The sequence below is a fragment of the Schistocerca americana genome, chromosome 1 (genome assembly GCF_021461395.2).
Source record: "Schistocerca americana isolate TAMUIC-IGC-003095 chromosome 1, iqSchAmer2.1, whole genome shotgun sequence".
NCBI lineage: Eukaryota > Metazoa > Arthropoda > Insecta > Orthoptera > Acrididae > Schistocerca > Schistocerca americana.
In genome coordinates this window covers 247,759,636-247,831,724 of record NC_060119.1, presented here as the reverse complement: position 1 = coordinate 247,831,724, position 72,089 = coordinate 247,759,636, and positions in this window count along the sequence as shown.

Below are 72,089 nucleotides of genomic sequence, written 5' to 3'. Positions count from 1 at the left end.
ATTATAGCACTGAGATTCATAATATTATGTTAATAATGAGGTAAGAAATGAAGACGTTCTCCACCGTATTGGAGTGGAGAAGAATATGGGAAAAACACTAAATAGAAGAACGGACAGGATGACAGCCGCTATATTAAGAAATCAGGAAATATGTAGCTTGCAGGGGATCTCAGAAACTAACTTAAACATGTAGTTAAACATGTAGTTACACGATGCAGATCGATTCGCAACTACCGTGACGCATTGACAGAAAAGAGTACACATCTGGGGTTTCTTGTAGACACAGCTCTGCTTCGGTTCCTCGCAGCGTGTGAGTGAAATGGGGCGGCAACTGCAAACGTACTCTGAAGTTGAAGTACTATTCTTGTAGGAAAATCATACAATTTGCACGCAGATTCACCGCTTTATTCTGGTGGTGTACTGACCTAAGGCAACGTGGCTTCCAGAGCGGAAAAAAGTCTTCGGCGAGTCTGAGGACGACCTGGGAAGAGGTGCTATTTTCCCAATAGTCTTTAGAGGCGCAGATGTATTAGTACTGGCGTCATGGTGTGCGGAGCCATTGGGTAAGACTTCAGGACAAGGCTGGTGCTGATTGAAGGAATTCGGAAGTCACAACAGAACGTCACGAACATCACGAGTCTACTCGTGTTACCTCTCACACGACAATATCCTGGCGCCATTCTTCAACAGAATAATGCTCGTCCACCCATGGTACGTGTCTCTGTGAACTGTTTGTCGTGGTTAGGAAGGTATCCACATCTTTTCTCAATAGGACATGTGTGGGACCAGTTTGGACGTCAAGGATGATGATGATGATGATGATGGTGATTTGTGGGGCGCTCAACATAGTGGTTATCAAAGCCCATACAAACTCCCAATCTTTATGATGATACGATGAGGAGGACAACACAAACACCCAGTGCCCGGGCGGTGAAAATCCCTGATCCGGCTGGGAATCGAACCCAGGATCCCATGATCCAGAGGCAGCGATGTTGACCACTAGACCGCGAGCTGCGGACTCGGAATTCAAGCCTACCCCATTGTATCAGGGACATAAAGAACCAATTACAACAGTTGTGGGTCAACTTGCCTCTGAAGACGATAAAACATCTTGATGACACCCCTCCCAACCGAGTCAGTGGATGCATTTAGGTCAGACTGGGTGCAAAGTCGTACTGATAAGTCATTTTGTAATCACTGCAGTAACATCACACACCCTCTCAACCCGCGAAGTTTCCTCATCCCATTCTGCTTGCTTCACCCTTTCTTGTCAAGCTGTGTGTGTGTGTGTGTGTGTGTGTGTGTGTGTGTGTGTGTGTGATGGATGGGCAGAAAAACTCGAAGAGAGAGAGTTTAATGAAGGCAGGGTAAGGATGATGGTGTGACTATAGCGTGTAATTGTGAGTCAGAGAAGGAAGGCTAGAGAGAGAGAGAGGGAGAGAGAGAGAGAGAGAGAGAGAGAGAGAGAAATAATGAAAGCGGCAGTGGGAGGGGATAAAGTAAATGGAGCTTCAATAAAGGTAACTAACTCTGTATTAAAATGTGACCCTAACATTTTACATTTTATAAACCGAGTATTTTGTGTGTGATTGTGTGATTGTGTGTGTGTGTGTGTGTGTGTGTGTGTGTGGTGTGTGTGTGTGTGTGTGTGTGTGTGTGTGTGTATGTGTATGTGTATGTGTATGTGGACTGAACAGAGAGGAATGGCATGTAGGGGGAAGACAGTGGCGATGGAAAAAAGGGAAACGCTTCAAAAATTAAAGTGCGTGACTGACAGTCTACTGCACACATTCAGACAGATATCGCAGAATGATGGAAGGAAAACTCGTGATTTTCCGCAAGACAAAAGAAATGTTTGCACGAAAGAAATGTGTAAATATTAATGTTGTTTGCTGAAGAATGATCAAATGATTGTTTAATAAAACAACTTGTGGGTCATGGTCTTCTCCATTGGCTTTGAAGGACAATTTTACCGGTGAGACCGTGGCTAAGAATGTGTTTTGGGAATAGGAGTCCCACTCGTACACCTTGTTTTCCTTTTTGTCTATTCAGTTTCTAGTTTCAGGGTCTCAGCTCCATTCTCAAACAATGATACCCGCCATCGCGGCGATGCGTTATTCCGACTTGACGGCTTAGCTGATGGCAGTAATGAACACTTGCGAATGCCGCTGAGCCGCTAAAACTAGTCGCAAAGAACGGAAGATAAATAAACAAAATGTAACTGGAATTTCTATTTACGGAAAGCAAAAGTAAATGTAACTAGAACTACAAATTTGAACACGTGGACCCTGTTTAGTGGATGTACTACAAACAAAATCTGAAAAACTAGATGACATCGTCCGTGAGCATAATGATATAAAGTTTCCAACTGAAAGAGAACAGAACAACCAAACTAATTTTCTGGATATAAAAATCAAAAACCAAAACAATAAATATATGTCTGAAATTCACTGTAAGTCCACAGTAAATGACATTATCATATCCCGATCTTCGAACCACCCATACTCACAAAAGCAAGCGGCACCTTGACACATGCTTCATAGACTCAACACAGTGCCACTCAACAAATAAAACTAACAAAAACAACGGACACGGTAATGCAGACAGCCAAAAACAATGGTTACAATAGTAACAACATAATTAAAGGGAGAAACACAAACAGAAAACACTAAGCCACAGACAGCAACACAGCAGAAACAAAAACACTCACAAACGTTCAGTACCATAACAGCTAAACAGAAGAATCATAAAAATGTAAGAGAAGACACAAGATGATACACAATGGCATTTAGACACACTCACACATACAATCAGAAACATTTTCGAAAGACAGGGCATAAACATGGTGGCATACATAACAGACAAATCTGTCCAAAAATAAACCTCAACACCTAAAAAGAGAGACATATATATGAATTGGATTGTAACACTTTTGATGGCAGATACGTAGGACAGACAAGCAGAACGTTTGCTGTCAGAAACAAAGCACACATGAGAGTGTGGAAGTATGGCACAGACCACTCCATATTTGCAGCATACCTAAGAGAACACAGTGGAAGCCAACCTGTATGGAAGAAGGCACTAAAATAATTAGAACCACCAATCAAAACACCTTATAACCTTGCAAGAAAATTACCACATATAAAGAAACCAAAGCAGAAAAGAAAATCCTGTTGAATGACCAAGTACGCATTTATGTTAATGGGTAAAATAGTAGAGTAACGCTCCAACAGACGATTATAACCATAATAACCACACCCAGCCCCTTTCCCCTCATTCGTCCGCGTAACCCTCCACAAACCATTTAAACGAAAACTCAGATCAGTTGAACACCATAACCATCAACCACTCTGACAGCTATTACAATCTCATTCAACTTTCTATAGCTCGCACCGACTAAGCCCCCCGCCCCCCTCGCCCCCCTTCCCCCCCCCCCCCACCCACACACAATATACAGGGTGTTACAAAAAGGTACGGCCAAACTTTCAGGAAACATTCCTCACACACAAATAAAGAAAAGATGTTATGTAGACATGTGTCCGGAAACGCTTAATTTCCATGTTAGAGCTCATTTTACTTTCGTCAGTATGTTCTTCCACCTACGCTCAATGGAGCACGTTATCACGATTTCATTCGGGATACTCTACCTGTGCTGCTATAACATGTACCTTTACAAGTACGACACAAAATGTGGTTCATGCACGATGGAGCTCCTGCACATTTCAGTCGAAGTGTGCGTACGCTTCTCAACAACAGATTCGGTGACCGATGGATTGGTAGAGGCGGACCAATTCCATGGCCTCCACGCTCTCCTGACATCAACCCTCTTGACTTTCATTTATGGGGGCATTTGAAAGCTCTTGTCTACGCAACCCCGGTACCAAATGTAGAGACTATTCGTGCTCGTATTGTGGACGGCTGTGATACAATACGCCATTCTCCAGGACTGCATCAGCGCATCAGGGATTCTATGCAATGGGGGGTGGATGCATATTTCCTCGCTAACGGAGAACATTTTGAACATTTCCTGTAACAAAGTGTTTGAAGTCATGCTGGTACGTTCTGTTGCTGTGTGTTTCCAATCCATAATTAATGTGATTTGAAGAGAAGTAATAAAATGAGCTCTAACATGGAAATTAAGCGTTTCCGGACACATGTTCACATAACATATTTTCTTTCTTTGTGTGTGAGGAATGTTTCCTGAAAGTTTGGCCGTACCTTTTTGTAACACCCTGTATAATATACTTTCTCTCTCCCGTACTCTCTCTTTCTCTGTCTGTCTGTCTGTCTGTCTCTCTCTCTCTTAAACACACACACACACACACAAAATGGTTCAAATGGCTCTGAGCACTATGGGACTTAACATCTATGGTCATCAGTCCCCTAGAACTTAGAACTACTTAAACCTAACTAACCTAAGGACATCACACAACACCCAGCCATCACGAGGCAGAGAAAATCCCTGACCCCACCGGGAATCGAACCCGGGAACCCGGGCGTGGGAAGCGAGAACGCTACCGCACGACCATACACACACACACACACACACACACACACACACACACACACTCACACCACACACACACACAGAAAGATATAAAGACAACAGAATTGAACAGATATTAGTTTTCAGGTTGGTAACACGTACATAAACAAACGAAACGGGAAGAGACATAAAGTGAACACACATTAATTACGACTGCAAGAAATCACATATTTACGTAAATAAGCAAAATGTGAATTGTTTTGTAATATAGAAATATCGCCTATCAGGACGAAACTGTATCATTCTAGACTGGTTGGAGATGCCTTAAAGTAATAGGCGAAACGTATCTGCCACAAATAATATACATTGCAGTAAGCAAAAGGTAGTTTTTATTTACAAAAATACTTAGAACATTCATTTTTGGAACATTTGTGATGAGAAAAGACGTATTCTACTAACGGAGATAATGAAAATAGTATGAAACACGAGAATATTCTATCGTAGGAGCACAGACAGCGGCATTCGCGTGATAATGCCTCTGATGTTCCTTGTTGCCAAGAGGAACTGAAATGACTGTTGGAGAATCTGTTTTTAGCAGTGTGCTGGCAAGGCGTCATGCCGGCAGTCCCTTTTGACGATAGACCACACAGCAGTGTTTCCCCCAGGCAGCCGCAACGTAGCCTTCACTGAGAGAAAGCGCACCCAACGGCAAGACGTCCGCGGAGGAAGACATCCAGTACGTGCCGCCAGGCGCGTCTTCCGGACACTGGCGAAACTCTGGCGCGATACCGTGGCGGAAAACCGCACAACCTGGAAACGCGTGCGCTATACCTGCGCTTGCCAAGGTCGGACGCTGACGTTGCTTCCGAGATGCACGTCGCTGGTTCTCCGTAGCTGAGTAATGCAGTGATGTCACCCGTTTTAGATGCAATGCGTAGATTAGTACCGTATCGTACCTACCCTTTTACGGCTTAGTGCAGCAATTCGACGTGGCATGGACTCAAGAAGTCGTTGAAAGTCCACCGTACAAATACTGAGCCGTCTATAGCCGTCCACAGCTGCGACAGCGTTGCTGCTGCAAGAGTTTGTGCACTAACTGATCTCTCGATAAATTCCATTATGTTCGATGAGACTCAAATCGAGCAATCTGAGTGGCCAAATAATTTGCTCGAACTGTCCAGAATGTTCTTCAAACCAATTGCGAATAATTGTGGCCCGGTGACATGGCTCATTGTCACCCATAAGAATTCCATCGTTGTTGGGAACATGAGGTCAAAAGGATGACTGCAAATGGTCTGCAAGGAGCCGAACATAGCCATTTCCAGTCAATGATTGGTTCAGGCGGACCAGAGGAACCAGGCCACAGCATTATGGAGTCACCATATAATGATATGTTTACGTAATGCGTATACATAAACATACAGTTATCAATGTCCCCGTTCGTAGTCGCTAATTATAACAATATGTTTACTTTTGTTCTGTAACATATAGCTATAATCAGTGGTGGAAATATATTTGCGAACGCCGACCGTGTGCGGCTGTTTCTTGTTGGATCGTCTGATCAGTCGGAAGTTGCATTGCAGAGGAGAGTAAATGCCTATTCAAAATCTAATTATTTTTGGATAGCTCAACATGAATTTCCTAAACGATCGTAGTTTATCATGCATTTACCAGTAGAATATGGCGCGGAGAAAATATTTCGTCGCATGCAACTTCCGTCCGATTTCGACGAAAGAATTCGTGACTGTGAACTCTCTATTTGGCAGAAACATAAAGAATATTAAATAACTTCATGAAGGAGTGAGACATAGATTCTATACTCAATAAATAGTCCATACACCAGTTCCATTTAACTTTGAATTTATGGCAATTAATAGATGAACTTACACTGCAATGAAGGATTTAACATGGATGCCGTTTTGACTGGCACTTCTCTTCTCGTAATGAAAATAATTCCTTTGACGTTTTCACATACACGTCGCCATATAAATCTACTGCTATGCAGTATTGCACTTTTAGTATTGCACTTTTACTTTACACTAAAATAATATTCTTTTTAACAATAATAATACGGCGGCAAGACATGAGCGTCCGACACAAGTTACAAGAGATAAGAGGAGAAAAAAATGAGTAACTGTTAATCGAGAATATCTCGTACATCAAAAGAATGTGTAAAAGTGTTCTTCTTCTGTCCGTTTTTCGCGCCGCGGTTTTCAAAGTCAGTAACTCACTGCATCTCTGACGGCGCTTCGACAATAAACAAGTTACGTTACAGGTCGTTCACCTTTTACATTCTCGCAACATTATTTGCTAACTGTAGCTGTTGCCGAGCGACTGCTCGATTAGTGAATGATTTAAAATGATAAGACAATCACATAATGTTACAACCACCACATTGCACGTCCGCAACTCGTGGTCTAGTGACTAGCGTTGCTCCCTCTGGATCACGGGGTCCTGGATTCGATTGCCCGCATCTCGTGGTCGTGCGGTAGCGTTCTCGCTTCCCACGCCCGGGTTCCCGGGTTCGATTCCCGGCGGGGTCAGGGATTTTCTCTGCCTCGTGATGGCTGGGTGTTGTGTGCTGTCCTTAGGTTAGTTAGGTTTAAGTAGTTCTAAGTTCTAGGGGACTGATGACCATAGATGTTAAGTCCCATAGTGTTCAGAGCCATTTGAACCATTTTTGGATTCGATTCCCAGCCGGTTTGGGGAATTGCTCTACCCGGGGATTGGGTGTTTGCGTTATCATCATCATTAGTGACAGTGATTGAACTGTGTAAAAAATTGTACTGTGTAAAGAGTGGGACTTTGTACGGGCGCTGATGACCGCGCAGTTGTGCTGCCCACAAACCAAACATCATCATTCCACCGTCTTGCACAGTGTCTTGTTGGTAACTTCGGTCCATGGCTTCGTGGGGTCTACGCCACACTCGAACTCTACCATCAGCTCTTACCAACTGAAATCGGGACTCACCTGACCAGACAACGCTTCTTCAGTCGTCTAGGTTCCAACCGCTATGGTCAGGAGCCCAAGAGGCACTGTAATCGATGTTGTGCAGTTATCAAATACTCCCACGGGTCGTCTGCTACCATAGAAGAACAACGCCAAATTTCACGTCACCGTCCCAAGGGATACGTTCGTCGAACGTCCCACATTGATTTCTGCCGCTGTGTCCCGTAGTGTCGTTTTCAGGTAGTGTCGCTTATGTGTTAGCACTCCACCCGAACGGCGCTGCTCTCGGTCGTTATGTGAAAGCCTTCGTCCACTGTGTTGTCCGTTGCGAGAGGTAATACCCGAAATCCGGTATGCTCGTCACGCTTTTGACGCTATGTACATCTACACATCTACATTTATACTCCGGAAGCCACCCAACGGTGTGTGGCGGAGGGCACTTTACGTGCCATTGTCATTACCTCCCTTTCCTGTTCCAGTCGCGTATGGTTCGCGGGAAGAACGACTGTCGGAAAGCCACCGTGCGCGCTCGAATCTCTCTAATTTTACATTCGTGATCTCCTCGGGAGGTAAAGTAGGGGGGAGCAATATATTCGATACCTCATCCAGAAACGCACCCTCTCGAAACCTGGCGAGCAAGCTACACCGCGATGCAGAGAGCCTCTCTTGCAGAGTCTGCCACTTGAGTTTGCTAAACATCTCCGTAAACCTATCACGGTTACCAAATAACCCTGTGACGAAACGCGCCGCTCTTCCTTGGATCTTCTGTATCTCCTCCGTCAACCCGATCTGGTACGGATCCCACACTGATGAGCAATACTCAAGTATAGGTCGAACGAGTGTTCTGTAAGCCACCTCCTTTGTTGATGGACTACGTTTTCTAAGCACTCTCCCAATGAATCTCAACCTGGTATCCGCCTTACCAACAATTAATTATATATGATCATTCCACTTCAAATCGTTCCGTACGCGTACTCCCAGATATTTTACAGAAGTAACTGCTACCAGTGTTTGTTCCGCTATCATACAATAAAGGATCCTTCTTTCTATGTATTCGCAATACATTACATTTGTCTAGGTAAAGTGTCAGTTGCCACTCCCTGCACCAAGTGCCTATCCGCTGCAGATCTTCCTGCATTTCGCTACAATTTTCTAATGCTGCAACTTCTCTGTATACTACAGCATCATCCGCGAAAAGCCGCATGGCACTTCCGACACTATCTACTACCTCGGAATACTGAACTGTCTAATGATAAGCGCAGTGGTATGTCGCATGTTTCTAGCTCCGTCGTACCGTTCATTAGAGTGTCGTGTAAACATTTGTAGTAAATCACTCAAGAACTTTTCAAAACTTTTGGAAACAACGATTAACTACGACTTGTCTTTATACGTTAGTGATCCGTGCTCACTTCCAACTATGCGTTTTCGTGAACTTCGCTGTCTATCTGTGTTTGGTTTCCCGCCCTTGTTGCGGTTACGTCGTGGTTCTTCTTCCTCGTACGTGTGGAAGCAGTAATGTGTATCGATATTTGCGCCGTGTACCGTCTTCGGTTTGGTGCATATAGTTTCCGGATAGGGGGTCTGGAGGCAGTCGGTCGGTTGTTGCGGACGAGGGGAGTTATCTCCGCGCGGTGCAGTCGGTTGGGGCCGATGGCAGTCCCTGCGCAGTGTCAAAGCGTGTGTGGAGCTACGAGCTTCGAGGTTCACCGACCCAGGACGTCAAAACTGAGTAGTGGTTTCAACTACTCAATCACATCCATTCATGTTGTGGTGGTTTGTTTCGGTGGTTTTCTGTTGGGGAGGATTTCCTGTGAGCAACACCGAGTGTTTCTTCTGCTTAAATTTAGCCGCCATGCGATGCAATTAACTATTTTGGTCGATTACAATTTGAGTGCACCAGTGGAATTTTCTGTCTTGTGGCCGTTAGTGTTTCGGTTACCTGCCCTGGCCACTAACGTAATTTCAGTCAGTGTACTTTCCACACCTGTTGTCGCTGTCCAACATGGTGTGTAATGTTGACAGCCAATACATACTCCATTGTGTATTATCACGTTTGTAACCTTTCTGGTTTGAGTTCTCATATACTGATTGATGGGAAGCAAGTCGTTGTGTCGGTCGGTCCTTGGCTGTACCCTGGTTGGGTTCCGACGGATCAAGTGTAGTTGGGCTCACCACCTGTCTCCCCTAAGTGAAAGAGGTCCGACCGACCTCCCTAGAGGCTTCTGAGTGCCACCGGTGTTTAATTATCAGTTGTCAGCTACTTTAAATTTAAGGCTTATTGTTATTTTTTTATTTTCATAAAAATTTTGCAAAATTAATTTTTTAAAATTTACCTTTCAAGCTTAAACATTGCTGCCTTGTGCCTTTAAAAGATTATGGTAATATATCTTAAAATTTTGAAACTTAATTGTGGCCTTCAGCCATTGATATTGCACCTTGCGTATGTATGTCCTATCTGCTTAGCCTTAAGGCTTTTCACGTAGCCGTGATACGTTTTTTTTTTCTTTTGCCCCTTTAATTGCATTTTAATCTTGTTGATTTTTAAGATTTCTTGTTGTTACACATTATTGCCTTCTGCCTTTAAAAGTCTATGACAATATATTCTAAAAATTTTGAAATTTAATTGTGGCCCTCAGCCATTTATATTGCACTTTGCTTATGTTGCTGCTTTTTTAATTATTTTATTGCTGTCATAATTGGATTTTTATCATGTTGATTTGGTAAGATTTCTTGTCTGGAGGCCTTCAGCCGTGAAAGAGTTGCATTCGGTAAAGGTTTACATTTCAATAAATGACAGTTAGAAGGAGAAACTGACATCAGCCTTTGGCCCTTTCCACAATCCTATTACCTGTTCTGCCGAGCGAGTTTAGCGGGCGTATCAATTAGTATAGGCCAGTGGTCGTCAAACATTTTTGCTGAAGATCATATACTGACATTGTGGGGCAGCTCCTTGGGCCACATATGAGCTGATCTCATTATTAACCGGTAGCCTACATAACTAGGTATTACCACGTTTGATTCGATGGGGGAGCAGTTGTGCCCAGCGACAGTACTAATTTTCAGTAGTAAAGGTCACAGCAGTCAATCGCAAAAAAGGTTTATTGGGTATACAAATTTCAGTCACTGCGTGGCCATCTTCAGTGCCGTAAGTGTAAGTTAAACATTAAAACCGCTTACACTAAGGTGACAAAAGTCACGTGATAACGATATGTACATATAGTAGTATCTCGTACACAACATATAAAATGGCAGTGCATTAGCGGAGCTGCCATTTGTGCTCTGGGATTCATGTGAAAAGGTTCCGGACGTGATTATCGCCGCACGACGGAAATCTACATCTACATCTACATACATACTCCGCAATCCACCACACGGTGCCTGGTGGCAGGTACCTCGTACCACAACTAACATCTTCTCTCCCTGTTCCACTCCCAAACGGAACGAGGGGAAAATGACTGCCTATATGCCTCTGCACGAGCCCTTATCTCTCTTATCTTTGTGGTCTTTCCGCGAAATGTAAGTTGGCGGCAGTAAAATTGTACTGCAGTCAGCCTCAAATGCTGGTTCTCTAAACTTCCTCACTGGCGATTCACGAAAAGAACGCCTCCTTTCCTCTAGAGACTCCCATCCGAGTTCCTGAAGCATTTCCGTAACACTCGCGTGATGATCAAACCTACCAGTAACAAATCTAGCAGCCCGCCTCTGAATTGCTTCTATGTCCTCCCTCAATCCTACCTGATAGGGATCCCAAACGCTCGAGCAGTACTCAAGACTAGGTTGCATTAGTGTTTTATAAGCGGTCTCCTTTACAGATGAACCACATCTTCCCAAAATTCTACCAATGAACCGAAGACGACTATCCGCCTTCTCCACAACTGCCATTACATGCTTGTCCCACTTCATATCGCTCTGCAATGTTACACCCAAATATTTAATCGACGTGACTGTGCCAAGCGCTACGCTACTAATGGAGTATTCAAACATTATGGAATTCTTTTTCCTATTCATTTGAATTAATTTACATTGATCTATATTTAGAGTTAACTGCCATTCTTTACACCAATCACAAATTTTTGTCCAAGTTATCTTGTATCCTCCTACAGTCACTCAACGACGACACCTTTCCGTACACCACAGCGTCATCAGCAAACAGCCGCACATTGCTATCCACCCTATCCAAAAGATCATTTATGTAGATAGAAAACAACAGCGGACCTACCACACTTTCCTGGGGCACTCCAGATGATACCCTCACCTCCGAAGAACACTCACCATCGAGGACAACGTACTGGGTTCTATTACTTAAGAAGTATAAAAATAGAATAAAGAGACTTTGAAGCGGAATGTTACTTGTAGCTTGAAGCATGTGACATTCCATTTCGGAAATCGCAAGGGACATTTCAATATTCCGAGATCCACCGTGTCAAGAGTTTGCCGAGAATATCAAGTTTCAGGCATTAAACATGATAGTGGCCGACGGCCTCCGTTTTGGAGCAGCAGCGTTTGCGTTGAGTTGCCAGGGCTAACAGACAAGCAACACTGCCTGAAATAGCCGCAGAAATCAATTCGCTTACTGCGGCAAACGTATCTTTTAGGTCAGTACCGCGAGATTTGGCGTTAATGGTCTATAACGGCAGACAATCGAGACGAGCGCCTTTGCTAACAGCGTGACATCGACTGCACTGGTGACCATATCGCTCCAAGACGACGGAAAACCGTGGGCTGGTCCCAAGTTGTCAACAATGCACTGTGAAAGCTGGTGGTGGCTCCATAATGGAGTCGGCGGTGTTTAGTGTGGGCCGTGTTTACGTGCACTAGACTGTGTCCTTTGGTCCAACCGAATCGATCATTTATTGTAAAGTGTTACGTTCGGCTGCTTGCAGAACATTTTCAGACATTCATGAGCTTCATGTACCTAAACAACGATGGAACGTCTATGGATGACAATGCACGATGTCACCGAGCCACAAGTGTTCGCAGTTCGTTTCAGGAATATTCAGGACAGCTCGAGCCAGTTATTTGGCTATAAAATTTTTGAAAACATTATCAGCGATCTTATATTAATATGATAACTAAAAACAGTCTTGATCGCAAATTTCTTTAAATCGGAGTGGCTGGTTTCAACCCTTAAGGATCATCTTCAGACTGAGCAGTCAGTTCAGCGTCGTGGGTCGGCGCAGCTTGCTCCGTGGAAGTCCACCTGCCGTTCTGGAGTCTCTCTGGAGTGTCCTCTTTCAACTACTTTGGATCCCTGATAATATATGATAATTGTATTGGAAAGGCATAAGGGAAAGAATACAAGCAGTAAACAGAGCTTACTTTGCAAATATGCAAATAGTCAGAAACAACCTTGTTACAAGGAAAACAAAACTGCTAATATATAATTTCCTCGTCCGCCCAGTTATCACTTACGGTCAGAAGTATGGACGTTGACAGAACATGATAAAAATGCACTAAGACCCATTAAGCAAAAAATACTACGCAAAATCTTTGGGCCAATAAGGGAGGAAGAAGGCTGGAGAATACGCTACAATGTCGAATTACAAGAGTTAATACAAGGTAGGGACAAAGTAAAATTTGTGACATCACAGCTAATACAATGGCTAGGACACTTGGAGAGAATGGGAGAGGATAGAATTCCAAAGAAAATGATGAAAGCTGTTATCCATTCAGCTAGGCGAAAAGGTAGATCTAGGAGGAGATGGATTGACGACGTAATAGTTTATCTCACCAGTATGGGAGTCCAGGGGTGGAAAAGAGCAACAAATAACCGAGAAGTGTGGAGAAAGATCGTTGAAGAAGTCAAGGCTCACCAAGGGCTGTAGTGCTACTGAAGAGAGAAAGAGAGACAGCGAAAATCAACTGGTAAATGCAGTAGCGGGGTACTACATAAAAGAAAGGAGACTGATGCTACCAGTATGTTGAATTAGTTGTAGCCAAATCAAAAGTTGAATCCAAGAGTGTGTTTACACAACGGAATTCATGCCTTCCACTAGTGAAAATATCTCTGGAAGTAGTTTCTTGAGAGGCTATGGAGAAGCGCCGCTACGTCCACTTCACAAAGGAGTTCAAGAACACATCTGTAGTAAACTGTTTGGCTATAATCACTGAGGTTATTGGTTCTGATGAAATGTATGTGGAAGCACACAGTGAAACCCTAACAAATGCTTCATCTAGAGTTAAATGTATGGGGAAGTATCTCAGCCATTTGAAATAATAGCTTGTGCTGGACAAGGGACAGCTTATCACTTTAAGGTGTAGTTGCTTTTCAGAAAAAATGGGTCTGGGATTTGGAGTTAAAAATTCAAAAAACTGAACTAATAATTCTTGGAATGAAAACAAATGGAATTAAATCAATTGCCTGGCTTTTGCAGACGTTTTTCCAATAGTTTCAGAAAATGTGACAGAAGCAAGTAAATTTTCTGGAACGAAATAGTAAATGGAACTGCTCTCAAAATTTCAGCTGAATCTACAAAATTCATGACTAATATAAAAATGCACTAAAATACGTAGAAACATAAATAGGTAAAGCAGAGTGAGATAGTACATTCAGTTATTTTGGGGAAATGATTGAGCAGCATGCAATAGGTACTATGGGTTAATAAAACTGAAGCAGTATATGGTTTGGCCAAAAATATCTGTAACAAGAAATGCCTATCTAAAGAAATAAAACTAACCCACTAACCGCAGTGGTAAAATCAGAATGTTTCTATGAATATGAATGCTCAACGAATATCATGAAGAGAATAGGCGTTCTTGAAAGACGGATTATTAGAAAAAATAATAAAAGCAATAGGAACAATAAACATATAGTTGAAAAATGAGAAGTAACGAGATGATGTATAGAGAAATACGGATAAAATACCAGAAGCAACTGCAAAGTGAATATTAATCTTCTTTACAGACCCCTACAGAATGAATGAGAACAGAATTTGGAAACAAACATACCTGTAATTTCGGAAAAAGAAATCGACAATAACAATGGCTACAGAAATAAGTTAAGAACTAGAAAGAAACAACATGTACGAATCCGAAATAATAGAAATTTTTTAAGGAATAAAATACCGAATTTAAAAGGTTTTCAAGGCAATAAAAATGATAAATCGGAAAGAATGTTGGCAGAACAAAGAAAAGGACAACACGAAGTGTTACGTTCTCCTAGATCGGTTATAGGAATATAAAAAAAATAGACTCCGTTTACTGTCGAAGGAAAGATACACATTAATATAATAATTTATAATATGAGTTATTTAGTTTATAATAATTTGGAATACAAGCAGCCTCGATCCTTCTTTTTTTTCATGCGAATTGATATTTATGTTTTTCTATGGCACCATATGGCATTCAATTGTCACCTTCATCAGCTGTATGATCCTCATCACGGTGTCATTTATTATCTTTTGCTGGGTCCAGTTCTCCTGTGCCCTCTGTCATGGGTTATATCTTCAGCCGTTCACTTCCTCGGTGCTCGTGTATGTTTTATGACATCATCCACCCACCTTCCAATTAGGTTGTTGTCTCTTGGAATCCAGTAAACAACGCCTTTGATCCATTTATCATCTACTCCCGTAGCTACGTGTTCCGCTCACCTGAATTTCATTTTCATTACGGTTGTAATTTCGCCTGCCACTCCACTCCTTTCCCGAATCAATTTGTTTCTTTTCCTGTCTCTCCTAGAAAACCTTAACATACATCTTTCCGTATCCGAGTGAGCAGCTTTTATTTTGTATGAGAAGCCCATGTATCACTGTCTAAGATCAAAACTGGTACTATACGTTTCGTAATGATATGAAGTTTAATTTTGAAAATTTTCTTTGGTCTGTCAAAAGCAAGCAATCATTCTCATTCATAAAATAATTTAGAATTGCACGCCATCATTTTCTCCAAATGATCTAAATACAAAAATCCTTCAACTCGTTCTACAGTTAGATTGTAAATTATTAAAAATGTGTTTCGGTTTCATTTTGTCTTATTATAACTGATTTTAGCCCAATTATTAACTTCATTGTTGAAATTAGTCTGCAGAAAAGTCTGCTAGTACAATGTTTTTAGCAAGTCTAAGATAGTTCAGATATGTTACATTACTTTCAATTACAGTTTCTGGAAGGTTGCTAACAGTAATTTTCGTGATATTATCTCACCTAATTCCACTTTCAGTTCTAAATTTCTCACATCCCTGCTAATGCTAATGAAGTTTTAGCGCTCATGTGTTATATTGTTCCGTATACTGACGCTACTTAAATATTTCTCAAGGGCAGTAAAATACGGATGGTTTTGAAGCTGTCCAAAGCTCCTCAGACTCAATAAATCAGAGACAAAGTAATAATTCGTATTGTTTGTTCCTATCCACTGCTTGAAAATTGTCCATCGTACTACAGACACATTGTAAGACCAGCATTTACCCTTACCTGATTAAAATAATACGTTTTTTTTTCTATTTGATCGTTGATAATTTCAGTAAATATCTTGTACGTTACAAACAAAGGTTGATATATATACTTTTGTATCTGTTCCCTGTCGGCTTTCTTTCGAAGCGTAATTATTTAATCAATTTTTTTCTAGTTTGGAGGCAATTAGCATCATGTAGAAACATTCTGCAAGCAATAATTCAAGTACATTTTGAAGTGTGTATCCTCCACCACGTACCATTTCCCTTGAAACACGATCTCCATACACCTTTCCTGTCTTCATATATTAAAGAATTGTATTGTTTTCTGGATGTCGTTACTTAAACTATTAAATACAAGTGATTTTTATGCATGTTCTGAGTTGCACAGTCCATTACAAAAAATCTTGGAATAGTTGTATGGTTATCTATCTGTCATTAGTTGTGTTTATCCTACTATCGTAACTAACGAAATATGTTGTTTCCTTCAAATTCTTATCCTTTTCAAATGCACCTTTTATCTAATTTTCTTTTATTCTTCTCTCGTCGTGTCAATAGCTTTTTTATTTAATTCAGCAAAGTATATCATATTCCTCTTCATTTATCTGTAACTCTTCCCTTCTCTTTAATAACCGCTTTGTTCCATTGGAAAAATTCGTTTTTTTTTCTTCTTTTTTATTTCTTTATGTGAAATCTATCTGTGCCTGTATACGCATCTTTGTAAAACCTTGACTCCCTTCCATGTTTTTATAGTCTTTATTGTCTAAGATGCGGAAATGTTTCCTAATATTTGTATATTATACCTCCCAGCACGTAAAGAAACTGTCATAAACTATATTTCTGAGGTCCTGACAAATCAACCTATTGGTGTATATCATTTTGTTAATTTCACTGTGGATCATAAAAGTCTATTATTACTTGCACTTCGAAAGTGGCTGAGGATCTTCACATTTTGTCACATTTTGTTCAACTTCTTTCTTGTTTTATAAAATCTGGTGAAACTCATTTTTGTTCCATCTAGTCTTTGGCAAGTTAGTTTTCCTTTTTTTCTGGTAGAGCAGGATGGGAACTGACACATTGCTCCTCTCCGCATATACAATTAATACGTGGAGCGTTCAGTAAGTATTGTAACACGCTTTTTTTTCTGAAAGCAGGTTGGTTTTATTCAGGATTCCTGTACACCACATTTTTTCCCTCTATTTTGACAACAAAATAATACTTTTAAACGTAATATCCGTTCAATGCGACGGCCTTACGCCACCTTACTGGCTTGTGCTTATATGCCCGCATGGTACCACTCCAGTGGTCGACGTCGGAGCGAACGTCCAGCTGCATCAATAACCACTCTATCATCCACGTACTGCTCCCGCGGAGTGTGTCTTTCATTGGGCCAAACAGGTTGAAGTCGGAAGGTTTGAGATCCGGGCTGCAGAGTGTTGCCGAGCGGTTCTAGGCGCTTCAGTCTGGAACCGCGTGACCGCTTCGGTCGCAGGTTTGAATCCTGCCTCGGGCATGGATGTGTATGATGTCCTTAGGTTAGTTAAGTTTAAGTAGTTCTAAGTTCTAGAGGACTGATGACCTCAGATGTTAAGTCTCATAGTGCTCAGAGTCATTTGAGCCTGGCTGCAGGGTGATGAGGAAGTGACTGGCGTGAGCTTGTGACGATGACAAACGCCTCGGCCAACGACTAAGCGTGTTTTTGTTCACTGAGAAGTTTTGAAGACATTCTGCAGGCGCCAATCAACGGCTGCGATGCTGCGGTTTTCCGTCAAAAGAAACTCAGTGACTGTTCTCTGCTTTGAACGCACTTCCGTTTCGAAGGCTACGTATACCGCCGCGCCTATCGAAACTTCTTGGAACTATAAGAGCTGACACGGGAATATTCTACGATGTTCTACAACAATTTCCGCGTTTTTTAACCAAAAATGGCATAGAAAAAAATGTATTGCATTGCTTATTGAACGGCTCTCGTTTATGACCTCTGGTATCATCTTCAAAGTTTCCCACTGAAAAGTCATATTAGCTTCCGATCTACATTTCCTATTAAAATCACCCATAACACTCTTAAAGTAGGATATGCTGTCATTTTCTGTAACTCCTAGCAAAGGTCAATCTCTTCATCTGAAAGTGAGCATAAATTCGATGCACAGATTCGAATGTTTTCTTTTTTTTTCTATTACTTACATGACTTATGGTAATGTTCCCAGGCCCACTATTAGCATCGTTGTGGTAAAATCGATACGTAAGGACACGTGACAGATAATACCCTGTAGAAAATAATAATCAGAAATCGTTGTGAGCTGTCTCGGAAGATCAGTTGCTCCTTCTCACACACAGAGGTCACTGACAGTCTACGTTTCCCAAGGAATCGTAAATGCCACTCTTGACGCTCAGTTATGGCCCACCGCCTTCTCCTACAATATCGCCTACATTTGCACGAGCCGGCCGGGGTGGCCGAGCGGTTCTAGGCGCTACAGTATGGAACCGCGTGACCGCTACGTTCACAGGTTCGAATCCTGCCTCGGGAATGGATGTGTATGATGTCCTTAGGTTAGTTAAGTTTAAGTAGTTCTAAGTTCTAGGTGACTGATGACCTTAGAAGTTAAGTCCCATAGTGCTCAGAGCTATGATTTCGAGGTGGCGCAGTGGTTAGACAGTGGACTCGCATTCGGGAGGACGACGGTTCAATCCCGCGTCCGGCCATCCTGATTTAAGTTTTCCGTGATTTCCCATAAATCACTCCAGGCAAATGCCGGGATGGTTCCTCTGAAAGGGCACGACCGACTTCCTTACCCATCCTCCCCTAATCCGATGAGACCGATGACCACGCTCTCTGGTCTCCTTCCCCAAAACAACCAACCAGAGCTATGATTTGCACGGTTTCGCTCCACGAGCAGAAGGTGTGGAGCGCTCGAGGCCTGTGGAAGCTGAATGTCGCCGATCTCAAGGATCCGGAGTTCAGGCAGGTCGTAGAGACTGTGGAACAACTGTGTGAGACGCTCTGCAGCGTATCCATCAACACTCCGGTGGTGGCTCGAATGCGCCAAGCCTGCTTTACGTCGTTCGATGATTAATTACGGTCGCGTCAAAATGCTATGGCAACGACATACCATGGAATACTATTTCACAATTCTCCGCGAAATTTGAAACCATGGCCCTGCATTCAACGAGTGGTTGAAATTCAACGGATTAGTGCGAAGATAACTTCTCTTATGCGTCACCGCCTTGAAGGTACAATAGCACTCGCAAGATTCCACGACTGTTTACTAGGGGAACCCCCAGCAATGCATCATATTATCCGACAGAAGGACCGGTGTCGAAGAGAGCTTGTCAACGCCCTCGATATGCCAGATGGTCGCCGACTGACGTCCCAGAATGACATCGCAAACGCGTTTGTGGATCACTTTGCAGCAGAGGAACAGAAGATGGTGGTAACAACTTATGTTCTCCGTTCCTCGACAGGTACCCGCGACGGGGCTGCTGCGGATATTCTCACAGTGACAATTACGGCTGATGACGTCACTGATGCTCTTTCTCAGGGTGCGGCGAACAAAGCCCCAAGACCCGACGGGTTTCCGCTGGAGTTTTACCGCACGTTCCATGACATCATGGGCTCACGCTGGTCTGCGATGTATGAAGAATTGATGAACCCTGACCTTCCCCTCCCATTTGAATTTGTAGAAGACTTGCTTATCCCCGTCCCCAAGCCATCGGAAGATCGGGGAGTTGGATATTATCGCCCGTTGGCCATGTTAAATCGTGGCTTCAAGATTTTTACCCGAATTCTTGTCGCTCGCCGTCGGCCCGTCATCCCTCAACTCATTTCTCTGGATCAAACATTCTTTGGTGGTGGCAGTAACATTCAGACAGCACTTAGCGATTGCCTTGACGTCACAGCTCTGGCCACTACCTGCCGCAGTCGCGGTGCCTTAGTGACAGTGGACTTCGGCACGCCTTTGATAGAGTGAGTCATGACTTTCTAGACGAACATTGTTGTCCCTGTACTTCTTGGATGATGACTCCCAGCATTATACTTAAAGCTTCTGTTATCATCGAAATCTCGTTCAGTCTAAGCGGCCTGGCGAAGTAGAGAACTTGTATATTGGCCACTGCCTGGTTCTACACGCTGTTAATTACTTGTCTGTAAACTAGGAACGAACGGCTATGGCTCTCTGGACATATCTGGCCCCTTACTGTGGTTTAAATTGAGTGTTACAAACCTTTGTAGCACTTGTAAAGGACCTTAAGACAAATAATTTCGCATGAAATATCTAAGGCTGGAAAAGCTGGAAAATGTCTTAGACCTGTCGTTCGAGAAATAGTTGTTATTGCTTGTTTGTGCTCTACGCAGATCAGATTTTTATCGTAAAGCTGTTTTATTTCGCTGCTAACACAACATTTCACGTATCGAAACCGAGCTCGGTAATACCTCCAGTATTCGTATTTAACAAGCGTTCGTCTACTTCGTAAACTACTATCTCAGATATTTTACGCAACACCACACTATTCAGCGTGATATCACTGGCAGATTGTTTTTATCGAAAACTAATATTTAAAATTGTAAATTAACATAACAAACATCTAATTCTAATTAAATTTTCTCGGCTTACGTAATGGGAAACAGCGCCTTCTTGAAACAGTGTCTTATAAAGAAATCAACTTTCCAGTTTTAGACGAATATCTCGATTAGGGTACGTACCAAAACATTTCACATTCACGCTGCAGCTCTGCTCAAAATTGTGGAAGACTTCATGAATGCAATTTGCCGATTTTCTAACGATGTTGGCTCCTGTTGGACCGCTAAGCAAATACGAATTGGATTTTCTTGTGATGGCCAGTTCTGAATTGTTACCAGATGTGTTGAAAACCACTGTCAAATCAAATTCTATATTGCTGTGGTGAATTTAATCGTTGAATTATTGCTCTTATTAGTTTTTTCTCTTAGGCGGCTTGTGACGGGAGCCAAATTTTTAAGATGTATCAATTTATTAGCATCATTCATATAGTTCCTTCCGATGAAATGAGGTGTCGCAGTGGTTAACACATAAGACTTACGCTCGTAGGAGCTGGATTTAAATACATTTCTAATAACGTTAATTTGTATTTTCATTTAGCAATTCATGCGAGTGAAACAGTGTTTTACGTTTAATATGGTGCATAGCCGAGTAATCCGCTATCTTTACTGAAATAAAGATTCCTACGGTTCTTTTCTTTTGTTAATGCCCTTGTTTGAAATAGACATCTCGTTAATGAAGTTAACAATAATTTTTAACTGTCCAATAATAAATAATTTGAAACTAAACCATACGGAAGAAATAGATAAACATTAGAACTCAAGGGAAACAGAGAATGCATTGCGCCATATAAAGTATACCAGAACACAACGAGTTAAAGTAACTGACAATACACACTATTACGTAATAAATGGGGACAGAGAGGTGCTACTGCTATGTTGATTAGCCATCAGGTAAGTAGCAGTCTCGGAAGCAGCATCGAGTCTTCCTTCGCCCATTGGATACCTGTTTCCACGTGTATTTCTACAAATTTGAGGGTCCCCACCACGTTTAGTTACAGTCTTGGCAAGACTCGAATCTAGCACCTATTACAATAGATACATATAAAACACAGTCGTTAAATAAGAATGTGCCACTTACTGTTCTGTGTCCAACATCCTCAGATTGTAAGATGTGACCGTGCCACAACTGACGTAACGTTTCAGTGGAATAAATTCTTCATCACCTTTTAGTTCGTGCAGCTATGCTTCGATATCTGAAGTAGTATTTTTAGACTGTTAATCTCTCTATCAATGGTCCGTTAAGCTCGGTCACTAAAGAAAAAAGAGTTATAATTCCTCTTGAGAAGTGTTGTCAGCAGGTCATACATAAAGCGACATTCACTCTACACTATTCTTGTTTTAATGTGGTCCAAAATCAGTGTAACAGATGAAACTGTTGCCAAATGGTTCAGATGGTTCTGAGCACTATGGGACTTAACGTCTGAGGTCATCAGTCCCCTAGAAAAATGTTCAGATGTGTGTGAAATCTTATGGGACTTAACTGCTAAGGTTATCAGTCCCTAAGGTTACACACTACTTAAACTAAATTATCCTAAGGACAAACACACACAACCATGCCCGAGGGAGGACTCGAACCTCCGCCGGGACCAGCCACACAGCACCTGACTGCAGCGCCCTAGACCGCTCGGCTAATCCCGCGCGGCAGTCCCCTAGAATTGACGATTGAATCCCGAATTTCAGACTGGTAGTCTCACACGTACCCACTGAACCACGGAGTCAGCTAAACTCTATCCAAAATATCGTTTTCATTGCAGTGTAGGATGTACAGCACTGCAGATGCCGCTTGTGGGCACTGTATGTCGTAAGTGAAAGCTTGTTTTCCCGGAAGTGCTTCACTGGATGGAAATCATACCACAAAAGGAAGTATTCTGAAAACTTTCGCAAGCGCGAGTGGCAATGCTATTTCCGGAAGCACAGCGACAGTGGCGTAGCACCGGGTATTCAGCTAGCTCAAAGGCCTATCCACGGACCTGCTAGTGGACGTTAACAATGCGTGCGACCACTCTTCGCCCTTATGACAGCTGGCACGTCAAGTAAGTGTCTGAATGTCCTTGAATGAATGGCAGTCTGTTCTTCCTCTAGAACCGAAACCAGAGACGGTAATAATGTTGGACGCTGGAGTCTGGAGCGAAGTCGATGTTCTAACGCATTCCGAAGGTGTTCCGTTGAGTTCAGGAGTTTCAGAAATATTATTGTCCACAAACCATTGCCACAAACTTGCTGCTTTGTGACAGGACGTACTATCGCGATCCTACAGTCATCGTCCCCGATCTGTTCCTCTGCGGTATGCAGTACACAATAATGTAAAATGTGGTCGTGTAATTTCGCAATTAGCGTTTTCTTAGGCGCAATAAGGGGGCTACAAACCACGAAACACATCACCTCCTCCATACTTCACTGTTGTCACTATGCGTGATCACAGGTACCCTAACGTTCTCCAAGTATTTCGCAATTAGCGTTTTCTTAGGCGCAATAAGGGGGCTACAAACCATGAAACACATCACCTCCTCCATACTTCACTGTTGTCACTATGCGTGATCACAGGTACCCTAACGTTCTCCAAGTATTTGCCAGATCCAAACCATTCTGTAGGAATTGCACGGTGTGTACCGTGATTCATGACTCCAAAACACTCGCTTCCCGTCATCCACTGTCCAGTGACGTCGAGTGTCGGTTAACACTGACCAAAGATACGTCTGACTTACGACGAGCCGGCCGCTGTGACCGAGCGGTTCTAGGCGCTTCAATCCGCAACCGCGCTGCTGCTACGGTCGCAAGTTCCAATCCTGCCTCGGGCATGGATGTGTGTGATTCCTTAGGTTAGTTAGCTTGAAGTAGTCCTAAGTCTTGGGGACTGATGATCTCAGACGGTAAGTCCCATAGTGCTCAGAACCATTTCAACCATCTGAACTCACGATGAGCTGTTATGCCGTTGTACTCCATTATTTTTAACTCCTTACGCACAGTCATTGCTTTAACTGGACTGCCGGCAGCACTTTGGAACTCAAGAGTGATTTTTTTCTGTTCACTCCATGCGATTTCCTACAACCACGATCCGTGGCGCTCGACGGCCCTTGTTCGTCAGTACATGAGGTCTTCCTGATCTTGGTGATTGGGAAGTGGAACCGCGAAGAAAAAACCTCAGCTAAACCAACAGTCGCCTTGGGGAGCTTTAGAAGGATTGAAATGTCCCCAGTGGGTTTGTTACTTAGGTGACAGCCAATAACCAATCTACGTCCGAAGTCACTGAGCTCTCGCGACTCACCCAATCTGTTGTTACTACTTCTCTACTGAGAAGTTAACACTTCCTGGCTCCATTAATATTGGTGGATCCGTTTCTCGTGACATATAGCAGCCTATCTTGCATGACACAGGTTGTCTGGTTACTTTTGGCTATATAGTGTGCTTCCCCACATCTTCCTCGAAAACTGTTTGTAGTTCTACTGGCGACTGTTGTTTAGTCACAAGAACGTTTCATAGCTGAATTTTTATAAAACCATTAATTGGTTTCAATATCATGGAACACAGTACCCGCCAGGTTAGCCGAGAGCGCTAATGCGCTGCTTCCTGGACTCGGGTTGGCGCGTCGGCACCGGGTCGAATCCACCTGGCGAATTAACGACGTAAGCTGGTATGCTGGCCAGGCTGGATGTGGTTTTTAGGTGGTTTTCCACATCCCCCTAGGTGAATACCGGGATGGTCCCTGCATCCCGCCTCAGTTACACGTCTCACAGACTTTTGTAACACGTTCGCCCTCTTTCATGGTTCACACTAGACGCAGACAGCTGGGGTACATTGATTCCGTCCTGGGTGTATGTAGTGGTGGCAGGAAGGGCATCCAGACACATCTTTAACTAATCTTGCCAAATCCGTTGTAACCACGCCGACCCTGCGATAAACTGCGGGACAAAGGCGGAAGCGAAAGAAAGAAAGAAAGAATATCATGAAAAACCATGGTCTCTTCGTGAGATATATGTTGGGCAAAGGACCATACTGATTAATATATTGATTGTCTCTTCTGCTAACCTATTACCGCAATCAGTTAACCTCACGGTGTAACGAATGGCTCCTTAACATCAACCCTTCCAAAACACAGGCAATAATTACAGGACGAATCACCCAAACATATTGTCTCCATGACTTCTACCTCACCATTTATGACTGTCCTCTGCAGTGAATTAACACACTAACCCTCACATAATAACCATCCAACAGAAATCCCACAATAGACTGAAACTACTAACAGGCCGAGCTTGGTGATTACACAACTCCCCTGTTCTTCATACCTACAAAATCCTGATCCGATCCATCCTCCGTTATGCAAATGTTTCATGGTTCTCAGTCTCACAACAGTTCTATAATTTCCTCCAAATCCTCGTACGCCATGCATACCGTCTCGCTTTCTGCATCCGTTTGCCACATAGATTCTTTGACATCTTATCAAATTCCCACCCCTCCTCACCACAACTGAACAACTCCACATCACCTATACTATCCGAAAACAAATTGCAATAACGCCATTGTCTTGTCTCTGATCACTAACACTGGTATGCTGTCATGCCTTCAGAAACACATCTGTCCATTCCTTCAGCTACAAACACTCTATATCCTATTTCAATGCACCTTCAACCAACTCCCTCTCGCATACACAGAGATCCGCCCCAATATTTATTCTTCATACCAACTTTATCCTTACCCACATATCTTACTCCACATCAGGGCTCCTCTCTGCCTCTCTCATTTTCCCTCTATACTCACCCCCGTCCTTAGTCTCTCCTCCATTACTAACCGCAACGTCGTAATTGCTTATCTAATGCATTTACCTTTCCTTAACCCAAAGTGATCGTCATCTAACACATACTCAATATTCTTTTCCATTCTTCTGGAAAAAAAAAATTGAAAATTTGTGGTAAGGTCTTATGGGACCAAACTGCTGAGGTCATCGGTCCCTAAGTTTACGCACTACCTAATCTAACTTAAAGTAACTTATGCTAAGGAAAACACACACTATCATGCCATAGGGACGACTCGAAACTCCGACTGGTGCAGCCGCATGGACCGTGACAAGACGCCTAAGACCAAGCGGCTACCCCGGGCCGTATTCTTCTATATATTATTCTTGTCAGCGTCTTGGACGAATGTGCTGTTAAGTTGATTGTGCGATAATTCTCGCACTTGTCAGCTGTTGCAGTCTTCCGAATTGTTTGGATGATGTTTTTCCGAAAGTCAGATGGTATGTCGCTAGACTCATACATTCTACACACCATCGTTAATAATCGTTTTGTTGCCACCTTCCCCAATAATTTAAAAAATTCTGATGGACTTTCATCTCCCTCTTCTGCCTGATTTGATGCTTCAAAGCTCTTTTAAATTCTGATTTCCTACACCGCATCCCCTGTCTCTTCTAAATTGACTCCTGTTTCTTCTTCTGTCACATCAGACAAACCTTTCGCCCCTCATAGAGACCTTCATTGTGCTATTTCCAACTATCGGCTCTCTTCTCTGCATTTAACAGCGGAATAGCCGTTGCACTCTTAATGTTAGCTCTTTTGCTTTTAATTTCGGTGAAGGTTGTTTTGACTTTCCTTGTTTTGACAGTCCTTCCGACTATCATACGTTTTTCGATTTTTACCCATCTGGCATGTAGCCATTTCGTCGTATTTTCCCTACACTGCCTCTTTATTTCATTACTCAGTGGTGGCTTTTATTTCTGCATTCCTGAATTTTCCTGAACATTTCTGTACTTCCTTGGCCGCGCGGGGTAGCCGCTCGGTCTGGGGCGCCTTGTCACGCTCCGTGCTGCTCTCCTCTTCGGAGATTCGAGTCCTCCCTCTGGCGTGGATGTGTGTTGTCCGAAGTGTAAGTTAGTTTAAGTTAGATTAAGTAGTGTGTAGGCTTAGGGGACGATGACCTCAGCAGTTTGGTTCCATAAGACCTTACCACAAATTTCCAATTGTACATCCTTCTTTCATCGATCAACTATTTCTTCTGTTAGCCATGGTTTCTTCGCATTTACGTTTTTTGTACCAATGTTTCTTTCCAAATTCTGTGATTGCCCGTTTTAGAATGTCCATTCCTCTCCAACCGTACTTATTACTGCCTATTACTGTATATATAGCCTTAGAGAAATTCAAGCGTATCTCGTCCTTCCTTAGTACTTCTGTATCCCAGTTCTTTGCGTATTGATACTTCCTGACTAATCTCTTAAGCTTCAGCCTACTCGTAATTACTACTGCATTGCGATTTGAGTCTATATCTGCACCTGGGTATGCCTTACGATCCAATATTTGAGTTCGGAATATCTGACTATCGTGTAATCTAACTGAAATCTTCCCGTATCATCCGGTCTTTACCAAGTATACCTCCACCTCATGTGATTTCTGAACAGACTATTCTGTGTTACTAGCTGAAATTCCTTACAGAACTCAATTATTCCTTCTCCTCTCTCAATCCTTGTCCCAAGCTCATATTCTCCTGTAACCTTTTCTTCTACTCCTTCCCCTACGACTGCATTCCAGTCCTCCATGACTATTATATTTTGTCTCGCTTTACGTACTCTATTACCCTTTCAGTATCCTCATATACTTTCTCTGTCTCTTCAACTTCACCTTGCGATGTAGGCATGTGTACCTGATCGTTGTTGGTGTTGGTTTTCTGTCGATTCTGATGAGAACAACCTTATCACTAAACTGTTGACAGAAATACACTCTCTGCCCTATCTTCCCATTCATAACGAATCATACTCCCATTTACCATTTTCTGCTGCCGTTGATATTACCTTATAGTCATCTGACCATAAATCCTTGTCTTCTTTCCATTTCACTTCTGTGACTCCTACTATATCTAGACAGTCCTTTGCATTTCCCTTTTCAGATTTTCCAGCTTCCCTACCACATTGAAGCTTCTGACATTCCATGCACCGACTCGTAGAACGTTATCCTCTCGTGTGTTATTCAATTTTTTTCTCATGGTTTCCTCGCTCTTGGCAGTCCCCTCCTGGAGATCCAGATGGGGGACTGTTCCGGATTTTCCAATGGAGAGATCATCGTGACACTTTTTCAGTTACAGGGCACATGTCCTGTGGATACACGTTACGTGTCTCTAATGCAGTGGTTTCAATTGCCTTCCCCATCCTCACGCCATTGATCAAGGCTGTTTCCACCGCCCTGAACCTCTTTCCGCTCCTCCTCCATTTTTGACCAGGCCTTTGGCGGAATGAGGGTGAGTTTTTATGCCGGAAGTTTTCAGCCGCGAATGCTGATTGTTAATCAAAATTTAAGCGGTGGCGAGTTTCTAACCCGGGATTGAAGACGTTTTGATTATTAATCAAAGACGCTACACTAGAGCCAACACATACCCCTCAACGTGTATCGAACCATTCTCTTTTCCACGACACTTCTCATCCAGTGCAGATCCTTCAGATGTTAAGTGAAAAGGCAGTGGTCCAGTGCTTTTCTCGTAGATTAATATCACTTTATCGCAGTTGTGTTTTGTTTTAAATTGTATATATAGTTTTCATCCTATTATCTGTCCGTCGTTTCTTTTTTTTTTAATTTAAAACCTAAACAATCCTCAGTATTTTTTCTATCGTCTTTGTTATATCTTTATGAATGCGCTTGGCAGATGAGCAAAGTACTGTACCAGCCAACTCGACGCCCATATGGGGCGTAGCTGATGAAATGACAATAAGGAAAAAGTATTATGTACGTAGGTTCACGGAACTTAAAGAATAAAGTACGCTTTCCTACACAGTGGCTCCCTTGTAGCCCCTTCCACTGGAATTAAATGACCTTCTCTGCGAAGCTTGCGGGCTTGTCCCACGAACCTGTGACGATTAGTTTTATGTGGTCGTTCCACTCCAAATTGCTCCGTACGCATGCTCCCAGAAACGGATGTAACTGCTGCCATGGATTCGTCCGCAGGTCGGGGTATAGTGGCTTGCATTGCTGCATCTGGATCACGGGGTCCCAGGTTCGATTCTCGGTCTGGTTGGGGCTTTTTCTCCGCCGGTGGACTGGGTATCTGCGTTGGGCTCTTCATTTCATCATCATTCGGGAAAGTGGCGAGACTGCATAGTGAAATAATTCGGAATTTGTACGAGTGCGCAATTGAGCGCCCCAAACACCAAATATCATCATCATCATCCAGGCATTGGTCAGCAATCGTTTACTCTAACAATAATGCGGTTTTCGACTTATTTATGATATAATACATTTTAATGTTGGCTTTAGTACATTTCGATAAAGTATCCGAGAAACTGAGAGGCACCGCATGGTTAGAGGCGCCGTGTCACTTATTGCGCGGTTCCTTTCCACGGAGGTTCGAGTCCTCCATCAGGAGGAGTTTAAGTAGTGTGTAAGTCTAGGGATCGACGACCTCAGAGTATGGTCCCTTAGGGATTCAGACATATTTTAACACTTTTGAAATTGTGAGGAAATGCACCGGGTATCTGCAGGGCAGACACCATCACGCGGGGATTTTGAACCAGGCTCTGTCGTGTTATATAGAAAGCGGAAGAGCGGATTTGTTTCGATACTTGAAATCTTGATTGGACGTCTTTGACTGTTCACGGAATAAAACGAGTGTTATGTCGTACGGGTATAAAAACTCTACCGCAGCGTCGAGTGTTGTGCTGTGAACCATGTGATCAATAAGACAATTCATTCTCTTCCACCTTGTATTTAAAGTTAATTGTTCAATTTGATGAGATAAGAGTTTTCTTGGCCTTCCTCGTAGCGTTTTGTCGTTTCATGATAGTAAGAAAAATCGTTATATTTTGTATGTTAATACCAACTTGTGGTTCGTCTTTTACGCAGAGCAACTGTTTGTCTGTCGACACGTCTCACTGAAATTGGCCAAAGCGATTGTAAGCACAACGTGTTTGTGCTTCATTCAGTATGACACTGTTGAACGTTTTGAATTGCTTACCTCCACATTCCGTAATACAATTTCTCCCTATCCATACTCTGTCCTTACTTTCCAGAGAGCGCAAGAAGCAGTAGTAGCAATAAATCACATACTTAGCGTCAAAATATGAGCATCGCATTTATTTGTTTAGGTACAGCGGTAATAAACAAATGGAAATGATCATTAAAAAGTCTTCGAATAGTTGGGATTCGACGAGGTACCGGTTCCTTGCTAGAGAAACAGTCTTTACGTCAAGGTACAGGATATGAGGTCGTCATAAATAGCGTGAAAAGCTTGTACGGGTGTTGCAGAGAAGATTGTACTGAGAAAGTATTGTTCAGAAAAAAATTCGATACCTTGCCCCGTTTCCGAGTTATTTAGCAATGAAGTTAGGCAGCCACGTCTTCCACCGCATAAATTCTAGCAACATGCCAGGGGCGTAATAACCAAATGTGTTCTAAGCCACTCTCACCTAGCTTAAATTAGTTGTTGTGTCAAGGAATCCCGCATACTCGGTTCGCTAGACAAACAATCAAACAATCCGTATTAATGAGTTTTATTAATGCAATTACTTAACTTCGACAGATGTGCCACAAGCAAAGGGCGACGTGAAAAATAATCAGTCTTCTTCAGAATAAACAAACACAAGTCTGTGCTACATAAAGAAAACTAATGACCGATGCTACGATGTGTCGCTAACGAAGTGGCTAACGTTGATGATGATGATGATGTTTGGTTTGTGGGGCGCTCAGCTGCGTGATTATCAGGGCCCGTACATATTTCCAATCTGTACACAGTCCAATCTCGCCACTTTCACGAATGATGAGGAAATGATGACGACAACACAAACACCCAGTCCCCGGGCGGAGGGCTATCGTTGAAACTGGTATCGAAGCGGGCCGCCACCAGTCGGGTGCGCCGCTTATGTCCTCTTCACCTAGGGGCCGCTGCTGTCACGTTGTCGTCCTGGAAGGAGGTCGAACAGCGTGCTATTGGCTGACCTCTTCTCATAGCCTTCTCTTCCCTGTCGTTCACGACTGCCGTGCCGGCGCTGACTTTAAGCAGTAACATTAATCACTTTAACTGGTAATGAGCATTGTAACATTCGGTAACTCAAGGACCCACAAATGTCTGTAAATTACCGCATTATAGCAATTGCAAGTATTTGAATTTGTGTGCACAACTTCCTAATTGGATAACTTCAATGCCAAATAAGTAAGAAACAGCGCAAGGTATAGAACTTTTTTCGTAACAACTATTTCTCAGCGAAACCTACCCTGCGACAGCATTATAAATTTTTCACACTGTCTCCCACCACCTTGTAATGTGTGGTAATGTCTGCATTAAATGCAGTGAGTAATACACCAAAGGCCACTGTGGCCGAGCAGTTCTAGGCGCTTCAGTCTGGACCCGCTCTGCTGCTGCGGTCGCAGATTCGAATCCTGCCTCGGGCACGTATGTGTGTGATGTCCTTAGGTTTGTTAGTTAAGTAGTTCTAAGTCTAGGGGACTGATGACCTCAGGTGTTAAGTCCCATAGTGGTTACAGCCATTTGAACCATATTTTGTATACGGCCCTCTAACCATCATAGGAAGGGTATACGTTGCAGGAGGGAGCGTTATGTCCGGGGAACGTTTTCGTAGCATTCCCCGGCAGGAAGTAACAATTGTTCACTAAAAGTATGCGTCTACGGTTGCACTTTGTTTCTCCTCGCCATGGTGGCATCTACCAGCAGGACAATGCAACGTGTCACGCAACTCGCATAGTTAGTGCGTGGTTCGAAGTGCACTTTGGTAATTACCACATTCCCCTGGTTACCAGACGCACAGATTAAAACCTAGTCGTGAATCTGTGGGACAACCTCGATCGGGTTCTATGCGTCACAGATCCTCAGCCGAGAAAGCCAGCGTCGCTGCGCACGGCACTGGAATCGGCATGGCTTCACATCCCTGTCTGTACCTTCCAGAAATTCATTGACTCTCTTACTGACTGTCTGCACTGAAAATGTGGCTATTCCGCTTTTGACAAATGATCGCATCAGTGTATCGCATCAGTGTGACTGGACCGTGTACTTGTTTACTCGATATTCTACTTAAAGGTTCAGTGTTACAGTGTTTTCTGATCACCTCTGCTGGTGGTGTGAAACGTTTTATAGTTGCAATGACGACAAGAATGTTTTGCAGGGATTGCCATTCTGTTTCGCGTTCTGCAAGGCAACTAGAAATATTCAACCACGTTCATTAGAGATGCACCATACGAGCGTGTGAATTATCGGAATCATATCAGATCATGTTCGCACTAGTTACTACGACAAAGAGCTCTACTGATTTTTCGTGCCGCTATTAAACTTTCTATTGGTGGAAAGAATTCTACTCAGATATGGAGGGAATATGTCATAATTTCTAACGCCGACGTGGAGTACAAAAATATAGGAGTCTTCAATCTGCCTTCTGCCTCCTCATGGTGAGAACTTTTTATTTCAAAGAGGTTTTAACCGAAAATAGGAAGGTGAAACAAAGCAGTAACGAACGGAGGTCTAATCAACATAAGTTACTTTCAACAGTGTCAGATCGGTTGCAATGCATGCCAAGTGGAATGTTCTCTCGCCTGTCGTTGTGTGTTGATACAAGGCGCGTGTTACTTACCATGAACAGTTAGGAACATGTTTTATCTATAAAGAAAGGGGTTGTCAGAGAAAAAAATCGTCCAAGACGGCTTCTCGTTTGGAAAAATTGCCAGCCGCGGTGGCCGAGCGGTTCTAGGCGTTTCAGTCCGGATCCGTGCGACTGCTACGGTCACAGGTTCGAATCCTGCCTTGGGCATGGATGCGTGTGATGTCCTTAGGTTAGTAGGTTTAAGTAGTTCTAAGTTCTAGGGGACTGATGACGTCAGAAGTTAAGTCCCATAGTGCTCAGAGCCATTTGATGTTTTTGAAAAATTCTTTAGAGCAGCGCACGAAACTGATGCTATCTGATTTGGTGACGGACTGCCAGATGATGGATACCTGAGCCTTACCGCAAGGATAGACAGCTCGCGCCATGCTCCTGGGTTCAGCAGACTTTACTCCCGACAGCGTCCGCCACTAGCAGACGGGAATGGTGTGCGCCGAGGTCTCCTAGCGTGACAGGAGCCAGAGGAGGCACATTCTCTCTCCCATCTTTAGCAGCCGAGGCAAAAGGATTTCGCCTGGAAGGACGGACACGCAGCGTGATGATGTTTGGTTTGTGGGGTGGACTGCGCGGTCATCTGCGCCCGTACAAAGTCCCAATTTTTACACAATATAGCCACTGTCACTAATGATGATGATGATGATGATGATGATGATGATGATGATCAGGAGGAGGAGGAGGAGGAGGAGGAGGAGGACAACACAAACACCCAGTCCCCAGGCAGAAAAAATCCCCAATCCGGACGAGAATTCAACCTGGGACCCTGTGATCCAGAGGCACCAACGGTCACCGCTAGACCACGAGCTGCGAACCGACAGGTAGAATGAATTGGTATTGGAGCTGGACCGATCACACCAGCACTCGGAATACATCAGAACAACAGCGCCCCGTCACCTGAGGAGTGTACAGGAGGTCCTTTGGGCAGCAGCTCACAGAGGAGGAAACCAGCAACCGTGGAAGTACGGCCGCAGCACCACCGCCAAGGCTCTGCCAAAAGACTATACTGGGTGAGCGCTTTTTTGAACAGGTTTAAAATTGTCGTTGCTCGGCTGCAGCATTCAGAATCGTGTACCGTCGTGTCAGCCACGTTTAAACTGTGGCTCTAAATGCTGTATGGTTAAACCAGTGCTAATCTGAATTATTCAAAGGTTCAGTGTCTTGATCAGTGGTTCTGCTCAGTCACTCGTGATGTACATTTACCTACACACATAAAAAAAAAGTTTTGCATCACCCCGGTTCCCAGAATTCCAGAAGATAAATACTAACAGTGGATATTGTATCACAGACACAGTCCGTTTGACTATTCATAGATGTCACTAAATCCGACCGAAGATGTAAACAACCATGCATGAGCAGCGCCTATTAGACGGAGGGGGTCCGACAGCCGATCGGTTCCAGTCATTCCACCAGCAAGAAGCTACACGGCTTGTGTTGTCTGTAGTTCAACCATGCCTAGACAGTCAATACCGTGGTTCGATCGCGTCCACATTGTTACTTTGTGCGAGGAAGGGCTCTCAACAAGGGAAGTGTCCAGGCGTCTTGGAGTGAACCAAAGCGATGTTGTTTGGACATGGAGGAGATACAGAGAGACAGCAGCTGTCGATAACATTCCTCGCTCAGGCCGCCCAATGGCTACTACTCCAGTGTATGACCACTACATACGGAGTGTGGCTCGGAGGAATCATGACAGCAATAATGCTTTTCGTAAAGCCACAGGACGTCGTGTTACGGCTCCAACTGTGCGCAGTAGGCTGCATTATGGCCAACTTCACTTCCGACGTCCATGGCGAGGTCCATTCTTGCAACCACGACACCATGCAGCACGGTACAGGTGAGCCCAACAACACGCCGAATAGACCGCTCACGATTGGCATCACGTTCTCTTCAACGATTAGTGTCACATATGACTTCAACCAGACAATCGTCGGAGACGTGTTTAGAGGCAACGCGGTCAGGCTGAACACCTTAGACACATTGTCCAGCAAGGGCAGCAAGGTGGAATTTCCCTGCTGTTTTGGGGTGGCACTATGTGGGGCCGATGTACGCCGCTAGTGGTCATGGAAAACGCCGTAACGGCTGTATGATACGTGAATGGCGTCCTCCGACCGATAGTGCAACTATATCGGCAGGATATTGGCGAGGCAGTTGTCTTCATGTACGACAATTCGCGGCCCCATCGTTGAAATCTGTTGAATGATTTCCATCTTGGAACTTAGAACTACTTAAACCTAAGGACATCCATGCCCGAGGCAGAATTCGAACCTGCGACCGTAGCGGACGCGCGGTTCCAGACTGTAGCGCCTAGAACCGCTAGGCCACCCGGGCCGGCGGATAATGACATCTCTCGACTAGAGTGACCAGCTCCAGACATGAACTCTATCGAAAATGCCTGGGATAGATAGAAAAGGACTGTTTATGGACGACCTGACCCACCAACCACTATGAGGGATCTACGCCGAATCGCAGTTGAGGTGTGTGGGCAATCTGGACCAACAGTGCCTTGATGAACTAGTGGATAGTATTCCACGACAAATACAGTCATGCATCAATACAAAAGGGGACGTGCTACTGGGTATTAGAGGTACCGCTGTGTATAGCAATCTATACCACCATCTCTGAAGATCTCACTGCATGGTGGTACAACATGCAATGTGTGGTTTCCATGAGCAATAAAATGTGCAGAAACGATGTTTGTGTTCATCTCTATTCCAATTTTCTGTACAGGTTCCGGGACTCTCGGAATCGAGGTGATGCAAAACTTTTTTTGATGTGTGTAGAATATCATTTTGATAGAATTGCTGACCTACATCTACTTATAAATATATGTATCTACGGGAAGGGCATCTGGCCGCCTCTTAAATTAACTATGCCGAATCCGCTAATGACCATGCCGACCCTGCGCCAATGTGGAACGAATGCACAAGGAAAAGACGAAGTTTTATTAATTTCCTGTACAATTCATTGTGGCCCAAATGGAAAGTAGGATCGTCGTTTCAGAAAAGCTGTTTGTTCATGTGGAACATGTTATCAACCGGCACAGAGTGCAAGGAGGCAGGTAGGCAATAGGGAGTGTTGGAGAGAAATGACGTGTTAACTGCTGGTAGCCAACTGGAGCGTTGATCCACACTGAATGCGCTCTCTGGCCCATGCTTCCAACTAGCAATAACGTAAATTGTCTCCTACACCACTGTTTCCTCAGAATTTGTTCCGTCAGCGGAACTGATATTACTCGCCACTATCTTGAATGGGGAACTGCCTCACAGGCCGACATGGGCTTGCCTGTATGTATGCCTTCTGTTGAATATATTGAGGTCATTACCTTTTAATCGGCTCTTTATTGGGGAACCACCCTTCAGATGCCCAGGTCTGTTCTTAGCCTCAAGACACAAAGGAATTAAAAACGTTAGCTGCCAGTGGGCGCTGATTTATATCAGTGGGATAGGTTGAAAATTTATGCTGGACCGTGATTCCAAGCCGGGTCTTCTGCTCACTAGGCAGATTCGCTGACTACTCCACCATCCGGACACAGTGGTCACCAGAACCGCAAGGACTATGTTGGCACGCCTCGCGTCACACCCAAAATCTCAACGTAACACCGCATACTACTGATGTAGTGCTCCAACTCATTAGTATAATTCCCGTAGGATTCGAGCTTGGTGTGCATCTGCACTGAAAGTTAAAAATGGTTCAAATGACTGCAACCACTATGGGACTTAACATCTGAGGTCATCAATCCCTTAGACTTAGAACTACGTAAACCTAACTAACCTAAGGCTATCGCACACATCCATGCCCGAGGAAGGATTCGAACCTGCGACCGTAGCACTGAAAGTGTCATTGCCCGTAATATCCGTAATTATAGGTGGTTTTCCATAGATGTATGAGTATAGTCAGGGCGACGACGGGCAGTGATCACTTCTGTGCGGATGCAGACGAAGTTCAAATTCTTACGGGAATCAGCAAGGTGCCGCGAGCAATGAGGTCAATCAGCAGGGGCACTGTATCAGTAGTGCATGGTTTGAGTTGAGAATTTGGGTCTGATGGCCTAATGGTCAGCACATTTCCGTAGTAAGCAGAAGACCCAGGTTTGAATCCCAGTCCGGCAAAAATTTTCACTATGCCCATTGATATAAAACAGTGGCCATTAGCAACTAACGTCTTCAATTCCTTTGTCTCTCGGTTCATAGTGGCTGCACAGTACCTGTTCATTAGATTTCCCTCTTGTAAACTGTTTCCAATGCTACAAAATACAGTCGTTCCTCATTTACCTTCAAGACCAACGAGGCTCAGCAGTCACTAAAAGGGATGGCTGGTTCAAATGGCTCTGAGCACTATGAGACTTAACTCCTGTAGTCATCAGTCACCTAGAACTTAGAACTACTTACACCTAACTAACCTAAAGACAACACACACACACACACACCTATGCCTGAGGCAGGATTCGAACCTGCGACCCTAGTGGTAGCGCGGCTCCAGACTTTAGCGCCTAGAACCGCTCAGCCACTCCGGCCGGCTACCTAAAAGGGTTGATAGAAGGGTACTACCTAATTCTGCGTCTAGAGAGAGGCCCGAAAATGCAGTCAGTACATACTTTGGCAAAAGCGTACCGCAACGTATAGCTTCTATTTTAGTGTCTAATTTGCTCGATAAGACAAGCAGTGGAACCTGAGTACACGGTACATATGGGAAGCGGTGGTCAGCTCCCTATCTGACCGCAGATAATAGCCCGAGAGCATTTGCCGCGGCTGCGCGCACAGCCGGCGCACACGATAATACGTTTCGGGCGGAAGGCGCGGCCGGCGCGGGGGCAGATTGGCGGATATTACGGCCGCGATAATCCCGCCTGATTCAATAACTCGCCGCCGCGGAGCTCACGTCGGCAACAATTGGCCACGCGGCCGCCACCTTCCGCTGGGGGGCGGACTCAGAACGGCGAGGGCGTCCTGCGAGGAACGGCAAGGTGTGCTACCTGCGATAAGACACAGGGCACGAGGCGCGGCGCCGCAGCGGCGTCAAATCGGTACGTGACTTAATGCCGATGTTGGGCGCTTTGCGGGACCTGCTACATGCGCGGGTTCTTTGCAAGAGCAAATACACCATCTCACAAAAAAAAAAAAAAAAAAAAAAAAAAACGAAGCACCCAAAACAGATGCTCGGTTCTCAGTGTAACTTTGTACATGTGTGGTATCATGTGTCGATACCAACCCACGGGAGTTTCAGCGTTATTAACGAAATTGCAACTTTTCGTCGGACGCCGATAGTGGTCATGCGGGAAACGGCAGACCCAATGGAGCACGCCCACTGAGCCACGCATCCCCCGCCACTACAAACACCTTTTTTTTCTTTTTTTTTTGTCATCAGTCTTCTGACTTGTTTGATGCGGCCAGCAACGAATTCCTCTCCTGTGCCAACCTCTTCATTTCAGAGTAGCACCTGCAGCCTTCGTTCTCAGTTATTTGCTGTATGTATTCTGATCTCCGCCTTTGTTTACAGTTTTTTCCTTCTACAGTTCTCTCTAGGACCATGGAAGTCATTCCATCATGTCTTAACAGATGTCCTATCATCCTGTCCCTTCCCCTTATCAGTATTTTCCACGTATTCCTTTTCTCTCCGATTCTGCGTAGAACCTCCTCATTCCTTACCTTATCAGTCCACCTAATTTTCAACGTTCATCTGTAGCACCACATCTCGAATACTTCGATTCTCTTCTGTTCTGGTTTTCCCACAGTCCATGTTTCACTACCACACAATACTGTATTCCAGACGTATACTCTCAGAAATTTCTTCCTCAAAGTAAGGACGACATTTAACATTAGTAGACTTCTCTTGGCCAGGATTACCCTTTTTGCCATAGCTAGTCTGCTTCTGATATTCTCCATGCTCCGACTGTCATTGATTATTTTACTGCCTAGGTATCTGAGTTCCTTAATTTCATTTACATCATGACCATCAATTCTGATATAAACGTCCCCGCTGTTCCCATTTCTACTGCTTCTCTTTACTTTCGTATTTCTTCCATTTACTCTCAGTCCATACTGTGTTCTCATTGGACTGTTCATTCCGTTCAGCAGATCATGTAATTCTTCTTCACTTTCACTCAGGATAGCAATGTCATCAGCGAATAGTATCATTGATATCCTTTTCCCTTGAATTTTAGTTCCACTCCTGAAAGCCGCGCGGGATTAGCCGAGCGGTCTCAGGCGCTGAGGTCATGGACTGTGCTTCTGGTATCGGCGGAGGTTCGAGTCCTCTCTCGAGCATGAGAGTGTGTGTTTGTCCTTAGGATAATTTAGGTTAAGTAGTGTGTAAGCTTAGGGACTGATGACCTTAGCAGTTAAGTCCCATAAGATTACACACACATTTGAACATTTTGAACTCCTGAAAATTTCTTCTATTTCAGTCATTGCTTCCTCATGTACATATTGAACAGTAGGGGCGAAAGGCTACATCCTTGTCTTACACCCTTTTTAATACGAGCAGTTCGTTCTTGGTCGTCCACTGTTGTTATTCCCTCTTGGCTCTTGTAGATATTGTATATGACCCGTCACTCCCTATAGCTTACCCCTACTTTTTTCAGACTTTCGAACGTCTTATACCATTTTACACTGTCGAAAGCTTTTTCCAGGTCGACAAATCTTATGAACGTGTCTCGATTTTTCTTTAGTCTTGCTTCCATTATTAACCGCGTCAGAATTGCCTCTCTTGTGCCTTTACTTTTCCTAAACCCAAACTGACCGTCATCTAGCGCATCTTCAATTTTCTTTTCCATTCTTCTGTATATTATTCTTGTAAGAAACTTGGATGCATGAGCTGTTCAGCTGATTGTGCGATAATTCTCGCACTTTTCAGGTCTTGCCGTCTTCGGAATTGTGTGGATGATGCTTTTCCGAAAGTCAGATGATATGTCGCCAGACTCATATTCTATATACCAACGTGAATTATCGTTTTGTTGGCACTTCCCCAATGATTTTAGAATTATCTGCACGTTCTGAAGTCCTCCAAAGCTCCCTCTACGGCCAAAAATATGATGGCTGGCGGTAGCCACACAGCCCAGTCGCATTCGGAGCGATTTCGCTACGTGAGGCTACGCAGACGTCACCTAGCTCCGACACCTTAAGTCGCGATATAGTTGAAAGAGCCTCATGTATGTTGCTATTGTATTAGCTGGACTCTATTTCTTACTGTATTATTTGTAATGAATCTTCATACGATTGGAAAAAGCTACCAGTTAAGTAAAGCTTTTGTGTACTGCATTTGCTTGTTCGCTCATCATTTCTGCTACTGTCGAGTTTTCCTACGATGACAGCTGCTGCACCAGTCTGCAGTCAAACTCTCCTTACCATTGTCTATGAAGTCCTACACAACAACATGTACACACCATCGGCGGGTATGTAAATAATTAGAGCTACAATTCTCTGTGACAGGTATAATGGCCACCAGAGTGCATTAATGTTGTTTGCGTTTACCGTAGTTACAAGGGTAAACAAGAAGATTCAGCTGCCCCCACTGCTGTCATTTTGTGCAACCTGCAGTGTGATATCCGACCATGCGCGATATTTTCACGTTCTCCTGCTTGCTACCTGCAAACTATTAGCCCTACAGAAAAAGGAACAAAAACTTATGTGTAGGAAATTTAGTGTTGTTAAACTTTGTAGTTGGATGCTTTTTCGCTGGAGGCAACGACTTTCGACCTATTCGAGAAATACTAACATAAACGACCTCTGCGCCCGCACTCAACACTCACAAATCGGGACTTCTAGCATGTTGTTCGTGGATCTCCCTCTTACCACTGTAGAAAATTTTGCGGCTCGACGAACTATTCCCGATATTCGACCTGTCTTGGTCTCTATCGAATGGGCTATTACACCACCAGCGTAGTTGGCTATCTCATTGAGATTATTAATTTAAGCGTGACCTCGAGAGTAATGAAACAAAAACGGCTTCTGTAAAAGTTATGCTAACACTAACTACGGTGACAGTTCGATCCAAACTAATCCTTACAAGCACAGTGGTTTCATAGTCAGAACGCCTGACGAATACAGTGATGTATTTTTTTATTTTATGCTCAGCTGCAGGAATGACAATCAATGACTACTATAAAAGGTCGACTATCGGGGATAGTTCGTTTAGTGGGAAATTTTTGTGGAGTGGTAGGAGGGAGAGTCACGAGAAACATACTAGACACCCTGATTCGTAAGCGATGAGTGTGGCGTTGTAGGTACGTTTGAAGGTCAGTTTCGTACTTTTTTTTCTTCGACAACTCGAAAACCGAGACCTCCAGGGAAAACGTATCCCAGTACAAAATATAGCTACATTAAATTTTCTACAGAAAACGTCCTCTTCTATTTTCCTGTAGGACTAATATTTTGCACGTAGTGAGAGAGAGAGAGAGAGAGAGAGAGAGAGAGAGAGGGAGAATATGAAAATCTCGCATTTGTTCAGAAAAGACATTGCGGGTGGCATAAAACGAGAATGGTAGGGGCAACTGGATCACCTTGTATATTGGGCGTGAACAGCATCAGACTGAGAAGTAACTTTAAATGACCAAAAGATGAGGGTACTTGTTTGAGACAGTGTTATCAAAACCAGGCAGAGTCTGATAGGGGTGTTATTTTGTATTACTTTTTGGCCAGCTAGTCCAGTCATCAACCATCCAGTTTTTCGGAGCGTTCGAATGTGACAGGTTGGTTCGATGTTGAACTGCGTCGGATGTGACGGCAGGCATACTCGCCGACAGGGTTCGGATATACCACGTCTGATCACCACATGGGAGACTCGCTTTATTATGCATCAACTACATCGTAACCCCTTCACATCTGAACAAGTAATGGACAAGTAATGGACTCCCTAAAATATTCTGTGCTATCCTGCACAACTAATCGGTAACTAACGTAGATGGACTAGTGAGTTATCGTCCCATGAGTATCCTAAATTATCATCAATATGCATCAAATCCGCGCCGAATATGACGGTGAGTGGTAGTGACTGAGGGGTCTCTGTCGTCTCAGTCGTGAGACATGAACGCTCTGCGCCCTCGTGTGTTTACCTCTCATGCCACAGTATCGTGGGGCCTTTTTTCATCAGAACGATGTTCGACCAGACAGGGTACGTGCCTCTGTGAACAGTCTTCATGCTGTTGAGAAGCTCTCGTGATGAGCAAGAGTCCTAGATCTGTCCCTGACAGAACACGTGAGACACCAGCTCGGACTTCAGTACCGTTCCCGTGCCAGTACCCGGGATATCAACGGCCAGATACAGCAGCTGTGCGACAGCTTACCTCACGTAAAGATACAACGGCTTTATGAGACGCTTCCCAACCGAATCAGCGCATGCAGCTAGGCTAGAGGCGCAATGTCATTCTGATAAGTAGGCTCGAACTACTATACTTCGTAAATTTGTTTCGATTTTCTAATCACTGCAGTGACATCACATACCATACCAAGCCTTGAAGTTTCTTTTCGATCTGCTTCAGTTTACTTGACTGGCAGTTTATTTAGCGACATTTATTTATTGGTTTCTGGACTACAGTTGCAATTTTATTTATTTAATCGTGTGGTGATTTTATACAATATACGGTTGATATAAGGCAAATGATTTTATACAATATACATACGATATAAGACAAGATTAAACCTTAAAGTCCGTGTTTTGCAACCAGTTAATTATGCTGGGTGTGAGAGTGAACAAGTCATCGGGAATTCCAGAGTATGAATGAAGTGGACAGCGTTGGAGTAAATGTTCTATTGTCTGCTCTTCTTGATTACATTCACAGATTGGTGAACTGATCCAGCCCCATTTGTATCTGAAGTACCTAAAACAACCATGTCCAGTCGTTAACCTGTTGAGGCTGCACCAAAGGCTCCTCGGTAGGTCAAAACATTTTGGCTTCTTTGTGGCATCAAGGTGATGGTCTCTTGTTCCCAATGTTTTTGTTGACCATTCATGCTTCCAGCTTTCATTTAGATCAAAACCATCCACGATGAGTTGTCCTGCAGTAACACTTGTTGGTCTTCTTGATCGCAATCATTGCTGTGGCGGATGACAGAATTCCTGGTGCAGTGGTAGAGAGGGTGATGTAGAGATTTTCTTGGCTTCCGTTAGTAGAGCTTGTTTCCGCCTTAAGTGAGTCAGTACAGGTAACCAGTGGGGTGGGGTTGATTTGACGGAACTAGTAATGCATTGTGTCGTTAAGTTTTGTGCCTACCTTCTTCACATATACACTTTCCAGCCAGACAGGTGCACATTACTAGGCAGCAGAGTACACAAGACTGATGCCAGTCTTGGGTCGATTGTTGCTCACGTCCATAGGTATAACCTATATTACCCTACACGTGACCCCTGGGTGGTGCTAAATGAGCAACAGTGTCATAGGTGATATACAATATGCCCGGAAACTAACAGTTGCAATGAGCCACTAAAAGTCCAGAAGTCTACGATCCTATTAGTGTAGAACACATGTCCTTTGTGTAGATTACCTTGGTGTCATGGCGGAAGAGTGAGTTGAGATTTCACACCGAACACGAAAATACTCACCCCGAACAGAATCACTCTAATACAGTGTAATACAGTCTCTGCCCCTGATTACAGTCTGAGTTCAGTGAGGGAAACGGTTCTAAGTTTCCTCAGGTATTCCGTATGCAGTCTAAGCCATTCGTTGACGATCAGATCACGTAGACGTGCCAAATGGCACATTTTGTATTGTAACACGATAGAATGATTTAGCGGGTCAGTCGAGGTGCGTTAGTACGTCTGCCTGTTTTAGAAATGGAAAATGTTCCCTCCGTTTGTGCTATTAAATATGATTATTCGCTATCGCGATTTTGACTGTTGTGCATAGAGGCACTCCATAGATACTTCTGACTTCCGAATGGGACAATAGTCTGAACCTGATTGCTCTTCAAGCCAAGAAGAACTGCGTGCATCCGTATGAAAAGGCGGTTCATTAAACTGCAAGACAGCTGTCTCGTCACGAAGATGTTGAAGGAAGGGCGCCACTCACCAGCACGCGGCACGGGGTCTCGCATGCTACTTGATAAATTTGCTGGATTTTTTTTTTTTTTTTTACGTGGCCGATACAATTTTTTTGTAGACTATCGAGGTATGACTTGATGTTCATCCTTATGAACCCCTTTAACGTTCATTAATTGTGTATAGTATCCCCCTAAGTTTCCTTTATTTTTTGTTGCTCTTGAAGATGGGGTTTGTACCCTGAAACCCGGGTCGTTCGTATGATTTTATCCAAATAAAGAATTTGTCAGGTACAACTGGAGCGGATTTATTGATCACTAAAAATTTTAGTTAACAGTCGTGATGTCACGCAAAGAGTGTACTCTGAGGTTCCAAAAGTATGGGACACCGCTTAATAGCGTATCGGGCCTCTTTTTGCCCGGCTTAGTGCAACAACTCGACGTACCATGGAATCAACAAGCGCTGGAAGTCCTCTGCAGAAATATTGAACCATGCTGCCTCTATAGCCGTCTATAGCTGCGAAAGTGTTGCCGGTCCGGAATTTCGTGCACGAACTGACCCCTCCGTTGTTAGGCCCCCAAATGATCGGTGGGATCTGTGTGGTCAGATCATTCACTCTAAGTGCCCAGAATGTTTTTTAAACCGGTCACTAACAGTTGTGACCAGGCGACATAACCCATTACCTTGGAAACATGAAATCCATGAATAGCTGCAAATGGTCGCCAAGTAACCAAACATAACCATTTCCAGTCAATGAACAGTTTAGTTGGACTAGAGAAAACACAGTCCACACTATTATGGGGTCACCCTGTTGACAACTTCGGTCTATGGCTGGGCCACTCTCGAACCCTACCATCCGCTCTTACCAACTGAAATCGCGACTTGTTTTGCCAGTTTACGGTTTTCCAGTCGTCTAGGGTCCAACCGATATGGCCACGAGTCCAGTAGAGACGCAGCAGAGGGTGTCGTCCTGTTAGCAAAACCTCTCGCATCGGTCGGCTGCTGCTGCAGTCCATTAACGCCAAATTCGCCGCACTGCACTACCAAATAAGTTCGTGGTATGTCGCACGTCGATTTTTGTGGTTATTTCAATCAACGTTTCATGTCTGTTAGCAGTGACTATGCACACACCGCTGCTCTCTGTCGTTAAGTGAAGGCTCTAGGCCACTGCGTCGTCCGTAATGAGAGGTAATGCCCGAAATTTGGTACGGCACACTCTTGATACTGTAGATCCTAAAATATTGAACTGCCTAACGATTTCCCAAATGAAATGTCCCATGTGTCTAGCTCTACCTACCATTCCTCCTACAAGGTCCCTTCGTATGGCCATAATCAGGTCGAAACCCTTCTCATTCGCATCACATGAGCACAAATAGCAGTTCCACCAACGCACTGCCCTTTTACACCTTGTGTACTCGATGTTACCGCCATATGTGTACTGTCACCGCAGTGTATTATGCTAGCTGAAATGAACCGGAATTCGCTCACAGCAACAATTCGTTTCGGCTCTGGAACAGAGCGTAATTGACAGGGCTTGGCACTCCAACAGGGGTTTCTATGGGTTAGAATCTTTTTACGGTCACTGTTTTTGCATGTGTAACATCCCTGCAACTTCTTGAGTAAACAATGTACAGTCTGGGTTATACATACCAACAAACAAGGCAACTATATCGACTGTGTAATCAATGAGTCGTCCAAACATGAAAGCTCCTTTCTGCCATTCTGTTACATCTCTATCTTATTGCTGCGACTGGCACGTACACTTCACTGTCATGCGCAGTGAAATGTCCCATTATCGCCTCGTACCAGTTCTACGCTATCTACAGCACTTCAAAGCGATCATTGTCTTCTATTTTTGGGATTTTTATTTGTCGTCAAAGCATCTACAATTAAATGGAAATGTCGAAATGTGACAACCAGTCAAGAGCACTTCAAGGTCCTCAGATCACTGTCAATTGCTCAAAATGAGCACTCCTTAAGAATGCGATATATTGGTCGCTCCTCCGCTCCGCAGTTGGGCGGAAACGCAGATGGAAGGAAACCCCACATCTTCTACATCTTCCTTGGCCAGTCCTAGTGAGATCCAGCCTCGACTAGATTCGGCGTGGTACTTCGAATCCCTTTTCCAATCCTTCATTGTTGGTTATTGAACTAGATGAGCTGTATTGACGGGATGTTCCAGCGCTGTCGCCATTTGGATGTCACCTCAAAAGAGCCGATACTTTCTAAATCAACACAGGGTGCTTTTTTTGTGGAAATTTGTGGCAGGGTCTTATGGGACCAAACTGCTTAGGACATCGGTCCATAAGCTTAGGCAATACTTAATCTCACTTAAACTAACTTACGGTCAGGACAACACACACACGCACGCCCGAAGGAGGTCTCGAACCTCCGTCGGGCGGTGAGGAGGGGGGGGGGGGGGGGGCGCACGGACAGTGATAAGACGCCCGAGACCGCGTGGCTACCCCGCGCAGCCCAGGGTGCTGTTTCAGACTGTCCCGACATACCATCGGTTTCACTGATGCACGGGCGTCGCGTCAAATAACTTTTTGAAAGCTGCACAGTATGTCGCCGTGCTCTAAGATTTGTCTACGATGACGTTATAGTCTCGTCCCTTGACGCCAGCGAATATATTGGAGCAGCACGTCAGTAAGTACCTGAAGATGATGAGCAGCCGTCTCGTTGTAATATTGTGCAGTTGTCACAACATTAACCGACGTAACGTCCGTGAACCAACGGAGCAATCCGAATTGGTTTGCGTGATTTCAAATGACTTGTTGGTGAATCTTGCAGGGCCTCATAAGAGAACGAATTCTTATGAGAGATGATCTTTCTAAGCAAATATATCTTAGCGGCTCTCCTCTTTTAGATTATGCGGAGCAATATTAGCTAAGACAGGCAGGCATTGACTGGGTCTAGATGTGACACTACCGGTGATAACTCTCATGGCTTCATTAAGATGAACATCAATCTTTATTGTCACTGTAGTCGACATTATCATCTTGAGAGAATTCACCAACTGTACACGAGTAGGTGTTTAAGATAATTCTCAATTATTTACGCATCCATTCTAATATCTTAACGAAAGGCTTTTTATGTTATTGACTTTTTCAAACGTTGATGTAAGATCGTCTCTGTTGCACCCATAGCATTCCTGCTACAGTCCCTTCCTTCTCCCCACTTTTGCCGCCTTTGCCCGCTCTCGACCCCCCCCTAGCTCCATTTTATAATTTCACTGTTTTAAACCGTTTAAGTTTTACCTACGCGTTGCTCTATACTATTAACGTTTCAACGAGAAATTTTATATAATTACGCGTTCATTTTAGCACGCCCCCTCTTTTTAAACTCTTGACATCCCCACCCCTTCCTCTTTGCTTTCTTTTCCCTCTCTCAATGAGTCTCACTCCATTTCTCTCCCCCCTCCTCCCCCTACCTCCAACATCTGCCTAATTAAAACATTGATACAAGTTGAAAAATACAGTACTCAGGTATGTTGTGAGCAGACAAGACGGGTTGCTGATGCGGTCACTTACGTAAATTCTAGATTCTACATCTACAGCTACATGGTTACTATGCAATTCACACTTAAGTGCCTGGCAGAGGGTTCATCGAACCACATTCATATTACTTCTCTACCATTCCACTTTCGGTGTCCTCCGTCAATCCTACCTGGTGAGGATCCCACACCGCGCAGCAATGTTCCAGCAGAGGACGGACAAGTGTAATGTCGGCTGTCTCTTTAGTGGGTTTGTCGTATCTTCTAAGTGTTCTGTCAACAAAGCGCAGTCTTTGTTTCACCTTCCCCACAATATGATCTATGTGGTCATTCCAATTTGAGTTGCTCGTAATTGTAATTTCTAGGTATTTAGTTGAAGTGACAGCCCTTAGATTTGTGCGATTTATCGTATACCCAAAATTTATCGGATTTCTTTTAGTACCCATGTGGATGCCTCGCACTTTTCTTTGTTTAGTGCCAATTGCCACTTTTCGCACCATACAGAAATTCTCTCTAGATCATTTTGTAATTGGAATTGATCGTCTGATGATCAGTTTTCAACTACTGTAAAATATTAGATGGTACATATTTAGTTTTACTTTTGTTTTAGATCTGAAGATGATCCAGAGTCATCGAAACATATAATCGGATTATAAAGTGTGCAACTGAAACAGAACTATAAAAGAGAATTAACTTAAATATCTTATGTTTGTTGCGTGGGCACTGTTTTCCCACACAGGAGCTCAATATTCTCCAACAGAATACACGAGAGCGAGTGCAGCATGGCGTAGAGTATTGGAGTCCGCACCCCAGCCGCTTCTGACAATCTTGCGAAGTAGATTTATACTTGATCCAATATTCTTAGATAACTTTATCCACCGGTCGAGCGTGATTCCTAGATATATTGGATCGAAGTAATGTGGTGCTTCGATTCCATCGAAAGTCACATGTGGTTTTCTTTGGATGATACTTCGATTCCATCGAAAGTCACCTGTGGCTTCCTTTGGGCTCCTCTTTTATTTAGGTGGAAATCAATAATCTCAGGTTTATCTAGAGATTAATACGTTCTCTGGTGAGCTTATTTCGATCCACAGTTGAACGAACTGTAGTTTGCGTTTGGCTTGGAGCGCTCCGTTCTACACAGACGGCGCTGGGAGACGCACGTGGGTCCGCTCCACACCACCACCCAGGGACTGAGAGCCTCTTATGTCAGCCAACTTCGACGCTTCTTAAGTGGGCGGACGACACTCCTGCACACCCGTCCCGGTCGGGTTACACGGTTGAGAGTGCTCCCAAGGCACGCGTAACCCCTTTTGCGGATTCTCCATACTGCAGCAATGTCAGCCTCTTCCTGCAGGTACCATTTACGTCCTACCGTGCATCTGCCAGATTCGAGGCGTAGCATGTCGCTGGGAAAGTCTACTGAGACCATCTGAATCATGCTCGACATGAATGGGTGTTTTCTCATTTCAAGTCGAGTCATTTTTGCTTGTAATATTTTGATAAATCTAGAGGGGTTAATGAGGATAAAAGATCAAGTGAGGACTTCAGGGATTAAGAACGGCGCATCCAAGGGATGCTGTTTTTCTGTTCTACTATTTTACCTGCACGTCGGTGAACCAAGTAAGGACGCACAGTGCATAAATGGGACTAAAGTTTATGGTGAAAGGACACAAACGATAACATTCACTGACGGCATTGATGTCCTCCGTGACAATGAAGAAAAATTATGGAATCGTTTCAATGGACTGAACAGCTAACTGAACACAGAACAAAGACTGAGAATGAAACGAGGTATTATCAAAGTGTTGAGGTGTAACGGAAATGAGATCAGCGCCAAAATTACCATTGTAATTGGGTATAGCTTAACAGAAGTGAAGCAAATTTTAAATCCTTGAAGAAACTGTGCGTGATAGGAGAAATAAGGAGCACGTAAAATGCTTACCTGGACATGAAACAAGAACATTCCTCGCCAAAAGAACTGTTCGAATATCAAACTTAGGTTTTAATTTCTAAAGGAATTTTATGGGAATGTACCGGGTGATCAAAAAGTCAGTATGAATTTGAAAACTTAATAAACAACGGAATAATGTAGATAGAGACGTAAAAATTGACACACATGATGGAATGACATGGGATTTTATTAGAACCACCCCATATTGCTAGACCCGTGAAAGATCTCTTGCTCGCGTAGTTTGGTGATGATCGTGTGCTCACCCGCCAGTTTCGTCATGCTTGGCCTCCCAGGTTCCCAGACCTCAGTCCGTGCGATTATTAGCTTTGGGATTACCTGAAGTCGCAAGTGTATCGTGATCAACAGACATCTCTAGGGATGCTGAAAGACAACAGCCGACACCAATGCCTCACCATAACACCGGACATGCTTTACAGTGTTGTTCACAACATTATTCCTCGACTACAGCTATTGCTGAGGAATGATGGTGGACATATTGAGCATTTCCTGTAAAGAACATCATCTTTGCTTTGTCTTACTTTGTTATGCTAATTATTGCCATTCTGATCAGATGAAGCGCCATCTGTCGGACATTTTTTGAACTTTTATAAGAGACGAAAGTCCTCGAGAAACTTGTGAAGAAATGATTATGTTGGCTAACTGGAACAACCGAAACATTGTGAGACTTCATTAATACTGTGGGGAATGACTTCCGTGGTACTAAGGGGACCGAAAGAGCACAAAAATGTAGGAAAATACAGATATTGGGAGATATCTATACTACTACATTCACGGAAAAAATCTCAACATCAAAATAAATAATGAAATTTCGGGAATACGTTTGTCTGGGGAACATATTTCAGTAATCAGTATTGAAAGATCACAGGTTAATGTAAGCTATTGCAAAGGTGTAATGCTGGTACATTAATAACCAATGTAACCGCCAGAATGTTGAATGCAGGCATGCATTCATGCATGCATTGTGTTGCACAGGTGCCGGATGTCAGTTTGTGGGATGGAATTCCACACCTGTTGCACTTAGTCGATCAATACAGGGGCGGTTAGTGCTGGTTGTGGATGACACTGGATTCTTAAGAAATGTGCATTAACCTGTGTAGTAAGATCTGAAGATGCTAACAATGATCAACGAAATCGGTTATCAAGTATAAAGGTTATTAATACCGATCCTGGCAAAGAAGATTATCTTCCATAATTTTTGGCTAACATCAACTGACCATGTCCAACCTCAAAGGTAACTAACGCAAATGACCGTTACAACGTGTATTTGAGTTAAACAGGATTTGTATCCTCGTATTGGCGCTACTCGCGGCACTTTCATGGGGCTAGTGTGAAATATGAACATATATGTCTGTAGAAATATGCGTGCACACTTTCGTTTATGTCACACAACTCCCTCTTGGTGTTGCGATTTTTTTCCTGTCAGTGATATATAAAGAAAAGTCCTTGTTTCGATGTGTTACCAAAAATCTCGAAAAGCATTTAACTGATTTATTTCAGGTTTTTTCTCGGTGCTCTAATAAACATTATGATGGACACAGGTTACATATTTCTTAATATATATAAAGGGGCAAACGTTGTTACCAAACATCTTGATAAATTCTTGCCCAATTTACTTCAACTTTTTACACGATAATCTAATAAACATTCAGGCCGGCACAGAGCACACAGTTTAATACATATAATACATAAATATGAGTATAACATTTAAAGCGGAAATTTGGCCGGCAAAAATCTCGAAAAGTCCTTGACCGATTTATTTCAAAATTTACATGATTCTCTAATAATCATTCAGCCGTAAGTAGGCTATACTTTTTTAAAGAAAAATGTACAGTTTTTCCGTTAAAGCCGACTGATACGAATAAAATTTTGTGCCGTGAAAATATTTGGTTTCGATTTCTTTCTGGTAGTCAGTTTCATTTATGACAGTAAGGAGTTTACACCATTGGCAAATTGTTTCTCCCATACGTATTCTTTCTCCTTAGATTTAATGTTAAACAAAACTTGTATACAAAACATTGTGCCGTTTCGTTTCCTTCCTCGTAGACAGTTTCAACAGACAACAGGAAACTTGTATTTATAGGTTAAAGGCTTATGATTCGACTACTACTACGGAATCTGAATCACACGAAACTTCGTAACCCTAACACATTCGCACATTAAAACTATGGAAGCTTCTATCCCCGAAATCCAGTAGCTCGAGAGGTGTCTCTCAAACCCCGTATACCAATGATCCCAACCTATCTACTTACTGATTTAAACAACTCGATCCTCAAGAAAGGTTTCGTTTGAAACAACAATAAAAAAGGCTCAAAGTTAGAGACGGTGGGGGAAGAGGGGGATGGGATGAACAAAGAGTGGAGGCAGTAGGAGATGGGTGAAGAGAGGGGAAGGAGGAAATTAGTATGTATATCCAGTTCCCATACTTACACTATGGGATCAAAAGTATGCGGACACCTGGATGAAAATGACTCACGTCAGTAATGCTGAAATTCAATACGGTGTTGGTTAACCCTTAGCGTTGATGACAGCTTCCACTCTCGCAGGCACACGTTCCACCAGGTGCAGCGAGGTTTCTAGGAGAGTGGCAGCCCATTATTAACGGAGTGCTGCACTGAGAAGAGGTATCGCGTCGGTCGGTGAGGCGTGGCACGACGAAGGCGTTCCAAAACATCCCAAAGGTGTTCTATAGGAGTTAGGTCAGGACACTGTACAGGCCAGTCCATTACAGGGATTTTTTTGGGGTCATCAGTCTTCTGACTGGTTGGATGCGGCCAGCTACGAATTCCTCTCAGAGTAACACTTGCAACCTATGTCCTCAGATATTTTCTGTGTGTATTCTAATCTCTGTCTTCCTCTACAGTTTTTGCCCTCTACAGTTCCCTCTAGTACCATGGAAGTCATTCCTTCATGTCTTAACAGATGTCCTATCATCCTGTCCCTTCTCATTGTCAGTGTTTTCTACATATTCCTATCCTCTCCGATTCTGCAGAGAACATACATACCCCTTACCTTATCAGCCCACCTAATTTCCAACATTCGTCTGTAGCACCACATCTAATATGCTTCCATTCTCTTCTGTTCCAGTATCCCCACAGTCCATGCTTCACTACCATACAATGCTGTACTCCAGACGTACGTTCTCAGAAATTTCTTCCTCAAATTAAGGCTTATGTTTGATGCTAGTAAACTTCTCTCGGACAGGAATGCCCTATTTGCCAATGCTAGTCTGTTTTTGATGTCCTCCTTGCTCCGTCCGTTATTGGTTATTTTACTGCCTAGGAAGATGAATTCTTTAACTTCATCTACTTCGTGACCATCAATTCTGATGTTAAGTTTCTCGCTGTTCTCATTTCTGCTACTTCTCATTGCTTTTACCTTTTTCGATTTACTATCAATCCATACGCTGGACTCATTAAATTGTTCATTCCATTCATCAGATCATCTAATTCTTCTTCACATTCACTCAGGATTGCAATGTCATCAATGAATCGTATAATTGATATCCTTTCACCTTAATTTTAATTCCACTCTTGAACCTTTCTTTTATTTCCATCATTGCTTCTTCTATGTACAGACTGAACAGTAGGGGAGGAAGATTACGCCCCTACCTTACACTCTTTTTAATCCTAGCACTTCGTTCTTGGTCTTCCACTGTTATTAATCCCTCTAGGCTCTTGTACATATTGTATATTACCCGTCTCTCCCTATACCTTACCCATATTTTTCTGAGAAATTTGAACATCTTTCACCACTTTACATTGTCGAATACTTTTTCCAGGTCGACAAATCCTATGAACGTGTCTTGATTTTTTCTTTAGTCTTGCTTCCATTATGAACCGCAACATCAGAAATGACTCTCTCGTTCCTTTACCTCTTCTAAAGCCAAACTGATGGTCATCTAGCACATCCTCAATTTTCTTTTCCATTCTTCCGTACATTATTCTTGTCAGCAACTTTGATGCATGAGCTCTTAAGCTGATTGTGCGATAATTCTCGCACTTGTCAGCTCTTGCCGTCTTCGTAATTGTGTGGATGATATTTTTCCGAAGGTGAGATGGTATGTCACCGACTCATACATTCACACACCAACGTGAATAGTCGTTTTGTTGCCATTTCCCCCAGTGATTTTAGAAATTCTGATGCAAGATCATCTATCCCTTCTGCCTTATTTGATCTTAAGTCCTCAAAAGATCTTCTAATTCTGATTCTAATACTGTGTCCCCTATCTCTTCTATATCGACTCCTGTTTCCTCTTCTATCACATCATGCAAGTCTTCACCCTCACAGAGGCTTTCAGTGTATTCTTTTCACCTATCCGCTCTCTCCTCAGCGTTTAACAGTGGAATTCCCGTTCACTCTTAATGTTACCACTCTTCCTTTTATTGTCACGGAGGGTTGTTTTGATTTTCCGGTATGCTGCATCTGTCCCTCCGACAATCAATTCTTTTTCGATTTCTTCACATTTTTCATGCAGCCATTTCATCTTAGCTTCCCTGCAATTCCTATTTATTTCATTCCTCAGCGACTTGTATTTCTGTATTCCTGAATTCACTGGAACACTTTTGTACTTCCTCCTTTCATCCACCAAATGAAGTGTTTCTTCCGTTACCCATGGTTTCTTCACAGTTATCTTCTTTGTAGCTATGTTTTCCTTTCCATCTTCTGTGATGACCCGTTTTAGAGATGCCCATTCCTCTTCATCTGCACTGCCTACTGAGCTATTCGTTATTGCTGTATCTACACCCTTAAGAGAACTTCAAGCTCATCTCAAAATGGCTCTGAGCACTATGGGACTTAACAGCTGTGGTCATCAGTCCCCTAGAACTTAGAACTACTTAAACCTAACTAACCTAAGGACATCACACACATCCATGCCCGAGGCAGGATTCGAACCTGCGACCGTAGCAGTCTCGCGGTCCGGACTGAGCGCCTAGAACCGCGAGACCACCGCGGCCGGCCCAAGCTCATCTCGTCATTCCTTAGTACTTCTGTATCCCACTTACTTTGCGTATTGAGTTTTTCTGACTAATGTCTTCAACTTCAGCCTACTCTTCATCACTGCTACATTGTGATCTGAGTCTGCTTCTTCTCCTGGGTAAACATTACGATCCAGCATGTGATTTCGGAATCTCTGTCTGACCATGGTGTAATCTAACTGAAATCTTCCCTAACCACACGACGTTTCCCAGGTATACCTCCTCCTCTTGTGATTCTTGAATAGAGTATTCGCTATTACTACCTGAAACTTGTTACAGAACTCAATTAGTCTTTCTCCTCTCTCATTCCTTGTCCCAAGCCCATAGTCTCCTGTAACCTTTCATTCTACTCCTTCCCCTACAACTGCATTCCAGTCCCCCATGACTATTAGATTTTCATCTCCCTTTCCGTACTGTATTCCCCTCTCAATATCCTCACATTCTTTATCTCTTCATCTTCATTTTTTACGTCGGCATATATACCTGAACCATCGTTGTCGGTATTGGTTTGCTGTCTATTGCGATAAGAACAACCTATCACTGAACTGTTCACAGAAACACACTCTCTGCCCTACCATCCTATTCATAACGAATCCTACTACTGTTATACCATTTTCTGCTGCTGTTGATAGTACCCTCTACTCATCTGAACGGAAATCCTCATCTTCTTTCCATTTCACGTCACTGACCACTACTGTAGAGGGTACTATCAACAGCTGCAGAAAATGGTATAACAGGAGTAGGATTCGTTATGAATAGGATGGTAGGGCGGAGAGTGTGTTTCTGTGAACAATTCAGTGATAGGTTGTTCTTATCGCAATAGACAGCAAACCAACACCGACAACGATAGTTCAGGTATATATGCCGACGTAAAAAATGAAGATGAAGAGATAAAGAATGTGAGGATATTGAGAGGGAAATACAGTACGTAAAGGGAGATGAATATCTAATAGTCATGGGGGACTGGAATGCAGTTCTAGGGGAAGGAGTAGAATAAAAGATTACAAGAGACTATGGGCTTGGGAAAAGGAATGAGAGAGGAGAAAGACTAATTGAGTTCTGTAACAAGTTTCAGCTAGTAATAGCTAATACTCTATTCAAGAATCACAAGAGGAGGAGGTATACTTGGGAAATGTCGTGTGGTTAGGGAAGATTTCAGTTAGATTACATCATGGTCAGACAGAGATTCCGAAATCACATACTGGATTGTAATGCTTACCCAGGAGAAGAAGCAGACTCAGATCACAATGTAACAGTGATGAAGAGTAGGCTGAAGTTTAAGACATTAGTCAGGAAAACTCAATACGCAAAGTAAGTGGGATACAGAGAGTTTCTAGTTTACCTACCACAATCAAGCTTCTGACATTCCACGCCCCGATTCGTAGAACGTTATCCTTTCGTTGATGTTATTGTCGTGTAACCACTCCGCCACAGGCCGTGCATTATGAACAGGTGCTCGATCGTGTTGAAAGATGCAATGCTTCGCAATAAAAATAATTATAGAACTACATCCTTTTCATCGTCCACAGTCAGTAATGGCAAATTGCAGTACCGTCACCAAACAACAGTGTCTGAATTAGTCAATCTATGCCGGTTTCAGACTTTTTTAATTTTTTCGGATGTATTCAGATCTCTGTCTTCCCTGATGCCTTAACACGTCCTGTTATCCTGTTCCTTCTTTTTGTCACTTGACCATATGTTCCTTCCTTCGCCGATTCTGCGGAAAGCCTCCTCACTCCTTATCTTATCAGTCCACCTAAATTTCAACGTTCTTCTGTAGCACCACATCTCCAGTGTTTCGATTCTCTTCTGTTCCGGTCTTCCCGCAGTACATGATTCACTACTATGCAATGCTGTGCTCCGAACGTATATTCTTGTAAATTTCTTCTTCAAATTAGGGCCAATATTTGAGGCCAATGTGTTTCCTCATAGCCAGGATGCCCTCTTTGCCTGTGATAGTCTGCTTTTCATGTCCTCCTTGCTTCGTCCGTCATGGGTAATTTTGCTTCCAAGGTAGCAGAATTCCTTAACTTCGTCTACTTCACAATTTTCGTTTCTGATACGTCTTATTACTTCGTCTTTTTCCTGGTTACTCTCAATCAGTTTTCTGTAATCATTAGACAGTCCATTCTCTCCCTCGATCCTCCAATGGTTCTTCATATTTACCCAGAATAGCAATGTCACCAGTGAAACTTATCATCGATATCCCACTCTTAAAATTTTCTTTTATACTGATCATTGCTTCTTCGATGTACAAATTGAAAGTAGGGGCTAAAGACTGCATTCCTATCTTATACCCTTTTTAATCCGAGCACTTCGTTCTTTGTCTTCAAATTTTGTTGTTCTTCCTTAGTTCTAGTACATTTTGTATATTACCCGCCTTTCCCTATTTTTCTTAACATTCCCTTACATCTTGCAGCATTTCAAATTGTCGAACGCTTTTTCCAGGTCGAGAAATCCGATGAAGGTGTCTTTATTTATCTTCAGACTTGCTTCCATTATCAAGCGCAACGTCAACCTACCTCTTTGGTGCCTTACCCTTCAGAAAGCCAAACTAATTGTCATTCATCAGATTCTCAATTCTCTTTCTCATTCTTCTGTACATTATTCTTGTCAGTAACTTGAATGCATGAGCTGTTAAGTTGATTATGCGATAATTCTTGCACTAATCTGCTCTTTCTATCTTTGGAATTGTGTAGATGATATTTTTCCTGCAGTTTATGGTACGTCGTCTGTTTCATTCTACACAGCATATTGAGTAGTCGTTAGGTTGCCCCTTCCTCCAATTAACTTAGAAATTCCGATGGAATGTTATCTATCCCTTCTGTCTTATTAGATGTCAAGTCTTCCTCAGCTCTTTTAAATTCTGACTCTAAAACTAGATCCGCTTTGTCATTGCTATCGAATCAAATTTCTTCTTGTATTACCTCATCAGACGAGTTCTCCGCCGCATAAAGGCCTTCATTGTATTTTTCCAACCTATCTGCTCTGCCTTCTGCGTTTAACAGTGGATTCCCATAGCACTCTTAACAAAACCATCCTTTCTTCTAATTTCACCGAAGACTGTTTTGACTTTTCTGTACGGAGAATCAGTCCTCCTAACGATCATTGCTTTTTCGATTTATTCACATCTTTCCTGCAGTGGTAACGTTATCCTACTATCAACTGTTAGCCTGAGCCTCAGCACAGCTCAGTCATTAAATGGTACTGACATACCAGTCTGAAATGCTAATCTGTCTTACCAATCTGAAATACTATATGGACTGTCATACCAGTCTGAAATGTTAAATGGTACTGTCGTACTATTCTGAAACGCCAAGAGGCGCGAAGATTTTATCAGATTTCTTTTCTCGGTCGCTCGTAACTCTTTCAGTTGTTCTCGGTTAAAACTGATACGCTGTCCCACACTGTCCAAGCAACATCCCGTAGCATCATGCGGTCATCGCATTCTGCATCGCAATGGTACAGACAGTAGTTGCTTCGTATGGGTAACATCCTTTACTTTTTCATGTAGTGGGCCTAAAAGAGCTGAGTGGTACTGATCGCAGAAGAGCAAGAGTGGAATAGTGACCTTTCGACGCCATTCAGCATGGAAGAATTACAGAAGGCTATGACACAGAGCAAAAATGGAAAACCAGTTGTCTTGAATTAAAAACTTTGACTTGACAGAAAAGAAATGGATTCTCCAATTTTTCAACAACTGTGTGAGGTGAAGCCAAATCCCAAAGACATTGCGAAAGAGCTGAGTGACTGCTTTACTGAAACTGGGAAAAGGAGGAAACAATCCAAAAAATTTTAGACAAGTCGCACTACTGTGTCATCTTTACATATAGCTAGAAAGATTGATAGCAAATCTCTGTAACTGACCCCTTACTGCTACCTCAGCAATACGGATTTCGACCTGGCAAAAGTTATACAGAGCAGCTGAAACTCACACGGCTTATGGATGACGGGTTTGAAGCTCGGAAGAGGACAGGAGTGGTATCCGTCGAATTATTAGCAGCGTATGACCCTGTCAATCACCAGCTACTACTACCCATGGATTTTATACTAATTAGTCTCTTTTGCAGGCTCGGGGGGGGGGGGGGGGGGGTTGTCGACTTCAATGAAGAGTGTAGCCGTTGGAAACTACAGAAAAACACTCTCCCGCAGTGTAAGTGGCCAGGTTTTGTTCGAAACTAATATAGTCATAACTGTGCATAATATATATGTTTTCTATATGTGAATAAATACAACCGTTCTGTTATTTGTAAATTATAGATTGCAGAAATCAGTCGTCCTATTTTGAATTTTATTGTGCAAATCTAGATTTCGACTATAAGCTAGCGATTCTCAATGCACTATTATTTTAAACACAACTGTTCACTTATTTGTAAATTATAGATTGGAGGAGTCAGTCGTCCTATTTTAAATTTTATTGTGCAGATCTAGATTTCGGCTCGAAGCTAGCCATTCTCAATGCACTATCATTTTCGCTCAATGTATGTAAGTCCCTGTTGATTGGGCTTCAACCACAGTCGCGGAGTGCAACCAACAGCTTTCTGAATGGAAGGTAACCTGATGCTCAGTTATTATTACACTAAAAAGTTAATCAAGAAGTATAGCCCTGATTCATTTGCAACACTGACGACAAGTCTCCCTTCTATGAAAATGATTTAATCTTCTTGTTTGCGAGGTGCTGCTTCCATCTACTGCACTGTTTATTAAGTGCTGTGTGTACTTTTTTAGCCGTCCGCAGTGGACGTGCGGTTCTAGGCGCTACAGTCTGGAACCGCGTGACCGCTACGGTCGCAGGTTCGAATCCTGCCTCGGGCATGGATGTGTGTGATGTCCTTAGGTTAGTTAGGTTTAAGTAGTTCTAAGTTCTAGGGGACTGATGACCACAACAGTTAAGTCCCATAGTGCTCAGAGCCATTTTTTTGTACTTTTTTATCCACAGTCACAATCCGGTACAAAGATCGGATGAGGTGTCTTTAAAACGATTCTAACATGTCTTAGAAAAGAGCTTCATCTGAAGAACCCAGTGTATTAAGGCTGCGAATCTGTATTTTATTGTTATTTGCGTTCAGAAAATTTGTCTGATCTGTCCTTACTGCTGGCATTCAATGCGTTGCTGTCTTCATTTGTCGTGGCTGAGGTAGCAGCTGGTAACTTAATGCATTCTGTTCCTATGTTATATTCTCTTGTTATAGATATTATAGTATTAGTTAGGGCGCACAGCCAAGATTTGATTATTGCTTGTTTTTCTCGTCATTCTTTTACTGTTGCCTGTTATTAGTGGCTTATTGTTCTTGTCATTTTTTCTGCAAATTTGAAGAAATTATAAGGGGCAAATTATTTTATTGTGTGCCGTATTATATTAGATCTTTTCGTTAAGTTCCGTAGTTTTCCAACTTCATGTGTGCATTCGGAGTTAGTGAATCTTAGTAATAAATGTAGTTAATAGTTATCAAGGATCTACGCTCAAAGAACCGCCAGATTCTTTTCACTCCCAAAGTTTCCCACGCCACATCATCATTTTCTTCTTCTCTGTTTCCATTCATAAATAATGCGTGGGTATAACGTCTCAGTATGAACTCTAATTTCTCAGATCTGATCAAACAGCACAACGCTTAGTGTGCTAGCTTGCTGTGCAGGAAGATGACCCAGATCGATTCCACGGGCAAGCTAACAAGTGTGACTTTTAGGCGGTTTCTCGTGCTTGTTCAGGCAAATACCGCGCTGGCCACCAAATTCCGCCTCTGGGAAGGAAAAAAAAAAGAACACGGAAGATTAGGGTCTAACGTCCTGTCGACATAAAGATGACTAGGAATGGATCACAGGCTCGAAATGTTTGAAGGATGGGGAAGGAAATAGTCTGTGCCCTTTCAAGGGAACCATCCAGGCCTTTGCCAAGAGCGATTTAGAGAAATCACGGAATATGTAAGTCTGAATGGTGGGATGCGGATTTGAACTGTCGTCCTCCCTCGAGTTCAGTTGCTGACCAATGCACCACCTAGCTCATTTGCCTCAGAGAGGACGGTACACATACAGTAAAATACGATAACACACATAACACAGTTTATACGATTCACAGACAAAAAGGGCACTCAATTTTCCTGTATTAGTTTATCTTGACAACTGCGGCGTCAGATAGGCCATACGGAAAATAAAATAAAAAAAAAAGAAATTTTCCAAATCACGAAAAAGTAGATCCCGTGGTAGACAGAATAAATGCTAGGGGGAAAAAAAATATCTGATTTCTCACACTGCCCCGTGAGCGTCATTTCGTGAAATGTATGTGGGAGGAAATACACTTGCTTTACTTTTCCTGCTTGTAGATCAAGGTTTTCAGCCAAAAACTGTGTTACGTCCAATGGGCCATGTCCAGTGCTTCCTTGCTTCCCTGAAAGAATTCATCCATGGTGAATCTACTGGGAGAGATAGGCCAGGTCAATATATGTTCCAAATCCGGATATCCGCGACAATCACATTTTGTGTCACGTTCGTCCATGAGACCCCACCTGATCAAATTTGCCTTGACTGCCGGTATATCTACGCTGAGGCGGTTCGGGCTCATCCAAATTTTCGACATCACTGGGCGTCTCCTTTATCGAGAACAATCGTTTGAAGGCAAGGTATGTTCTTCCTTCCTTCCTTTCTGGCAGGTTCAGATCAGGACCACATGGAGCAACGATACACTACCGCGGAGAAGCACAGTGCCTGGGCTGTGGCGCTCAGCACCTTTGGTCTAGCTCCCCCTTAGGAGATACCTGATTTTCGCAATATACTTCTTGCTGTGACTTTATAAAAGGTCTTCTCACAGTGATGTTTTTACGTCGGTTCATCTGTGTGTTCCAGGGTGACGACATTCAAGCTCACATTCAGCTTTCAGTTTACTCGTTTTGGGCAAAGGTCTCTCACTTGTATCGAGTAATACACTATAAGACAAAAGAAAAAAGAATAAAGAAGACTCACCACGAATCAATTATTCGAATGCGACGGAAGAGTAGGATCTTTATAAACTGAGCAAGTCAATAACTCTTTGGTTCACCTCTGACCCTTATGGAAGCACTTATTCGGCTTTTTATTGATAGAATTGTTCGATATCCTCTTGAGGGATGCCGTGCCAAATTCCGTCTGCCGTTAGATTGTCAAAATCCAGGTCTGGTCGGATGCTCCAAACGTTCTCAATGACGGAGAGATCCAACGATCATCCTGGCCAAGGTGGGGTTCAGCAAGCACGAAGGCAGGCAGTAGAATCTCTCGACGTGCGCGGACTGCCATTATCTTCCTGAAATAAGCCCGGGATGGCTTGACCTGGAAAAAAAGGCATAGTTTATCGTTGACGTACCGCTGCGCTGTAACGGTTCCAAAGGGTAGCTGCAATGAAAATAGATGGCATCCCAGAACGTCACCTGTGGTTGTTTGGCCGTATGGCGTGCGAGGACAGTCAGCTTGGGATCACACCGGTGTTCAGGGCGTCTCCACACTCGTCTTCGCTGTTCATTGTGGCTCATTTCGAAGCGTGTCTCATACTGAAGGGGGGAGGGGAGGTTGGGTTGATTTGGTGGAGGAGACCAAATAGCGAGGTCATCGGTCTCATCGGATTAGGGATGAATGGGGAAGGAAGTCAGCGGTGCCCTTTCAAAGGAACTATCCTTGCATTTGCATGAACCGATTAAAGAAAATCATGGAAAACCAAAATCATGATGGCAGGACGACGGATTGAACCGTTGTCCTCCCGAAATGCGAGTCCAGTGTGCTATGTCCTGCACCGCCTCGCTCGGTATCACTGAAGAAAACTCAGTTTCAGTGAATGAGATTCCAGGCCGAAGAAATGTATGCAGACGCCCTAGACATCGGTAGGATACCAACCTGACTGTTGCCCGCCATACGGCCCGACAACCAGGACTGGGATGTCACTTCTTTTCATAGCAGGACCTCTTTGGCTGTCATCAGTGGCATCCTTACAGTACAGCAGTACGTCGACGATATTCTACACCGCATTTTGTTGCCCTTCATTGCAAGTAATTCTGGGCTTACATTTCGGCAAGATAACCCCAGTCCGACACACCGAAAGTTTCTGCTGCTTGTATTCTTGCATGCCATGCACTAGCTTGGACAGCGAGGTCGCTGGATCTCTGCCCAGTTGAAAACGTGAAAACTATCCAACTATCTGGGGGTTTTGACGATCTGTCTTGCCTGTTGGATAGATTTTGGCTCGGTACACTCAGGAGGACATCCAACAATTCTACACTACTGGCCATTAAAATTGCTGCACCAAGAAGAAAGGCAGATGATAAACAAGTATTCTTTGGACAAATATACTATACTAGAACTCACATGTGATTACATTTTCACTCAATTTGGGTGCTTAGATCCTGAGAAATCAGTACCCAGAACAACCACCTCTGGCCGTAATAACGGCCTTGATATGCTGGAACATTGAGTTAAACAGAGCTTGGATGGCGTGTACAGGTAGAGCTACCCAAGCAGCTCAACACGATGCCACAGTTCATCAAGAGTAGTGACTGGCGTATTGTGACGAGCCAGTTGCTCGGCCACCATTGACCAGAAGTTTTCAATTGGTGAGAGATCTGGAGAATGTGCTGGCCAGGGCAGCAGTCGAACATTTTCTGTATCCAGAGAGGCCCGTACAGGACCTGCAACATGCGGTCGTGCATTATCCTGCTGAAATGTAGGGTTCGCAGGGATCGAATCAAGGGTACAGCCACGGGTCGTAACACATCTGAAATGTAACGTCCAAAGTGCCGTCAATGCAAACAAGAGGTGACCGAGACGTGTAACCAGTGGCGCCCCATACCATCACTCTGGGTGATAACGCCAGTATGGCGATAACGAATACATGCTTCCAATGTGCGTTCACCGCGATGTCGCCAAACACGGATGCAACCATCATGATGCTGTAAACAGAACCTGGATTCATCCGAAAAAATGACGTTTTGCCATTCGTGCAACCAGGATCGCAGGAGCTCCTGTCTGTGATGCAGCGTCAAGGGTAACCGCAGCCATGGTCTCCGAGCTGATAGTCCATGCTGCTGTAAACGTCGTCGAACTGTTCGTGCAAATGGCTGTTGTCTTGCAAACGTCCCCATATGTTGCCTCAGGGATCGAGACGTGGCTGCACGATCCGTTACAGACATGCGGATAAGATGCCTGTCATCTCGACTGCTAGTGATACGGGGCCGTTGGGATCCAGCATGGCGTTCCGTATTGCCCTCCTGAACCCACCGATTCCATATTCTGCTAACAGTCATTGGATCTCGACCAACGCGAGCAGCAATGTCGCGATTCGATAAACCGCAATCGCGATAGGCTACAATCCGACCTTTATCAAAGTCGGGAACGTGATGGTACGCATTTCTCCACCTTACTCGAGGCATCACATCAACGTTTCACCAGGCAACGCCGGTCAACTGCTGTTTGTGTATGAGAAATCGGTTGGAAACTTTCCTCATGTCAGCTCGTTGTAGGTGTCGCCACCGGCGCCAGCCTTGTGTGAATGCTCTGAAAAGCTAATCATTTGCATATCACAGCATCTTCTTCCTGTCGGTTAAATTTCGCGTCTGTAGCACGTCATCTTTATGGTGTAGCAATTTTAATAGCCAGTAGTTTATGAATTCCAAACCGAATAAATGCTTGCATACGGGCCAGAGGTGGACCAACCCGTTATTGACTCGCTCAGTTTCTGAAGCTCTTTCTCTTGAATAAATCATCTAATTTTTCTGACACTGTAATCATTTCTTTGCCCGTACACGAACATACATCTACCGATTTCCGTCCCATTCTAATAAGTCCTCCGTGGTGCGTCGTTTGTCTTAGAGTACACTTGCCTCTTCTTGCAATACAGGCTTGGATTTGCTAGCAGGAAACCTGTCTGTAACACACACGTTTAGTATTTTTTTCCTTAAATAATACTGCAAAAGTATCACATCAGCCTCGAGCAGATATCCGACTGTCATGGGTGTGTGTTAACTGACACCGGATTAATTGGGTACGTCCTGTAGGTAAATCGTGTACCCACGCGCGACAGCGGCGAACATGTGCTGGAGAATGCGCAAAGGGCCGCCGTCTGTCCATCACCGTCAGCTGTGGACGGCACTTCTAGTAATTAAACATCGCCTGCGCTAATTCGCCCCAAAGCTTCGCACAGACTGCCGCCAACTACACCGGGTACATCCTCCACGTCGCCTAGCTGCACCGTGGAAGAGACAACGGAAAATGTGAAGAAGGCAGCGGTGCTGATCATAAGTGTATAAGAGGCAAATGAAAAGAGGAGGTAACTTGGAAGGTAGGTGTCACTAGCACAGACTGAATTCCACTAGAAATGGTGCGTCCTGTGTGGGTGTGGCCATGTATTCATGTAACACACACACACACACACACACACACACACACACACACACACACACACCCACACACCGGAAGCACTGGACGTTCTTGTGCCTACGTGCTGAAATTCGCTGTGACAGGTGCACAAATTACTCTCACCAGAATCAATTATTAAGCTGCCTCGTCTTGTTTCACCACTGTACCACATTCTACACACATAACTTACACATGTTGGTGGGGCGATCTCTGTTTATATATATTTTTTGTGAAAGCTAAGATCGCTTGATTTTAAGACCTTTATTCCAATTGCTAGGACTGTTCTTCATATTGTCATTACCCTTTGCGTGTATCTTCACACACATGTGTCGTCGACATTTGGAGACAAACCACATGGAATTTTTAATGTATCTACACTGTGTTCTCAAAATGCAGACGACACATGTATGTCAACATATACGCAAAGGGTAATGACAATAAGAAGAATAGTCCTAGTGATTGGAATAAAGGTCTTCAAATTAAGCGATCTTGGGTTTCACAAAAAATATATTAATTCTTTCCAGTTATTAGTTTCGATAGAATCGTGCTGTCTCTTCAGATTGTCATTACATTTTGCGTATATGTTCACATTCACGTGTAATCGACATTTCGAGACAAACCATATGGAATTTTTTAATGTATCTACACTTTGTTCTCAAAATGTTGATGAGACATGTCCGTGAACGTATACGCAAAGTGTAATGCTAATATGAAGAATAGTATTAGTAACTGGAAAAAAGCTCTTAAAATCAAGCGATCTTAGGTTTCACAAAAAATATATTAATTCTACGCATACTAAACACAATACCAATGTACATCTTACCCACGCAGATAAGAGAGTGAAGCTTTAGAGCCACATTTAACTCCGTATTTCAATCCGGGCGATGACTACTCAGCAGGAACTAACGTCGCATCGTGTGTGTTCCAAAGAGTGGAACAGGACCACTAATGGCGTTAACACTCCTACTACCAGGATTTTTTTGTCTCACCGTATACCACTGTTGTCAAGAAAATCGCAAGTAATTTACAACGGATATATTGGCAGTATTTTAACGACCCCAATAGTACACAGCGCAAAAAACCATGAATGTGGCTCTGAGCACTATGGAACTTAACATTTGAGGTCATTAGTCCGCTAGAACTTAGAACTACTTAAACCTAACTAACCTAAGGACGTCACACACATCCATGCCCGAAGCAGGATTCGAACCTGCGACCGTAGCGGTCGCGCGGTTCCAGACTGAAGTGCCTAGAACCGCTCGGCCACACCGGCCGGCCAACCATGAAATTTTAATGTTTTGTAAATGTGAAACTGAGCACATCACTGGATCCAACTGACTCAGAGAGAGAAAGTCACATGTTTCAAAAAAAAGCTTTGAAAATAAGGCAGGTATGATTTTCCAATGTGCTTTTGAGGTCATACTGACCCCAGCGGTACTAGAAAGGGTATAGCAACGGCTGATGAAAGAACCCCTAACAATAGGCCCAAGAAACTGGAAATAATATTTTCATTGTTTCGTATAATAGATACTCAACATAAGATTCAGAATACTATTTTCACAAGTGGTACATTCAAGAAACAAACAGCTTAATTTGGGGGTCATACTGACCTTAATAGCACTCAGTGCAAAACTCTTTATAAATTTTATCGTGTTGTAAATATCAAAATGATCGAAATATCACTGGATTCAATTGAATCAAAGGGAGAAAGTCAAATACTTTGAAAATAATTGTTTTGAAAACAAGGCAGAGAAATATTTTCCAATGAGCTTATGGGGTCATATTGACCCCAGAAGTACTAGGAGGGTTGATTTACAGTATATAAACATTTTTGAGATAATATCAGCAGCGCTGTCAGCAGTGGTGCACAAGAAGCATCATCACGGAATGTTCATAAGAAAATGCTCAACAGCTTGGGAAAGGTTCCCACTTGGTTTCCTGAAAGGTAGCTCTCTCTTCACATTTTTGAGTGGAAGACACCACTCGTAAAAAAGAGAACGAACCCGACTTTCACTAATTAAAAGTTGGAACGTAGGTGTTACTAACACAAACTACATTCCACCTGTCCACTGTGTGAAATATATGTATCACACATACGCCCTCACGTAGTTTAAATGTTTAAGAGTGTACTACGAAGCGATATGAAATGATGTGTCCAAGTAAAATTAGTAATAGCGAAGGACAATGAAATACTTGGATTTGTTGAAAACTTTCTTGGAAAAGAAGAATGCCCCTCTAAAGGAAATCGGGAAGCAGTCACTACCATACTACGCCAGCATTTGGAGCCCTCGTCAAGAAGGCATGGCAGCTGACACCGGCCGATTTCGAGAATGCACTGCTAGGATCATAACAGTCAGCATAGGCCGTACGAAAGTGTTTCAGAGACGCGGATGGAAATTAAACAGGAATCTTTGGAAGAGAGAGTCTGGCGAAACCCTGCTGGCTAAATTCAATGTATCTCTATTACAGCGTATGACAATTTCGCTGTCCCAACCGTTTACCCCACGTAGATAAAAAATAGCGTCCACTTCAAGGCATATATTCAAGTACGAAATATCTTTTATCGTCATCTGCATAGGGTCTTTCTGTCATATACGCCGATAAGACAAATCATTATTTATTACATGAATTTGTGGTGTCTGTTCTTTCGGACATGTCCACATTCACGTACCTGGTGTGCCTCGATTGGCAATGAACCCACAACACTCAGTTTGGATGCACATTTACGTGTGAGTTTCAGCGGGAATCTAAAATTAGTTATCATGGAGGACATGGACAAGGACTGCGGATAGGTGGCGTTATTTGGGAATGTGGGTAGGCCGGGAATCGTGCCGAGAAAGTCTTAGCTTTTGTGTGTCCGGGTGGCGCAGTGGTTATTGAAACTGCCTATTCCGGGTTCGAGCCCGGCATACATTTTCACTCATCGCCGCTGATTCATCATAACGTCCCGACGCAGCTGATAGCATTAGTTCCTTCTCTTCTCTTTCTGTACTCTCCCCTCAACCTTCAATTTGCATAATACACAATATTATTGTAGGATATGGCTGACGCCTTATGATTCAGCCACACGCCGCACGTCACAGGGCTGCAGCTTGCCTCCATGTCAAGGCACCTGCAACTCAAACTCGGCACCTCATGCTCGCTACAGCCGCTGCAGTATACGGGGGCGCCATATTCGCCTGCTACAACCGGCAATAGCTCGCGACCACGAGCCACGAAATAGCTTCGTGATGTTTCCCCGCTGGGTGGCCCTTACAGCGCAGCGCCGGCCGAAGTGGCCGTGCGGTTAAAGGCGCTGCAGTCTGGAACCGCAAGACCGCTACGGTCGCAGGTTCGAATCCTGCCTCGGGCATGGATGTTTGTGATGTCCTTAGGTTAGTTAGGTTTAACTAGTTCTAAGTTCTGGGGGACTAATGACCTCAGCAGTTGAGTCCCATAGTGCTCAGAGCCTTACAGCACAGCGCCTAGTCAATGTTGTTTCTAGTCTCGACCTCGACTTGTCGGCTCGACAGTGGCAGCCAGTCTATTCGTCAGAGCGCATCGCTAGCCGTGGAACCAGACATAGCCACTGGCACGTATGCAGACTAGAGACATAGTCAGTGTCACGTATACAGACTCGGCCTACTGCACTGTTTCTCGATGGTGACCGACGGTGTGTTTAGTTTGCACATCCAAGAACTGTTATCGTGTTCGTGATAAGCTTTCGTCAGATCAGGACGATCTTCACGTCTCCTTTACTCGGCAGCTCGGTTTCTTTTGTTATTATTAAAGTTCTATTGTTGGTGGTTACCTGGGCACCTTTGTGTGTGCGTCTCCCACAATGTGATACTGCAGTTATGACCATTTTCTCCACAGCCGTGGAACTGAATATACACTCCTGGAAATGGAAAAAAGAACAAAGAACACATTGACACCGGTGTGTCAGACCCACCATACTTGCTCCGGACACTGCAAGAGGGCTGTACAAGCAATGATCACACGCACGGCACAGCGGAGACACCAGGAACCGCGGTGTTGGCCGTCGAATGGCGCTAGCTGCGCAGCATTTGTGCACCGCCGCCGTCAGTGTCAGCCAGTTTGCCGTGGCATACGGAGCTCCATCGCAGTCTTTAACACTGGTAGCATGCCGCGACAGCGTGGACGTGAACCGTATGTGCAGCTGACGGACTTTGAGCGAGGGCGTATAGTGGGCATGCGGGAGGCCGGGTGGACGTACCGCCGAATTGCTCAACACGTGGGGCGTGAGGTCTCCACAGTACATCGATGTTGTCGCCAGTGGTCGGCGGAAGGTGCACGTGCCCGTCGACCTGGGACCGGACCGCAGCGACGCACGGATGCACGCCAAGACCGTAGGATCCTACGCAGTGCCGTAGGGGACCGCACCGCCACTTCCCATCAAATTAGGGACACTGTTGCTCCTGGGGTATCGGCGAGGACCATTCGCAACCGTCTCCATGAAGCTGGGCTACGGTCCCGCACACCGTTAGGCCGTCTTCCGCTCACGCCCCAACATCGTGCAGCCCGCCTCCAGTGGTGTCGCGACAGGCGTGAATGGAGGGACGAATGGAGACGTGTCGTCTTCAGCGATGAGAGTCGCTTCTGCCTTGGTGCCAATGATGGTCGTATGCGTGTTTGGCGCCGTGCAGGTGAGCGCCACAATCAGGACTGCATACGACCGAGGCACACAGGGCCAACACCCGGCATCATGGTGTGGGGAGCGATCTCCTACACTGGCCGTACACCACTGGTGATCGTATAGGGGACACTGAATAGTGCACGGTACATCCAAACCGTCATCGAACCCATCGTTCTACCATTCCTAGACCGGCAAGGGAACTTGCTGTTCCAACAGGACAATGCACGTCCGCATGTATACCGTGCCACCCAACGTGCTCTAGAAGGTGTAAGTCAACTACCCTGGCCAGCAAGATCTCCGGATCTGTCCCCCATTGAGCATGTTTGGGACTGGATGAAGCGTCGTCTCACGCGTTCTGCACGTCCAGCACGAACGCTGGTCCAACTGAGGCGCCAGGTGGAAATGGCATGGCAAGCCGTTCCACAGGACTACATCCAGCATCTCTACGATCGTCTCCATGCTAGAATAGCAGCCTGCATTGCTGCGAAAGGTGGATATACACTGTACTAGTGCCGACATTGTGCATGCTCTGTTGCCTGTGTCTATGTGCCTGTGGTTCTGTCAGTGTGATCATGTGATGTATCTGACCATAGGAATGTGTCAATAAAGTTTCCCCTTCCTGGGACAATGAATTCACGGTGTTCTTATTTCAATTTCCAGGAGTGTAGAAGCATTATGCGTAGCATGGAATCGACAAGTTTAAAGGTTCCTGTACGTATGTGACATCAGGTCGCACAATTATTATTTCTGGGCTTGGAACTGGCACCCGATAGCATCCCAACGTGTTCCATTGTTTTAAAACAAAGAGAAATAGGGGCTCAATACGTCAGTCTGGCTTCGCTATCTATCCCCTCAAACCACGTTAGCACCATTCTGGACTCGTACACGGGCACTTACCTGCTAGAACATGCCACAGAGCAATTATGATGATCCCATACCCACTGCAGTCGTAACACGAGAACATGTAGGGGTGTGCTGCGGAGCCTCATGTTCAACAATGTCTCTTGAACGGAGCGCTCTGAAACTTGCCTTCACCACTCTGATCTTAAAACCTGCCACTCACCGCCACCCGTCCTGCTTACAGAGCGGGCAAGCCTCCGGATCTCCACCTGCTGTGATGCGGCGTGGACGTTCAGCTCCCTGTCGGCTAGGCTTCACCGTGGTTCAGCCACTTTCCATAGATGCCAGCGACAGAAGCACGCGATCAGCGGACCATCTTCGCCGTTTCCGAGATGCTCGGTCCGAGGCGCCGGGCCATAAGAATCTTCCCATTGACAAATTCACTTACATCGCTGGATATCTCCGTTTGGAAGCCTTATCGTTGCGCTTCTCGTGCGCTCGGTTGTAATCACTAAAAGAAAGAACAGACTAGTATCTTGAGTAGGTGGACATTACCTTCGCTTTCGACGCTCCCTAAGAATGGAAACACATACCCTACCCTCAGTCACACACTCCCATGTCTCTGCAACATACTACAGAGATAGGAAATTATTCTTGCTATTGTTTACTTGGAACGGTCCGCCACGCGCCGCCAGACGACTGTACTTCGAAGAAGACACCTACCAAGACGAAAGTCGATCACAAGTAACGAATCATTGTTGTATATGTCCTGGAAGAACTGTTAAGCAACATAATTGGGAAGACAGTGTAAAAACTAGAGAGTTAAGGATTAGCCGTATTACAGTCAGTCTGTGAAGCAAAAGAGACATAAGAAACCGATACAGTAAATAAAATTTTATTTAAAAAAAATTCTACGTAACATATGTTATGTAAAATAGGGTAGAGTTCTTGAAACTTCTTCCTTAACACATCATCTCATATTAATGTATTGTGGAGTGTGCAAAAAAAGCAGAAGGATTTAAAATGGAAACTTAGAGAAAAATATTAAAAATAAATTACACAGCAAAATTTGAAATGAGGAGATACCGGAAAGGAAACGGTAAAAAGAAGCCTATAAAATGAGTTGACCAGGAGAAACAAGATGTCTCGGAACTGTCTACTACAGTGTAGTAGAGACGCTACGTAGAAGGACTCGAATGTTAGACGCCACAGTCAGTAAAACACGTCTCGGTCACCTCTTGTTGGCATTGACGGCACTTTGAACAGTGGACGTTACATTTCAGATGTGTGTACGACCCGTGGCTCTACCTTTCATTCGATCCCTGCGAAACTTTATATTTCAGCAGGATAATGTACGACCGCATGTTGCAGGTCCTGTACGGGCCTTTCTGGATACAGAAAATGTTCAATTGCTGCCCTGGCCAGCACATTTTCCAGATCTCTCACCAACTGAAAACGTCTGGTCAATGGTTTCCGAGCAACTGGCTCGTCACAATACGCCAGTCACTACTCTTGATGAACTGTGGTATCGTGTTAAAGCTGCATGGGCAGCTGTACCTGTACACGCCATCCAAGCTCTGTCTGACTCAATGCCCAGGCGTATCAAGGCCGTTATTACGGCCAGAGGTGGTTGTTCTGGGTACTGATTTCTCAGAATTTGTGCAACCAAATTACGTGAAAATGTAATCACATGTCAGTTCTAGTATAATATATTTGTCCAATGAATACCCGTTTATTATCTGCATTTCTTCTTGGTGTAGCAATTTTAATGGCCAGTAGTGTATGTTTCGCATATTCAAGTCAGGCTTCTTCATTCGTCTGTAATACTCGTATACACAAGATGCCTAACCTGAATAGGCGGAACATGTCTGTTACTTAACAAATTTCAGTTACAAAAGAGAAAAATTTTCATATCTTCATGATAAAACATAATTGAAATTATTAGCAACTGAAGAAACTAGCTGCAAATATTAATAATATTTAATGACTTCGGCATCAGAGGAAACTGTAGCAGAAAGAAATGCAATGCTCGAGAGACATCAGAATGTGGAACAGATTTTCACGTGCATGGTGAGCTATGAGGTACGCAAACACACTTTGACAGGATCGTTAGGAATGAATAACAGCAGCCATTTTTAAGAAAAAACGTCCTTTTTATCGTTGGCGCTGCTTGTCACGCTCGATTGACTGTCTCGCTTCCCTACACTCGACTTGTCTCTGCTCCTTAATGCTGTTGATTCCCTTTCCCTTTAACATCCTATGTTAAGTTATTACAACCTGAGCTCCACTGTTTCACTTCTTTTCGATCTTCCCCTTGCGTGTCGCTCCTGACAGTTTAATTTCTTTCCAGTTGTGTAACGCGTCATTCAACTGCCTACAGAAGATATTGAATTCTTTTTCTTTCCTCTTCGCATGGCATGGAGCCTTGAATCCAACATCCTAGGGTTTTATGCCATTTCCTCCCCACCCGGCTCTACAAGGCGTGACGCATATTTTGAACCGATCGGTATGGTGCGCAAAAGGCAAAGGAATCCAAACTCTTTCAGTAAGTAAATTGAAGTAAGTTGCTAGTGTCTTGTGGAAAAAAATATCGTTTAAAAAATAAGAAATTGTATTATGAAGTTAATCCCTCTTATTATATGCTTTTTTCTATTGTTTATTGTCGTTCAAAAATGGCACTGAGCACTATGGGACTTAACTTCTAAGGTCATCAGTCCCCTAGAACTTAGAACTTAGAACTAACTAACCTAAGGACATCACACACATCCATGCCCGAGGCAGGATTCGAACCTGCGACCGTAGCGGCCGCGCGGTTCCATGCTGTAGCGCCTTTAACCGCTTGGCCACCACGGCC